Genomic DNA, 72,089 nt, shown 5'->3' on the forward strand with positions numbered 1-72,089 from the left:
CAAACACACTCCACCCGGGGGACTGTCAGGCCACACGCTCCCTAGCTAAACACACTCCACAGATACAGTGAGCGGTAATGAACTGGGGAAATAGAGCTGTAAATACCAAATACCTAAACTAGAATAACACGCAGTGCTGCATTCAGTTAATGCTGTACAGAATTACAGTCAGTAACAGTAAAGAGTAAGCACATTTTTAGAGAAGTCTCTTAAGTTTGAATTACATTTGTAAGAAGAATATATAATTTCAAGGTAGAGTGCAACCTTTCTTTCCCATTCTTCTGTAAGTCACTTATGTGTTGCATGTATGTCATTTATAACAGAGCATTAATAAGCAAATATGAAAACACCATCTCCTCCTTCCAGGATCAAATTGAAGATGATATCCAGTCTTAAATGGCTATCACTTTTTATTCAAAATTCAAACTATGATTTGAACATGGGGGGAAAGGCGTTGGTAGAGAACAAAAAGAGAGCTAAAAGAGACTGAATATTGGACTTATATTTGCCAAGTGGCCAGAAACACGTACCCAAATCAATGATAATGTTGCTACGTATCTGCTGGATATGTAAATAAGAAACTGTTCAACATAAAAAGTGATGATGTGTCAATGTTGTGTTCACAAATTGTTAAGTGGATTGCGTTTGAATTAAATACTGGTTTTAATTTGTGCAAACCTGGCCAGATGTATCATTACATACGACATACGTTATGGACACTAATTCTGTGATGCCAAGACTTGTGTGTCTGTTTTTCCTTCATGTTAATCTCTCAGAAAAAAAAAACAGAGGATGTGGGAGATAAATGCTCTCTACAATCAAAAGTATGAAAGCAAGCTGCTCCCAAGGGCAGAAACCTACTGTCCTACCCCTCACTGTTAGGAACTTAGTCCATCAGCAGGGCCTCAGTGCACTTCAAATGGAGGCCCAAAGATTATCGGCGTGGGAGCAGATCTCTTTCTCAACCGCTCCACTTGAAGTATCTTGACACAAGACTTCATAGATCTGTCACAAAAAAGAATTACACCTGACAGTTTGCGTACGGGCATGGGATAACGTGTTTGTGTGTGTGTGTGTGTGTGTGTGTGTGTGTGTGTGTGTGTGTGTGTGTGTGTGTGTGTGTGTGTGTGTGCGTGTGTATGTGCACGCAGCAGTCAGTCAAAAACAATGCCGTCAATGCATAGACCTCAAAACATCTACTTGTAAGCTTTACTGACAATCAAAGTGGTATTGGAAAGTCAGTGCTGATGAACAGGTAGCAGGTATTTTGATATATCTATGTTCTGTTTATGTTGCAAATGATAACCCTTTCAGACAATTCTCATTACCCTCAACTTTAAGATGTACACTGCACTAAAATATTGTGTTATGTGTGTGTTATGTTTTGCATCCAATAAATAACTTTTTTTTTTAAGTTAGTTCTACAAGGACTCAACTTAGATAAGGGGTTCCCTGTCTGAGCTAATAATCTCTGTTTTTATATAAACAATGGATAAAAAATGTAATGTGAAACAAGGTTACATTTAGTAACTAACACGGAGAATTATCCCGACTCTGCAGTCCCTCTCAACTTGAACAGCGTTTTCTGTTTCGGTTCACTCTCAGCAGTCTCATGAGGAATCCAGCTGCTGTGCAAGGTAAGGTATTTAGTGCTTGTTTTCAGCCAAAACAAGCACTAAATACCTTACCTTGCATGGCAGCTGGATTCTCATGCTATCACGAGATCAGGCGACTGTTCGTTTTAAAACAACAATGGTGGCTCCTAAAGAGGTTAGCATAGATGCTGCAATAGCATCAGTTATATCAGAACTGGAGAATATTTTTTCATTGAAAGAAGAGCAAAGAAAGGCACTGAAAGCTTGTTATCATTAGAAAAGATGTTTTTCTCACACTTCTCCGACTGGCTTTGGCATGATTTGATTGGAGTTTGATAGACAGGGCTTCTCAGATGGTTCTGTGTTAACAAACAATCTTACGTGTTAGGTTACTAAAGACCCTCTATTTGCTACCTGCCCACCACCAAATGGCAGGCAGACAATATACAGTACAGTACAACTGTTCGCTGACACATTCACTGCAACAATTTTAAAATGTTGTGTTTACAGCTTGTTGACCAAAACAATCTGAAAATGCAGGTTTAAGTTAAGTGAAGTAGTAATGCAACAATGTAAAAATACTTTACATTAAGTGAATCCTTCATTGAATATGTCACTTCAGTAAACGTACGAACCGCTGTGAGTGTTATTTTTTGTTATATTTTATTATTAGATAATAATTGCTGAAGCATTCACGTGTAAGGGGTATTTTTTTGGTTGCAATTGGTTGTAGTGGAGCGGAATTTGACTACTTTATATACTGTTGGGTTGTTTAATCTGTAAAAATGTGTCACAATACACAACAGTCACCATTGTAACTCACCAATGTCAAATTGTTGTTATTTGTGCATAAGCATAAATCCATGCTCTTTTGTGGTGCAGGTTTTCCAGGAGAGAGGGAGCCGTCACAGCTCAAAGCGCTTCCGCCTGCAGTAACCACCCCTGGAGACTGGAGGTGGACTTCGCTATATCCCTGGCCTAACGACCCTGCCATTAGCAGGCAATTGAGATGAACCAATAGAAATCACAGCTCACGCTCAGAATTCATTAACTGAAAGAGTGTGACGAGGCACAAGAAGCACATTGAGGCAGAGCAGGGCAGCACGGCTCGACTTTTTTTCCTCACCATGACCACTGAACATAAATCAGACAGAGAGACACCGTCATCGAGACAGAGCACCCCTAGAGTCTCTCTACTAGTCAGGAAGGAGTATGCAAATAGGGACCTTGACCCAAATCAAATTCCAGAGCCTGTTCGTTAATTGCAAATTACAGACCCTGGCACCCCAATCAACGGCCTTTTAAGGGAATGATTTCAGTCTCATTTTTGCAATCCTCAGAAAAATATGAAAGGGCAAGAAGAAGATGCAAATGTCTGGATTTGTGATGCACACAGCAGCGTGAATTGAGTGGGATCCTTAGCCAAAGTGTTGGCGGTCAATCCAGTTTGCCAGTGGACAAAGCAAGTGCTATTACCAAGGACAGTGGAAGTGGTCATGCTGTAAATTAGAAGATTATAAAGATGTAAAGATGTCTTTCCCGCCTGCCAGAATTCTCAGAACTGTCTTCTCGTCCTCTTCCTCAGTTAACCAGCAAATGAAAGCACTGCTTTGTGGAGCCACTTGTCTTATTACCACATTAGAATGGGCCATAATGTGGCAATCTTCCTCTAGCATTAATATAACATGACAGGCCAGGAGACATCAGTTTGTTAAATGCAAATCTCCCCAGTGTTCCTCCATGTCTCCATCATTGTTTTGTCAAGTGCCCTGCAGGCCCAAAGACAGCAAATGAGTCCCAATTCATTTTTCGTTTTTCCAGTTTTCACACTTCAGCTGTATTTTTTAACAGACTGCAAATGTGAGAATACAATATGCACAATTTACATATTCCCCATGATTGTGGAAAGGTGCATTTTGTTTATTTGCATTTGCGATGTGCGCCTTGCTACCTACGTACGTAAGTGATTGTGACAGCTGTTTTGCTTTCGTTATTTGTATCTGTTAAATCAGCAAAACAGTCTACGTCATAGTGCAGCCAGTAGGAGGAAGAACTATAATCACATCACAATGCCTATGGCAACTGAACCTCTATGTTATCCTGAGCAGAGAACTGCCTAGACCACACACAAACAAACACATGCATCCACTTCCCCACAAAAGAATGCTCTTACTCGTCTCTGAACAAACTCACAAACACACACTCAGACAAATACATTGCTGAAAAGCAGGCTGTTGGGAGCTGTGAATGAAGCAATATTGTAACCTCAACCTATATGGCACTTTCCCACTGTGGGTTCAGCCAATGAATTATCCCCTCCAATAAATCCTGTTTGGAGGATAATCCTTTTCCCATCTTCTGGGCAGACACTTTCTGTAATGAAATGGCCCCAGGTCCTTCCCTGTAACCCAGTCCCATCCCAGCCCTCTAACTCTGCCTGTCTCAGGGGAAAGAAGGGCTTACAGTGTGGCTTCAACCCCACTCAACCGCTGCTCAGCTTCGGTGGCTTTGTCACCTCCCACCTGCCCCCACACCTAACCCATCTTCACTTTACTTCTTCCTCTCCTTGCTACAGGTGCAACTTCATTTCCTACAGTATCTCTGCTGCGGATTTCTCTCAGCTCCGCTGTCTGAACTCACTCATCACTGCTTCCCTACTTTCTCTGTTTTTCCTCCCCTATTTCTCTCCATTCCTTTTCCTCCTCCTGTTCCGCAGGAGAAAGAAAAAAAGATGGAACCGAGCTCAAGCAATATCCTTCTTCGTCTGATGATCTGAGTCTGGGCAAACACCAGCGGAAAAGCTTCTACTGCTGTAATGAGATGTCTTGCTGCGTCATATTCGCTGTCTCCATTTTCTAAGAACCCAGTTTTGCTTGTATCCTGGGTTCCTGGTCAGCAGGGGGGCTGTAGCTGCCGTTATATAGCAGTGGGAAGGCAACCTAAGCCAGGGTGGAGCAGGAGGTGTAAATGACATTGGGGGAGAACCAAGAGGAAGCTCTCTGGGGCCTGAGATGGATGCAGGATGCAGTGCAGAACTCTGGGAAGACTAAGCCAGGGTTTTACCCAGTAATTGGGTTGCTTGGAGCAGCTGGCAAGCTGGGAAAGAAAAGCTTTGTAAACAATGCCTCACGTTGGAACACTGGAGCACTGGTGAAAATGTTCTTTAGCAAGGAAAAAAACGTTTCACTCATTTAAAGTATAAAAATCAAAACAGTATGATCTATCTGCCTTCTATCTGCAGCAGCATTCAAGCGTCCGTACATTTTTACACTAACATTTTGAGGAATTCACTTGCATTACATTGCATTGCATTCTATTCAGGGCTTGACATTAACTGTTTTGCTCACGTGCCACATGGCTAGTGGTTTAAAAAAAGCTACTAGCCACTCAGCATCTTCACTAGCCACTATTTTGTGGAAAATTACATTTCATTCTATCACCATCTGACTATGGTGTGCTACAACTAACTTGAAGAACCAGATTAACAACCCTTTTAAATGTAAATGAGCACTGTAAACACCCAAATCACCCAAATATAAAATACAACAATGCAGTCATCAAATATTCAGCTCTGATAATGTGTATAAAGCTCCTTTTTGTATAAAAACATGCAACCGAATAAGACACAGACATAAAAAAGTAGCTTCTTATTGCATAGGCTAGGTGGTGCAGGGGTGTAGAAGATTAGTTGAAAGTAGTTGAAAGTGATTTGGAGTGCGCTCGCGTGTCGCTTAGCAGCCGGCAAACGCCCTCGGGGATGGGAACGGAGTGCAGAGACCAAATGTCCTGCTAAATTGTCCTGCTGGGTGCTCTCTCTGTATTTTTTCTACAAACCTATAACTTATACAGCGGCACTGTACTTCAGCCACCAGTGTTACAATATAAAGGCATGCCACCCGCCAAAGTGGTGAGAGTGACTGTGTTACCCGCATTTGGTGAGTTGGCGGGTGCTAATGTCAAGCCCTGATTCCATTCATTTGGCTTACAAGAAGTGCAATTAAAATCACGTAAGAGCAAGAGGTAGTTAGATAAGATAAGAGTATAATTTGAACAGTAGATACAAACACTCTGTATTTTGTGTGTTTCTGTGCTGAGGAAAACTGGAGTTGTGAAAAGGCTGAATTCAGTTAACTTAAACTTGTGATAATTGATTTTTGGTCATTTGAGGGCAATGCAACATGCTGTAAAGACAACACTGACATTACTGGAGTTAGCAAACAGTTGGCTATTTACACATGCAGCAGGTACAGAATAATGTTAGCATCCCAACAAGCTCTTTATTGTTCTTTACCAAGTCTTGAGGGAAATATCTGGTTAGCTGCTGACTAGTCTGACTCTCTCCACAGATTTAGATTGCTGGGATACAGCCTGACATCCGGCGCATCTCTCACGCAGAAGAACTGAGTAAAGTCTTTTTGATGAGTTAATACATTTTAAATGACTGACAATGAGGGAAATAAAGTCTTCAACAGTTTCCAACTGTCGGAGGAAATACTCCGTTAACATATTGTTACATTTAACATATATACATACACATATATATATATATACATATGTGTGTGTGTATATATATGTGGTCGAAAACATCTGATGAGGCATTTAGATAATATTTTATAAAATGATAGCTTTCACAGCCCAAACAGAAGCTGCTCAACTGGATCCAGTAGCAGCCTATACGCCTGCTCATCTTTCTGTAAGTGTTGTCTCTATCTCCCACACCCCCTGACAGTCCCCCTCCCGCCCTCACCTCACCCTTCCCATATCTCGTCCATGGACACCTGGCTGATACGGAGGCTAGGAGGCTGGAAGCATCCCCTACTATCATCATCTCTGTCTGCCAGGCATGTGCCACACCGCCTGCCTGCCAAACCTGGGAGCAAGCCTGCCCTCTCTCTCTCTCTCTCTCTCTCTCTCTCTCTCTCTCTCTCTCTCTCTGTCTCTCTCTCTCTCTGTCTCTGACAGTGTGTGTGCACATTGGGAATAGGCGTGGGTCTGCATATAATTTGAGCTAATGTTTTGGAATGTTTTGGAGACCTAAAACTCGGCTCCAGAAATGACAAGAAATTCATATTTTAGAGAAACATGACAAATCCCAAGTACTTAGCAAAACAAGACGCACAGATGCAAGAACACACACACCATACTAGTTGTGATTTCTTTTAGCATTATAGCTCATTCAAAAAACCCAGTGTAAAAGATTTGCATTTTCCATTAATTCTTACAAAAACATTAGGGAATGTTATTTGTAAACTGATGCAGCACAATTTCAAAACTTTTGGGATCACAGTTGTTCTTAACTTCCTGTGCTATCTGTCTTAAACACCTGTGCGGTGCATTCACATTCCCTTCCAAGCCATCTGATCTCTTTGATCACATTACTAAGACCTCTGGTTCCCTTCTCTGTTTAACCTGTTTCTCTGCCAATCACTGGGAGCCAAACTGTGTATCAATGAACTTTGTTTAGGCTTTGATACCCCATCCCCCTTTCCTTACGTGGTTGGGGAATGTTAATCTTTGAGATGCACTAATGTTTTCAATTAATTGGCATCATTAGTAAAATAGTCAACCGACGGAGCAGAGAGACATGATAAATGGGCAGGTGGAAGGGAGCATGAGAGAACCCTTGTTGTCTGGTAGGTGGATGTGTGTGTTTCAGAACATGTGAGGTATCATTATCCCGTGTTTACCAAAGCCTACAGTGTTATGTGTTAGACATCCACAGAGCAGGCTGTACATACTTGAGAAGATATCAAACTCTGACATAGGTTAAGAATTTTAATGTTTCTACTATTAGGCTGTTGAGTTTCCTCCTGCAAAGATCACTGACCTAAATACAAAAGAACTGCTGCAGGAGTGTGTGTGTGTGTGTGTGTGTGTGTGTGTGTGTGTGTGTGTGTGTGTGTGTGTGTGTGAGTGCGTGCGTGCGTGCGTGCGTATGTTGCCTGCATGCGTGCGTACGTGCGTGCGTCTTAAGGCCTTTACAGACCAACCAGACGGCCGACCGTTGGCAGAAAAGGCAGTTGGATCAGTCTCCCCAAGTTGGTCAAAAAAGTGCCTTGGAACACACCAAAGCGACGAGACGTAAAACGTCTGAAAAAATGACGTAAAATGAAAACCGGCAGCTGATTGGATAAACGTGTCACGTGGGTCTGGCTGCTGCTTCCGGATTTTGGATTTTTCAACCGTCCATTAATCAATACAATCTCATATTGTACTAAAATAGTTCACCGAAACGTTTCTGAAAACATTTTAAGCGAGAAATACTGTAGGCTATGCAGTTGCTGAATCTGTCTTCACTTCAGATCGACAAAGGTCAGTTTAAAAGATTTTCGTCAGATTTTGAGAGGCTTAGTCACGGTCATCCCACTTGCCATTTCCGGGTGAGTCCCGACTGTCCTGTCTCCGACTGAGCATGTCAGGTCGGCCAAAATGAAGGCCGATGGCTCCTCCAACGGACGACGGCACGGAACACATCGAACAGACTCAAGTCACTGACCTCACCAGACTGTCCAACGGCTGATTATCAGCCCGGTGTGTAGCTGCCTTTACCCCGATTTTCGGATCAGCACAAAAAAGGGGGAAATTTAATGATTTATAAAAGATTTAATAACATTAACTTTCAACAATATTTACTTCTTTCACCAGTAAATTGCGGTTAAACGTCAAAAACAGAGAAAATGGTATTTTACAATAACTTTGAATGCACCACAAACACTGTCAGCATTTTAAACCATGCTTAATCCAGCTACTAGCTAATGGTAGGCTAAAGTGACCCAATGTCGAGTGTAACGTTAGTGTTTACTAGAGTGACATGCAGCGATGCTTCTGTTACCTGTATCTTTTCACGGCAACCCTTCATAGAGATTTATCAGCTTACTTTAAGTAACAGTGACAGTAAAAATGTATTTCACACACTATTATTATGGTTAAACTTTGCAATTGATCCGCGGTTCACATGCATTCCAAACCGTGATTGTTGATTCGTACGGATCTATGGTCCGTTACACCACTGTTGTAATGGACCTCATTTTATTCCTTTCACCAAATCATCATGGATTTATTTGAGGAGAGAACACACTCTCTCCTCTGTGATGCATCTATATGCTTATTTATCTGCACTCTTCCATTATTCTGTCAATATTGCACATTCTCTCTCACAGTCTCTCTACGTTCATTCGTAAGTATCATGTATGTAGCGGTCTTTCTCAGTGTCATCACAGCCCTTGGGCTACGGCTGAGCCTCAGCAGTCTTCTATCAGAAGAGAAGGATAAGAAGGAGGCAGGAGAACAGTTATGTCATTTAGTGCATAAGAGCTCTGTGTCAAAAATCTAATTTTGGAAGGTATGTGAGGCCCTTTGGAAGCTTATATGTGTACGCATGCATACATGCATGTGTAGCCTATTTATCCGTAAGTACTGTGTGTTGAGGTGTTGAGCAGGACGGTAACACATGACAGGTTGTCTCATTTGTGGACATCATTAGTACTCTTGTCATTGCCCATGGAGCGCCTGCTGGGGTCAGGGGTGAGTGGTAGTCAAGGGGAGGAGAAAAGGATGTTGGGGGAGGAGGCATATATATGCACTGCTCCTTTAAGAGGGGCATTTGAAAAAGCTGCCAAGTCAATAAGCAGGGGATTTAGTAAGGAGTTGGGAGCTAGCATTTTAAAATGTCAACAGAGTAGTCTTTAATGATTCCCCTATTAGCAATTTTTAAGGGAGAGGACGGCTCATTTGGTCTATGTCTAAGCTTATCTGCGTACAATAATATGACACAAAAGTTAGTCAACCGCACTGTGACATTAATAGCTGAGTTTTCAGGACCAGCAAAATATAATTGTAAGTATGACGCATTGGTTGCATTGAGCAATTTTAAGTGATTCACTCTCACTCTTGCATTCATTTCCCTTTCCATTGGCATATTTTTCACACTAAATGATGGTAATTATTTGAAATGCTAATTAGGCAAGAAAGAAAATCAGCACACCATATATGCAGTAAATATTGGAATTATATATACTGTATGTTTATCAGAAGATAAGTTACTGTATACAGGTGTGAAATAATGAAGGACTAAACCTGCACAAACGTAGAAATGCTCAGAGTAATTACTAGTGAATATAATTAAATGAGATCAGAACGCACAAAGTTGAGTGGTATAGCTTCCCTGTTGATTTTCCTCCACATCAATGATTTAACTAATTAATTTTATCTATTAATATTTATGCATGGAGAAAATTATTCATTTATGAAACGTCAGAATTGAATAGATATCTTTTCTCTGTTTCATCTTGACGTGAGGGTGTTTTGACAGCCCTCCTCCCATCTGGAGATCTTATAAGAGCAAGAACAGACTGCTTATGAATATTGACATTTCTTCAGTCTGGAAAACGGACAATTTGTGTTGAATTATTTTAGCCTGTCAAGTATACAGTTCTGAATTAAATAAACACACTTTAAAGATTGATTATCTTCCTAATGCATATCTTTCGGCATACAGTACTTTCCTGATCTGAGCCCCATTCAGGTTTTTTTTTTCCTCACCTCTTTTTATGTTAGCACCACTTCAGTGAACTATGTAGTGAAGGCCTGGACAGATGGCTCTCCATTATTTTCATAAATCTCCTATTATTTAAGCATTTCATACCCTGCGCCTCTGAGTTAACTGGTACCCACCAATACCCTTTGGTAGCCTCACCAAACATAGTTTTTGATCCACTTTTGTGTCTCATCACATTGCGTGATGAGGGCATATTGTAATTAATCTCTTCTCCTATCTGACTGTTAGATCTTTTCCTGCTAATGTTGTCCTGCTGGACTGATCTGGGGAACATTAGTTGTTTTGTTTTGAAATGTGTCAAGCATGAAGGAATCATTAACAACTAAGCCCCTCTGGCTGCCCTCCGGCATGCTGTTGCACATTGTTGCCATATCTATGTGATCTTTTCTCTTTGTGTTTTTAATATAGTCTTCCCAAGGATAGCTTCCTTTTGATACGCACTTCTAAGATCAGTAGAGAATCCTTTGTGGGGACTTCAGGTAATACAGTGGCCTTTGTTATTATTTAAAAGCAATTGACAGCGACAGGACTCTGCAGGATCCAAGTAAGTATTCTAGTGAAATATTGTTAGTTACACAGAAATCCATATTTTCCTCTATTTTCAAAGTAATCACATTCACTTTCACCACATGCTTGTATAAACAAACCACAGGAATTAGGTTATTACTAAATAATTGTAAGGTTAATGATGCTGTAATGTTTTTATTAAACATGTAATCAGAGATTATAGGCATGACAATAATACCCCGCTTTCTTCTAAGATTCATGTGCTTGTGTGTGTGTGTGTGTGTGTGTGTGTGTGTGTGTGTGTGTGTGTGTGTGTGTGTGTGTGTGTGCATGCGTGCATTTGTTTTCCGCACTACTAATAAGTTGACCTCAGCCCCACACAGCCAGGAAAAAATAACTTTAAAGCACTAAGCACTGCTTATTATTTAAGTGTCACCACCAGTGTCCAGTGTATCAGTGGGGTACGTTTGTGAGTTTTGTATTCATCTTTCTGCTGCCCCAGTGCTGAGTCTGCAGGCCATTAGTTCTGTAGAAGCACAGAGGGACCGACCGTGGAGTCGGTGAGGTACAGTTGGACTTAGACAGCACAATATCTCACTTTCTAAAGAATATTACTTTACAGGAGCTGAAAGAAGAGCTCATAATGAGAGAATAACCAGTCATGGAGGAGGAAGCCATACTGCTGTGTGAGGATTATTTTCATAGCATGAAGCAAAGGAAAAGGATAACCTGGTATTTCACTGGTTAGAACCATTTCAGAGAGTCAAGAGAGGTAAAGAACAAAAGCTGCAGGGCAAGGTCATCATTTCTGTCCACGTGGCACCCACAAAGAATATCTGTTTAATTGTCTCAGCTGGCAACTGGTGTGTGTGTGTGTGTGTGTGTGTGTGTGTGTGTGTGTGTGTGTGTGTGTGTGTGTGTGTGTGTGTGTGTGTGTGTGTGTGTGTGCAAGTGGGTGCAGGGTGTCTATGTGAGAGAGAGAGACAAAACAAAGCAACTGTACAAGTAAGAGAGCAGCCAAGGAAGAAGAGAGATTCTTGAAGTCATTTATAATGTGGCAGCCATGCTCTTTCCATCTCCCAGGGTGTGTGGCTCCTTGGCGGTGTGTGTAGCCTTGAGGGAAACACCAGACAAGGACAGAGCTGGGGTTGCTGCTTACGCTTTGGCAGAGGAGATACATCTTGTAACACAGCATGCTAAATGACAAAATGATATCTCATCAGAGGGCCACCCTGTGTGTTTGTGTGTGTGTGTGTGTGTGTGTGTGTGTGTGTGTGTGTGTGTGTGTGTGTGTGTGTGTGTGTGCGTGCGTGCATGCGTGCATGCGTGCATCTCAGAGGGAAAGTCCCCGGCCACCTCAACGTGTATATGCTTTCATGGAGCAGCGCTGTAGTATGCTGTTTGTAGAGAAAGCTTTTTGAAACAGGGTGCCGGTCTGCTACTGTTGTACTCCACTGGCAGAGTGGAAACATTGTAGGGTGTCTGCACTGCAGTGACTAAGTGTCACATATCACAACATCTGGATAAGTGGTGTAAAAACACTTTAGAAATATTTGCAGTGTATATACAGTATATACCATTCAGCTGAGCTTTCGCCCAGCTTGCAGATGAAATGTTTATCAGCCTACATCAAAGTAATCCCCAGAATATCCACAAAGGAAAGTACACCATACACTGCACATGAAGCCAAGCAAACTGCTAGCTTGATATCATTTTTACCCACTGTTGAGATTCCACACCCGCTACATACGGTAATGCAGTATAAGCCGCCATTGGTCATGCCGCCTTCCCACCCCTGAAAGGTCGAAGCAGCCATCATGGTGGTACCAGAACGATTCACAGAGCAACCAGGGCAAAGGTACTCGAGGGGCGGACAAAGCCCAAATAAAGCTTTTAATACGCTAGCTATTGATCTCTTCACTGAAATAAACTCAGGAGTATTGGCAGGCCCAGAATCCCACTTTGAAGGGACTCCATAATGAAGCTGGTCAATGCTAAGCTGTCCGCAATCAATCCCCCACATAACAGTTAATTACAAGTGAGGCTGCCATCAAGCAAAGAGGAGAGAGAGGCAGGCTGAAGGCAAAGAGAGGGAGAGGTGGAACGGTGTAGGGTGAGCTTTGTTAAGGCGAGGGGGTGGAGGAAGAATATTGAGCGGTTCAGGGCAGGAGATATGAAAATAAAAAAAGTAAGCGTGTGTATGTATGTGTGTGTGTGTGTGTGTGTGTGTGTGTGTGTGTGCATGCGTGCGTGCGTGTGTGTCTGCGAGCTTGCATGTGTGTGTGCGTGTGTGCAATTGTTTTTCTAGTATGTTTCCCATATAGATTGTATAACAGGCATCTCTTGTTAGGCGTTTCTGTTCCAAGTGTGTCAGTTTCTCCTCGCTAATAGCACTAAAACATGCACAGCAAACCTGCTGTACATGTTTGCCTGCTCCTCGCACCACCCTGTCACACATCCATTAGTGAATTGAGACTACAGCTTTTGTCTGGACAGCACACACAGCATTAGAATACCACTGACTGTAGTTTTTTGTTTCTATTTTGGAATCTTAGGCTTACTGAGCTTACTGGACATGACGGATGAGATAGTTTTGCAAGCTGCAAATGTGATGTAGCAGAAATCTGTTTTGGCAATGCAGTAAATGATACCTATCTGATGTATTCCTGAGGGATCAGTGGACTGGAGTGTATTGTATATGTCCTTAAAATTCCAGCTGTTGACCTTTGTCGAATTAGGTCCTTTCTTTTATTATTCCATCTCTTACACTCTCCTCTGTGTTGTACCTTATGAAAACGAAGTGATATAAAAATGCATGTGCCATGAATGCCTAATGTGACTGTAAACATCTCCGTGACACCTCTTTATGCTCCGTTCAGACAATGTAAACAACTGGTGTCACTGACAGTACGGCTGAAAACTATCTGTGAAAACACGGTCCAAACACTGAGATCTCCTAATGGCTGCCGTCTTCTGCCCCTGTCTGTGCGCACATGCACATGTATTGTGTGTGTCTCCCAGGCTAATGGATTTACTGGAGATGGCGTTGGGTATTTATTACCATGTGTAATTGAATGCAATGATTATCGTTGTTGTGTAATGTGATTTTAATGTGGCAGCAATGGTTATGTATAAGGCCTAATGACTTTGCCTCCAAGGGGGTATGGCTCCCAATTAAAAAAAATAAAAAATAAAAATGGGGGGAAATGTATCAGAGTATGATTTTAATTTATTTCTCTTCCCCCTTTTCTTCTCACAACAAATTTAATCATTTAATCAATGTGCTACTCATTTAATCAAAGCGTCTCCTCAATAATAAGCTTGCCCTTTTGGAGCCTTTGTTTACACGCATGGTCATTAAGTCAAAGGTCTGTGCACATCTCTATCTGTGTTTGTATTCCAGAGGTACGGTCACATCAAGTCAAAGCTAAAGATTCTAATTGCTAACATATTTAGCATGAACTGGATTAGCATCTTTTTCATCCTGACAGTCCTGACACACGCATGATTAATGTCAACTGTAAGTGCCTGAAGAGAGGGAACGATAACCGTAAACTGAATTATCATAATCTCCCCTAGTTCTACACATACTGTACAATTCATGATAGTTGTGAGTTAGATTTTATGTTTCTTATTGTCAAAATCCACAAGCTAACAAACTAATAGACACGCGACAACCCATCCGTTGTTATTACACTCCTGCTTATTGACCTCTCAATTTAGTTTGCACCATACTGCAGGAAAAGTCAAGCATCTCCAGGTAAGACACTCTTATATGCAGCTGCTGAAGGAAGCTCCTGCAAAAATTTAACTCACAAATATACGTGTCAGTGTGTACGAACTCATACACAGACATACCGGTACACAAATACACTATAAAACACCTTCACCTCTCTGCTGCACACATCCTGCTCACTCTCACTGTATTGTAAATCATTTGTACTGCATGCACGCACCCTGCTGTGCACGTGAGTAAACATACACACACACACACACACACACACACACACACACACACACACACTCACATTAGACAAAGCTGGGGCTTTGCTTGACATTATTAGTTTTGCATTTGGGCGCTCTGCCCAGAGTAACAGTATGGATTTTTGCCTTGGCTACCTATAATTGGATGAGTTAAATTTCTCCATTCATTACATGTCCATCTGACCTCTGGACCCCGGCAGCTCCTGTGTTTTATTAGCACTCTCATCCCCTGATAATAGGGAACCCTTTCCCCACCAACACTCTCCCTCTCTCTCACACATTGTCTCCTCCTTAACAAATCAACCCTTTGTGCTTTGAGTGTCCGAGAGATAAAGCACAAACAGAGAGCAATAATTGTAACCATTACAAGCCTTTAAATTCTGATTTCAAGGACCTATTTGTAGACAAAAGGAGATACCTATCAAGTTTTCATGTAGACATCAGAAGAATAAAAAAATATATATAATATCTAAGTTGTATTTCATTTTGGTATTCAACAATTCTTTGGAAGCGTGTGAATTTGTCCTCAGACATTGTCCACTAGACTGGCATTTTACCTATTTTTTGTCTTCCTTTTTTTAAATAAAAGCATTACTTAAATCAATTCCTACAAATGGTGACCTTAAAAGCTCAGAAAAAGCATTGAACTAAACTGCATTTTTTTCTCAACAAAAAGCGAGTTTGTATTAGTATGAAAAATATATGTATATTGTGTATTGTCCATGTAGACATTTATGTCTCATGTATCATCAGCCATGGTACTGCTGCCTAAAATTAGGTGAAATAGAAGAATACAGTCACAGATATTATCATTGTGGTAGGACAAATGTCAATTCCAGGTCGGGGGTTTCTAATCAGTCCTGCTACAGCCATGGGCTTTGTATGCAGTCATGTATATTTCATAGAATCATGTATATTTAACATGTGTACCATATGTGGGCATGATGTATGGTTACTGACAACAGTCCTTGACATCATATGCACAATTACTCTTTGCCCCTGCAGTAAATCCTCAGGTTGAATGTGGTAAACAAAACAGCAGGGAACATGTCATGAATAGGGGGGGGGGGGGGGGGGCTGGTGGAGGAAGGGTTTGAGTGTGACACAAGGTCAAAGCTATTGTGGACATCTGTGGCTTTATACTAATAACACGGATTCAAGAGAGGAGAAGGCTTTCATGGGTCCAGACGTTCAGGCTCTCACATTCGGATCTCCCACCTCCCTAAACGACCAGGTGACACCTTATTGATTACAGCCATCTTTCAAGGCCAAGAACTTAAAGCCTTATGTGGCACATTCAATGACCTGCTATAGATGTAAAGTTGTTGGGTATGGCTCTCTGAGGGCCTGATGCACAAGTATCTGCCTGACTGCTGGCTTTTGGATTTGGAGTCTCTGACAGCTGCAGAACAATGCTAATGGCTGCTCTCTTGTAGCAGCCAAAGTGTAATCAGCTCAGCACTCTGCTGTTAAAAATTTACAACAGTAATGTATGCAAACATGAATTCCATTTATTCCCCACCAGGTCCCAACAGGCAGGCCTTAAAGTTGCAAACTGTCTTACATCACAAATTACTCTGCTGGCACTTAATGCATTTTATATCACTCATAATCCTGGTGTTCCTCACTAATTAGTTGGAGTTGCCAGCATGCATATTTCTCCTCATTATTTGGTAGCATCAAACTCTTTTTCTATCCATTTCCAGCACTCTTTGGGAGAATGCAGTTTTCATGGGTCTTTTTTATAGCATTTTTCTTTCTTGTGGGAGAAGAATCTGCCACCAGTGAAGTAACAAAATCTTCACCGGTGGCAGATATCTCTCATAGCAGACCCTGAGTGTGTGGTAAGGTTTTGATGAAAGGGCTGTTTTAAGATTTTTTTTTAAAGTAATTAAACTTCATAATAACTGAGCAAGGCAGATTATTAAAACAATGGTACTGTAACTTTACCACTGAAGGTCCTTTTTAAAAAATGCAAACAACAACAAGTAAATCTCCACGTTAAAACCAAATTTACGTTGTACCATTGCCATCCGTCAATATCTACAAATACTGAAGCTTAGCTGGACCTTGGAGTATCAGGATATATGTTCATAAGTCCATCATTCTTGCGAATAAGTTTGAGTTTTGTTTGAGAGGAAGCTTTAAAATGAGTTTGAAATGTAAGCCGTCTAGCTGTGAACCAGAAATTGTTCGTTGTAAAATCATATCGGCTGCTGTCATACTGTCTCAGCACTTTTCCCACTAGTGACTGTCTGTGGACACAATCCAGGATTTGTCTCTAGACACATCATCACATCATCACTGCATCACTGACGTTCTGCTTTATAGTTCAAGGAGAGATGTGCTTATTTAACCGAACATCACAATATTGTAGAGATACTTTTATGTCTAATAAAGTCTGTTTTAGTGTGGATTTAACCTTTTATCTCTTTTTCTTTTTTTTAGCTTGGTTATATGACTATTTACCATTCAACACATTGCATTCATGAATTTACATTGCTTACTGTTTACTGCAGCAATAAAATCCCTTCCCTTTGTCTTCTAAATGATCATCTCATGCAGTTTTAGAGTCTTCTGCACTGATTCTACACTTGGAGATGTGAAGTATTTACAATGAAAGTCACTGATATTAATAATCAATGTGCACTTTACTATTCATTTATTGTTTGTTTGGTTTTTTTTTACCATGGATGTGCCCTCTGGCTACAAGGCCAAAATCTATATCAATCAAATCAAACACCTCTTGTAGACATTACCTCTGTCTCAACTTTATGAACAACTCTTTTGAGCTCATGAGTGTGTTCGAAAGTGTTTAGTAGTTCCAAACTGCTGCCTATGAAGCCACACATTTTCAGGTGGTCTATCCTAGAAGGCATTCATAGTTGTTTGTTCACATGAAAAGTGACATAAATAGCTGTGTAGCAGACAAAAAAGGGGGCTAGAGAGAGAGGTTCAAACCTTGACAACTTTCTCACCTCTCGAACATGTAGCCAATCACGTGAAGCAGAGTGGGTGCGAACATCGACTTCTCAGCTTCGTAAAGTTACTGAAATGTGGGTTTCCGAAGCTATTCAAGAAGCTTATTACTATTTTATTATTATTATGCTCAGCAGTGGTTCTGATGTGAAAACCTGTCATTATTGCAATCCATAATAACTGTTATTCCAACTTCTGTTCTCCATAAAGGAGCTGGGAAACTATGACTTGAAAAGACCTGAGTATAGTAAAGGTATGTTAGTGTGAGATCATTGATTCAAATGTGACTTGTTTGAGTGACAGAAACAAACAGTTAGGGAATGTCATGGATCTGCCTTCAAGAAAAGGCTTGATGGATACACACTGACTGGAGTGTAGTCCTGATTCAGATGCTGCAGATGTCAGGATGTCTCACACATTCTTATTGACATTCAACTTATACCTCCAACAGCACACACATTATATGTGATCAGAATGGAAAAATACACAATATCAATATCTGAAATATTCCTGTGTGTATGTGTTTGTGTGTGTGTTCATGTCTGTTTATTGGATGGTGTTTGAATTAATGGTCACGCATGCTACACTGCAGTAAATACTAAAATAGTTGTAATGTTTTTCTCTGCAAAGCAGCTACACTCCTAGAATAAACAATTTATAACAGGCTGAAAACTAACATTTACTGAAAGGCTCCTTAAAGAAATATTTTTTATATATGGTAAGTATTGAAAAGTATATGCCTTGAAGAAAGAGACATTTCTCTATGCAATTATACAGTTCCAAGGACTAAGCAAACCTTCAGCAGACTGACAACTCTTCCTAACATAAAGCGAGTGAGAAAACTCTGCTGTATGGAGCACAAAAATAATCCTACGAGCAATGTCACCGTGTGAGGAGGAGATGAAATGGGTTTTTGTGGCACCGTGTGATTTCTCCCTCTTCAAATACGTGTTTTTATTAGTTATTTATCCATAACCAACATGATCTTTTTTAGTTTTAATCATTTCCTCAGTTAAAATTATACATTTTTGTGATTTGTAGCCTGTGATAATTACGTATGGGTATGAGTCTTTTATGTTGACTGCCAACTGGAGGAAAAATGGAATTGTCAAGGATGTTGTTTAATTTGACCAAGACAAATTGAAGCACACTAAAAATGGTATACGTACTAAATATCCCTTGATTTTTAAGAGTACTTTGGTTGACAATGTAATAAATGGACAATGGAAAAGGAGAAGCTGCTCACAGGTAGAAATAAGCATGTGTGAATGAAACTGCTGTAGGCACACCTCAGGAGGAAAAAAAATCATAATAATGAAGCTTCATTAATTAAGAGTTCACAGTCTTTTTAGAACATTTGCACATGCATGTAGTCCAAACCAGACAATGAAAGAGGTATATAGTGACTGGCTCCATTGAAAAAAGTCGTTTCTTGAAGTATCTCTCAGCGCTGAAGCCAGTCTTTTGGACACTGTGTGACAAATAAGTGAAGGGCATATCTTTCTGGTCCAGGTTGGGGACCTGATTTTGGCAACAACTTACATCTGATAGTAACTATCTAGGTTCTTTGACACGTCTGAATTTACTGCATGACTTATGTGACTCAGCAACAGACCAGAATTGGAATCCAAATGTCTTGACATTTAATTGCCACCTGTAGGTCACCGGCTTGGCAATCCAAAACCCAGCAGTAGATCAGCTCATCAGAGCAGGTTCTCTCTCTCCTGGCACCTGATGGCTGAGTGTGAGGTGCCACGCAGGCAGTGATGACCTGATCAATAATTAGTAATAAAGATGGTGTGCTGAGCATGATTGTGGGATGCTTGGTCTGTCGATAGTTTATTGAGCAGACACACCGAAGGCCAGACAAATGCATATTTTGGAAGCAACTGAAAGGAAGCACAACATGGTTTGAAATATGGCTGTGGTTATATTATATAATACAAATGTACATAAAAACACTAAAACACTGTGGGATGGAGGCTATAGACTAATGCAAAATGCATTTATTGTAATTACGCGCCTGTGTTATTGCTAGTATTAGAATTTGTTTAGATATACTGATACATACTCACAGTGGGTTGTGTGAGAGATTGGATCGTGGGGTCATCCTTTGTCTGACAGAGCATTATATGCCAGGCCAAAGTTTCCATTCCCACTGAGGGCACCCATGTCAAAAAAAGTTATATGTTGCTGATATGGCAGCTAGGAGCTCAACTGGACAGTCTCCTCAGTCACAAAGCCACACAATGGCAAGGTAAGTTTAGTTACAGAGAACATTTCCTTTCTTTTTTTTTAAGTCAAGTTTTTGGTTTATGTTTTCACAGGGCATTACAATCTTAGAAAATCAGATGACTTTAAGAAAACAATCAAAAAAGACACAATGGTATGCGTGAACCCAATATGTCTTTCAAAACCAAATATCAAACCATGGACTTTTAGGTCTTCAGTCTCCAAAATTAATTATTTTTGGCCACTTACTATTTCTGCATATACAGTATACAGAAGGCTATATATGCAGTGTGAGAAAAGCAAAGCAAGACTTCCCTGATGTGGGGATTTGCAAAAGTAAATAACTGCATTATCTCTGAACATAAAATCTACTTTATTTTGAAGACAACGCAAATGTGAAATTTGTCAAAATGTCCTTACACCTGTAGTAGCTGTTGGCTTAAGATTTTTTCGTTGCTGGACTCCGTCATAAAATTGTCTGTTAAGAAGATTGTATCATAGCAGTGCCAGATTCTCAAATCGAACCACTCAGTTCAAATGAGTTTCTCTTTTCAGACAAAGCTCAGGCTCTGAAGGATGTGGGCATTGTCGTTAATGCTACTTAGATGGGCCACAGGGTTGCAAATATTCCCCACTGCACTCCATATTCCCCAGAGGAAATTGAACATTGTCATGGATGGATTAGCTCTGTAATGGTGAGACACATAGCTTGAGCAGAGGAGACCGGCTAAAAAACGTTGGGCAAATGCGGGAGAGGAAAAAGGTATGAAATGAATTTCATACCTCTTCAGGCACACTCACTTTAGGAGTGCTTTTCTGCAATGCTAAGCCAACACATAAGCAACTTTTGACCAGTTTTCAGGTTATATATTTCTCCCTTTAGAAGTTATAATGCAATGCCATCCTTCTCTATTTACACAAATGCCTTATTCCACTGACATAACCTATAAAATAAAAGATCTGTAAGTACATGATTATCTATTGATTATTACATAAATAAGTGTAACGCAGACATTTTCATTTAATTGGAAATTCTATGTTATTTTGTGGTTGGTCTTAAAGAATTGTAACCTTGTAAAATATATTCAAGTCTTATATAACACAATATGAATTGGACTGTGACAGGCTTGCCTTTTGCAGCTGACCTTTTTCAAACGCAAAATATGTAAGATAATATTAAACATTACTTTATATTAAAGTGCTCATATTATGCTCATTTTCAGGTTCATAATTGTATTTCGAGGTTGTACCAGAATAGGTTTATGTGGTTTAATTTTCAGAAAACACCATATTTTTGTTGTACTGCACATTGCTGCAACTCCTCTTTTCACCCTGGGTGTTGAGCTCTCTGTTTTAGCTACAGAGTGAGGCATCTCACTTCTGTACCATCTTTGTTGGGAGTCGCACATGTGCAGTAAGTGCTGCTAGGTTGTCAGTTGCAGAGCATGAAGGAGTGCCACGCTAGCAGCTAGGTGAACATTATAACGTGTGTTACAAAGTGACGCACGTTCGTCACGAAAGTAAAGGCTGGACTACAATTGAGCTGTTTGGGACCGTTTGTGAACAGTGTTTTCTGTTGGAGATGGTAAGACCCTTTGGGGTGGACTTTGGGCTTTTTCACTTTGTAAACCTATAACGTGCACAAAAAAGATATATAACACAATAAAGGAAAGGGAAAAAGCCGAAAAGCATAATATGAGCACTTTAAGTCTCTGTTGGAGCATGACCAGTATGCTGTAATTTCTGTTGCACAGTTTCCAAATTCTATTGAAAAAAACCATCCAACCAACCAAATTATTGAAACAGGGCACTTTCAAAGAGGCAGTTGTGGTGCAACCATAACTAATTCTGTGCAATATGCCAACTACTGCCCAATATTTGGAAAACCCTTTAATCCTAAGTATTTACTGCTGTCATATATATATATATATATATATATATATATATATATATATATATATATATATATATATACATATATATACCATATGGTCTCATATTACAGAATCATCACAGGACTCACTGAGACACTAACAAATGCTATGTTTTTATATAATCTTTTTCCCTCTATGTGGCTAAAATGTCATTTTTGTCACCAAAACACTGAGATTATGATGTATTTAAAGAAAATTAATAGAAACCAATGGCTACCTGGAAGGCACAATAATTACATTAATGACAATTTTATGTAGGGCTGTAAAGATTAACCGATACCAACACAAATGTCAGAGATTCAGCTAAGTTATACACAAATACAGATCCTACCTATGTAAACGCTACACCAAAAAATGGTGCTATAGGTCACCTGTGCAAGCAGCTTATTACGACCCATATTTACGTTTATTGTTAGACCTCTAGTGGAGCAAAAGAGGGAAGTCAGGTGACGTAGTACAAAGAGCGATAAAGTCCGCATAAGGAGGAGGTCGGAGTGGATAGATGGGTCAAACAAACACAGGACCTGCACCCAGGTAACCGCTGTCCATGTTCTGTGTAAAACAAAAGTCATCGTTGAATTTCTACTTACATACGTAAGATAACTTTCGTAACGTACTTATGTTACGTAGCCTACGTAAATCGTAAGCCTACGTTAAGCCTTTATTGACAGGAAACCGGAGAGAGAGGGGGAATGACATGCAGCAAAGGGCCACTGGTCGGAATCCAACCCACGGCTGCTGGTGTAAGGACTGAGCCTTTGTACATGGGGCTCACACTCAACCAGGTGAGCTAGCCAGGCACTCCTCGAACTCCCTTATTTTAACCCAAACCATGATCTTTCCCAAAACCTAACCAAGTAGTTGTGATCCACAACGTTAAACACGTTTAAAAATGCGACCATTTCACAGAAGGGTCATATATGTCATTTTAGGAGTCATTGGCAAACAACCTACTGTGTTCTTTAGGTAAAATCCTAAAGTCAGGAGGATAATCATTATCATTATTATTACTTCAGCACCACTTGTATTATTAAAAAGTAAATATTAAATCCTAATTGGCTGTAACGACCTGTATTGAATCTTTGAATCTCAGTGTATTGTATCATGACAGATGTATCTGTAATGTTTTTATTGTATCATGGACTGTGTATCTAGAAAGAATCGTCTGAGAGGGAGGGACACACCCCTCATGGTATGCCTTACAAAATGGTCAGCAGTAATGTTAAGTGTGCATGAATAGGTTAAAGCATACAAAACAGGTTTGCTTCTGTTTTTATGACTTCCATACAAGCAGAATGACAGTTTCAGGAATGAAAATGTTTACTTGCTTGGTAAGGCGGATGGTTCATAGTAAGATACAAACATAATGAAAATGGCAAACCTGGGAATGCAACAGACAGTAGGTGCCAAAAGTTATACTTTTTCTGTCTTGCCTTTATCTAATTCATTTACTGCAAAGTCTGGTTTTCTGGCAGGGTGGTCAGAGATAATGTTAATCTTGGTCAGCAGCGGAGGGAAACCATGCAGTTCCACACAACACAACAGATTGGAGTGATAACACAAATGTAGTCAGAGGCAGACACAGGGGACTTATCTCCACGCTGAAAAGTTTGCAAGTGCCCATGTGTGACAGTACAATTCTTGAGCTACTCTGTTATGGTGATTTTATTGCACTTTATAATCAAATGCTAAATAGATCAAACCTGGCAACATAAACAGTTATAAGACAAATCTTATACCCGTTTTTGGTTGTTCTTCATCGCATATAATTACAACGACTTCATAACGTGAATGACGGACAAACACAGGTAGGAATGAGTGAGAGCTGACAGCGGATTGTCCACCACTGAGTTAAAGAGAGCAGTAGAATCAATAACCTTCTCTTCTGGGTCTTTTTTTTTAATTTCAGGACAGGGATCATTCAAGTTTCTAATTGACAACTCATCAGACTCCCCACTATCATGACTTCATTATATCTGCAGAGATAAAAATTAATGAGAAGCAGAGGCACTGGATGGATATGTCAAACTTAGCATTCATTTACATTAAAGAGGGAAACTCTCACTTGGCCAGAAGCATATCTGTAATGACTTTAATCTACGAGAACTTCTAATTTAATACCATAGTTCATTCATTGTTATTATTCTTTACGACCTTGTATATTTATTACTTTAAGCTCCCATCTTTCAATTCTGGTTGATGATCCCTCATTACATGCATTTATTCTTAATGTTTACTTTTTTTAAACCCATTTTTCCCCCAATCCTGCCCCTCTTAGTGCTACATTCCCACCTCCTCTTTCTCCTCCTTAGACATGGATTGGTTTCATTACTGTTGTCAATCTGGGCCCAGTGGACAGCTTCTCTGCAGCACTGTGCACCTCAATATAATCCTTTTAATTAAAGGCCTGCCCCCCCACCACTGCTGCCCTGCTCCCGCCTCTGCCCTTTTCTCACATGGCGCCAGCCTTTTGTTCACCCAGGCACTCACCCACTCGCTTCATGTCAAGCCACGTGCTTGCCATTTGAAAAGAGGAGACGTCACCTTTGTCTCTACGCCTTTCATGTGGCTTTAATCTCTGCCGCAATATTGCAGAAAGTGTTTTGTGTGTGTGTGTGTGTGTGTGTGTGTGTGTGTGTGTGTGTGTGTGTGTGTGTGTGTGTGTGTGTGTGTGTGTGTGTGTGTGTGTGTGTGTGTGTGTGTGTGTGTGTGTGTGTGTGATGTGTGCGTGCGTGCGTGCGTGTGTGCGTGCGTGCGTAAGTGTGTGAAGTGTGGAAGAGTGACTGGTGCTGTCTGTGTGTGAGGTTCATCCAGTTTAGGGCTCATCAGGGTTAAATCAGCCCTTAAAAGAGCTTGATTGCCTGTGATTGGGTGCTGATAAGAGGCCAAAGGGCGGGGTGGCATTTAGGCTGAACTGTGCTGTAGATTCTCTATATTGATTTACCATTATGAAAGCCTTTCCCACCTGTTATTCTTCTCTGCAGCCCTTTGAATAGAAGGCATCATTTTCAATCAAGATGATGAAAGTCAGTGACTCGGGTTTGTTCTTTTTACTTTGGCTCATCGGGCTATGATGTCTCATGAAAAATGTTCGAAGGGAATTTAAGAATATAAAAATATGGGGTATTATTATTATAGGTGGTAAATGACGATAGTAGTTTTGTACTATCTGCATGTCACAGTCAAGCAAAGACTTATGTTACTGACCACAGACAGCAAAACACACGAGTCAACATTTTTATAAATGGCTGAGACATGATACATACACACCTAAAAGGCTCAATACCCTGGAGTATTTACTATCCCCAGCCACAATGCTCTTTCCACCTCTCTGCATCTGTTTCTCCATTTCACAGCTATCAAAGGAACATTATTCTGCCGCCAACACCCCAACCCCCCTCAACCCCAACAAGCCCAGCTTGGTGCTTGTCTTCTCACATTCCCCCCATGACTCCCTGATTGATAAGAAAAACTCCTTGGCCCTCCCTCCACCCATCTTGCCCTTGACCCATCTCCATGCACTATTCATTGGGGTTTTTAAAAGTCACATTGGGCTTGCTTGGATTGTCCGCTGTTTGAAGCGGGGGGCGTTATCAATCTCTCTGCAGAGAATCTCTCCACTCCCCAGCCCCGGACCCCTAGGGTTTTATGCATGCGTGCCGGGTTGCGAGAGTGAGTGCACCCTGTCCCAAGTAGACAGGGCATTTATTCACTCTACTCTCAAAGTCTGTCGGTGGTTGCCGGCCATAGCTATAATGGTCTCGGCCTCGGTCTGTCTCCCTCTCTCTCGCTCTCTGTACCATCTTTCAGCCTGGGATGTTAGCATGCGCAACAAGCAGCCAAGGCTTTGGCCCTTTGACATGCAGACTGTAGGGAATAAGACGAGTGAGAACAGAAGAAGGAGAAGGCGAAAGAGGAACAAGTCAGAGCAGTGCCCTCCAAGGGTCAACTCAGTTGCTGGTGCTGCCTCATTGAGAATCTCACAGCGTTGAGCTTAATGATCATGCATGGATGAGCGGTGGAGGCCGGAGCGGTGCAGCAGAGAGGACCCTGTTACGGAGAAGAAAACTGGAGAGTCAAGTGCTTGTGTGGGGGATCAAAGACAAAATTTCAAGATATGGCAAAGCAATTGCTACATTTTATATGTGTTTTGACCTTCGGTGTCATTCACAAATCATGCCACCCTTCCTTCCACGTTGTGTCTCATTGTGTTGTGATCGATTGAGGGAGACAACTGGTTATTCACGAGCACCACCGTGGGTCAATACAGTTCTCCCTATCTGCCTTCAATGGGAGACTGTTTTATTCTCTCATTAAATGGGATTCGACACTGCCACCCAGTTCGCATTTAGCCGTATCTCTCCATGACAACCAATTAATGCATGTTCAGACACCTTCAGGAAATGCCCCCTACAACAACCCAGACAAAGGATATGGAGGCATTCAGCTTAACTCCAGATTGCAGCAGTGTCTCTTCCCTCCACCACCCCCCTGAACCATAAGGGGTTAACTTCCTGTGGCCACATTTTCATTTCCTGTAGTGAGCTGTTCATATTGGTTGGAGGTGTTTATGTGGAACTCTCTTTCTGTTTATTACACTGCCAATGACAGATCAGGCTCTCTGACCCCTCTGGCTAGCTTTAAATAAGAGGAGTTTATTCCACGGCAGCTGCCCCACTGTAGACCACTGACATGAAAGCGCCTGAAGACTGCCAGGAAAGCAAAAGGCCAGTTAAAGGGAAATTATATTCCTAAACAAGGTTTGACAATAAACACATGAGTGGGACAGATAAACAAAAGGTACTGTACCTCCTCTTATTGCTTTTCAACAGAGTGTATGAAAAGGCACAGGGGATTTGGTGTGCTTACTGTGCTTTGTTTACTGGTTCTACTGAATATTTCTACTCACCTATGGCTTTCCACCTGCCACATCTGACTCAACCATATGTTGTTTAATGGCTGGCTTGTCATGGATCTGTAATTCAAAGTCACATTATCCTCACTTGCTCAGAAGCTTATTAAATGTGGATGCTATAGGCAGACATTGCTGGTTTTTTTCAGTAAAATGAGAATAATCCTTTTTATTTCATAAACAGCTCTGGACTCTGGACCTAACACATAAAAGTTGAACAAGTTAATTTACCAACGACATTATAATTCAAACTCGAGACTATTTTCAGCCCATGTGTACCGATTGAAAACTTTTAAATTAGCTATCATTTTGCAGGAATTCATGAGTGGATGTGGCCATGGATCATACGTCCTTAACAACGTCAATTTAATGGATCTCATTCAAATTGCTGTAACAGAGCAGCAAATTGCCCAAGGATAATGCAAGAAGGAAAAAAATGCAATTAATGACCTAAGAAGTATAAACACTGGCATTTTCCTTTTAATAAAATCAGTAAGATTTATTAGATCTTGAACAAGAGTAACCCTGAAGCAAAAATGCTCAGTAGCCTTTCAAATCGTATAATATAGTGTTTTAAGAACGCAAAAGGATCCTTGTACGCTGACATGATTTGTATTATTACAGGCGGCCATGAGGTCAGGCACTACTGAGCATGCTCCAAGCTGACCAGCAGTCCATCGGGGGGCGTTGTTATCTCTTCACAGAGTCTTTTCACTCTCCGTGTTCCCCTCAAAGAGTCAATGTTGCGGCACATCAGAAAGAGCCCCCGCCTCATTAAGCCATTGATATTCTGTGATGCCGGCGCCCTGCTGAACACCATATATAGGGACAGCAGTGCCAGGAAAAGGACACAGTGTGTGTTTTATGGAGAGACTTGACTAATACGGAGGAAAATGACATTATCATGTGGATCTGGGCGCTGTGTATGCATGTGTGTGTTTGTGTGTGGGATTAGTGTGTGCCATAGAGAGAGAGAGAGTGAGAGAGACAGCGTGTGTGTGTGTGTGTGTGTGTGTGTGTGTGTGTGTGTGTGTATGTGTTTGGATGGGGGAGACTCAGTAACGCAGCCACAGCCTGGGGCAAACCCACTGTTATAAATACAGCATTCTAATGGTGACTTTATGATGTTGCCTGTGTGAGACTATGGCCCCCAGGGGACCACTTCCCCATAGCCTTTCTCTTCCCTCATCTCCCTTCCCCTTCTCCCTTCTTCTCGCCTCCCCTACTATATTCTCCCGTTTCCCCTCATTCAGAATTTACGGCCTGACTGGGTAAGACGGGAGCTGTAAATTCCCCCTCACCCCCACCCTCTGCTGAATTATTTATCTGCGGGCCCCATGACACAAGCAGCAGATGAGGAACCTGGTTAAGGAGATAAAAGGTGGAGAAAGTGGGGCCTAATTGACCATGATGGTGGGGTAATGGAGAAATATTCGGAGCATGTTTGGGTGGGGAGACTTTACTACGTGCTAAGTGTTATGTACAGACAAAAGTGTTTTAGTGAATAAAAGATTGTCGATTGCATGTTTGCGCACAAGCCTTTGTGTGTGCCGCGCAATAAGATTACCGCATTCATTTCATCAGTGTTAGGGGCTTAAGACATCTTGACCTATGTGTGAGTCAGTCATCTTCAAACAAAACCCAGACCTGGAAACAACAGGAAAGAATGCTCTTTAATTAAATCATCCAAGCTCTCAGCAAGACATTCATCTCACCATGTAACATCTCTATCTTGCCTTTGTTTTCCCTCTGCTGATGTAACCACTTCCTATATATTGCACTGTTCAAATGATAAATGGTGATAAGAGCAGACCGTTAATACACTGCACTGCAAAAGTCAAAGGGGACAGGACAGAAAAGTGTATGTGATGTTCGACATCGCTCCCCCCCTGCTCCTGCAGCTCTAATAGCTCTGCAGCTTATATCAGGGCAGCCTGATTTCTCACCCTTCCATATACTGTATTAAGCAATGACATGGCTTGACCATGCTGACCCCGGGATGTCAACCATCCCATTCTGATGACCTCCAAGTTTCCTTCCACCAAATGCCTCTGGCTCGAGGCCAGGGGCTTGTAAAGAGTTAGGGTGTGTGACAGGGAAAGCGAGGGACAGAGGGGGGCTGCAGGGAGAGAGCGGTAAGGAGGAGGATATCTGCAACACTAATAGATCGTTATCTCTCCCCCTCACCATTGGCCTGGAAGAACACCAGGAGCCGCATGTCTACCAAGATAAATAAAAGAAAGCCTCCAGATCGATCCTCCCCACCCCTCTGGTTTTCAAGAGGTCTTGCTGTGACCTTTCCACAAGATAAGGTGGTCACGAAGGTTACCCCCCTCCCCAGCCCATGTCTCTAAGGCAAACGAAGGGTGGGTGGTGGAGAGTCAAGATGGGGAAATTTGTTCTATAACGCTCTCCACCCACCACCCCACCTCCGGAGGGGTCCCAGGGAACACTGACAGAGTCACCACAGCGGATTGATGAGATGACGACTGTCAGCTTGACCTTTTCTGAAATGCATCAGAGGGTCAAAAGATGGCACGTTCCCCCGCTGGATGCAGAGGTAAGCGGTGCCATATCCCAGGCGTCACTGTCTTATTTGTGTCAAGTGACAGCAAGGGAGCAATCTAAAGAGCAGTGGTGCTGCGATCACGTCTCTGTTATTCCTCAGTTGAGAAAGGTTAAAGAAACAATCCATAGTAATTTAGATTCACTGCCTGTCATCAGCATTCGTCATAACAAGCCACTCTCTCCTGAGGAAGGTTTATACATTCACTCTCAGATTCGAGGCAATTCGCTGCTTAGGCCATTTTGGTTAATGTGTTACCTGGTAGGGCGTACATTTTGGTTAACAGCTGTTCTCTTGATGGCTGTTTTTTGCATTAAGATGAACACCGGAAGATCATGCGGTCCTCGAAAAAAGAATCATCAAAAGACTCTTTGCTGATGTCTTTCTCATTCTGTCACCTAGAAAATATAAGCTTAATTTACATTAGTTTCGCTGGAGAATTTAGCTCCTACAGCATGTCCTAATTAATGTGCAGTTGCATTCCCCTTGCTTTCACTTTGGCAAAGTCGAATGAATTCAAGAGGCTTTTAAAACCACAAAGCTTGTTGGTGTTTACTTTTTTTTCCCATTCTGAACACTAACCATATTATACTCTCACATAATACATTGAACACATCAATTTATTTTATTTTCATCTAACTCCGTGTTGTCAAGTTGGATTGAATAGGGACAGCATGTACTGTGTGCTGTAGCTCATAACCTTGACACACGTAAATAAAGACATAAGCAAGAGTCCAGATTAGGTCTTATCTTGAGTAAAGGTGCTGCGTGGTGTCAGGTGCAGGGGCTAGCAGGAGTGAAGATAATAACCTTTCTTCCTACAGATGGGAGAGGACACCTTTAATTCCCTTTGTGCCCCTGTGAATAGAGAGTATCCCTCAATGTCTTATCTTTGCGTCATCTCTCCTTCTCGCTGATGGAAGAGCCTGGACACATCTTAGAGATAGTGCATCAGCAACTTCAGATTATAGACTAGTACTTCATTACCAATCAGGCAACATGTCGTCACAGCAGCAAGAAAAAGCACGACTTACTAGTATTTGTTATTTTGGGGCATAATGTACGGCATGCTCCTGCATATCCCCAGTGACAGTCTATGCATGCCCAGGTTGCCAGTGACTAGAGCTAACAACTTAGTGTAATTGAAGAAGGCAATGTGCAGAAATCAAGACGGATTGGTGCTGCAAACGGGGGCCACCTCCCTGGAGCCTCAGTCTATTAACACTGTCACTCTGCTCATCAGCCCAGCACCTGCCCGCTCCCCATCCTGGCTGACTTTAATCATGCTCACTAATAAAAGCCATTATATCACACAACTACTGTATCCCACATAGCACTGCCCCTGTTAACATGGTAAACAACACATACATGACACACAGGCAACATAAAGAGAGAAAAACACTCACTATAAACCCACACGTCAAACTTGACATACTTCCTGACTTCGGACCAATGGGATCACTCAGGCGAATTGATGAACCTCAGTCACAGGGACGATATTATTTGGCTACCTCCCTACCTGTCTTAGAGGTAGAGAGCCCATGTGGATGTTTAGAATGATTACATGCTATAAAGATGAATTGCTCCTCCTCTGTGTTTATGACTTGGCGTCGGTGTGTTGTCAGAGGCAATATAGCAGAGATGGCAAACAAAGACAGGTGCATTTGTTTACTGCTAATGGGAACTAGTAAAGCAACAATGCTAATGTCCTCTTCAGTAGCAGACTTTGGGCATCTGCTTGGTGGGAAGTCATTATTGTCGATACACATTAGTAATTAAACAAAGCAGTCACAGCAACTGATCTGTGTTTTTAAGCATGGAAAAGTTGAGTTGCATTCGTTCAAGTGTCAATAGTCTATTAAGGGAAGCATCATGTGAAGACTTCTGATGAACTCACCTCCAGTTTAAGCTCCAAAAGAAGTGGTTTAGACAATCTGACTAACAGCTGGAACACACTGCACGCGTAAGTGTCGCATAGCGTAGATATGTGCCTGATCGTGCGCCTGGCCATTCATACCGGACGCGTATTTAGTTACAATAGTGGGGAAAACTGTGGTAATTGTAGCCTATATGTGTGTGTGTGTGTGTGTGTGTGTGTGTGTGTGTGTGTGTGTGTGTGTGTGTGTGTCTCTCTCTCTCCCTCTCCGTGTGCCTGATCGCGTGTCTCTCTGTGAGAAATCAAGACAGCCAAAATCACCATAAACCCGGCTGTTTTATTTTGAAATGTGTTTATTTTGGTAAAATGTCCGGCTGCACTGTAGTCTTCCTGTATTTGATTACCTGCCTGCGTGACACATACATCAACGGATAAAGCCCGCCCTGAAAATTTGATTGGTTCGAACAGCTCTGGTTCAAGCATAGTTGCTCCACAACGGATCAAGTCCAGACTGAACTTCCCAGCCTCAAATGTTGTGGGCTGGGCTAAGTTTGGCTGGCATCCAATTTACTTTGGTGGCTACATTATCATCGACCTATAAGAAAGATGGCCACACTATGAAAATAAGACCCAAGCTGGGATGAGTGATAAGACAGATTTGCATAATGACCACTTTTGCCACATCAGCAACTTTTAGTGACAATGATAATGACAACTTCATCAAGAGTCATACCAGGGTCCTTATCCCCTTTCCTTCAATAGCGAACCAGAACATCACTGAGGTTCTAAGCCGTACCAGTTGGAACTCTCTGGCCTACTGGACCAGAGGGTGCTGTTTTTAGGCTCAGAGTGCACGGAAGTCCAAGAGAGGACAAGAGCTGCCAGTGAATGGTACAAAGCTAATGTTGGTTCTTCATAGCTTAGGTGATCAAGAATGAGTCACTTATGGCCATTTTCAATTTGACTCACTTTCAAAAATACTTTGGTATGAGCTAGTCTAGCCAGTCTGATGTCATATTCTCACTGGAAAAGAGCAGGTGATTCAGTGTTCTAACTTTTGTCACAGTTGAGGAGGGGGCAAAGAACACATACAAGCTAGTTTTGATAAGGTGTTTGCACACAAAATGTGTATCGTATTGTAACTTGTATTATTAAATTTAAAGAGTCCTTCTTTATAATTTGCTGAAAATTGAGAAATGCCAGAAATGCCACTCCACAGCCAATATTACTGTATTGTCCTGTGATAGCTGAAGAAACCTCCTTGCTTCTACTTAAAACAAAGTTGAGGAACCCAGCCTTTTCTCTCTTGCAGAAGAGATCTGTGTCAACGCTCTTCAAAAAAGACATTGCACTTTGCTGTGACCTCACTAATAGCAAAAGTTTGCAGTTATTTGTGGGTTGTCAGGGGGAATGAGTCGTCAGTGGACGACAGCCAGCCGAGCGCTTGAACACAGGCCTCTGCTGCTTTGATGGAGGAAGGGGAAGAATACAGTGAAGTGAATGCGGAGAGAAACTTCCCCCCACCACAGCCCCTACTTCTACTCTTAGCTACCCCCATCCCGGAGAGTGCTTTCGAAGACAGCGAAGCCACGTCATAATCGAGTCTCAGACGGAAGAACAAAAAAGGGAAGGAGCAGAACAATGACGCGGGATGAGCTGCCAGTGTTGGGTTGGTTGTGCTGTCAACCCCGAGCCTCAGATGTAACACAGGAAAGGAGGAGGAGGAGGAGAGACTGTGGAGGAGAGGGGGAAAAATAAAAAAAATAAGGGAGATAGGGGGAGGGGAGGGGGAAAATCAATATTTCTGCGACGTGGCCACTCAAGCCACTGCCAATGACAGCAAACATCATGAAAAGATATGAGAGCAGGGAAGGGGAAAGAAATGACAAAGATAAGAAGAGAACAGTAAAGTAAATGACATCTGAAGCTATTTCCTCCAGGGCCCTGCCTATGTGTCGAGCCTCGAGGACTCAGCGGAGTTATGGGCAGAGTTAAATTTCTATTAGCTCTGAGAGGAAATTTAAGTTCTCTGTCTCTGGAGGAGGACTTGAGTGGAGACGCAAAGTACCCCCATTGTCATGTGACAGATGACAACAGCGCAACTTTAAAACGAGTCACAAGGTTCACTACTAAATAGTAACTGTCAGTGAAAATGGTTTAAAGAAGGGGGAAGACATTTAAGAGCATGATGTCTTAATTTAAGGCGATGTGCTTCCAGAGCTTTAAAGCAAGCAATTTGTGCACGCAGGTCAATATAGATATCAACTGTTGATGGGAAATTGTATTTCTTGGAGCTACTGACACCTGACAGTGGGCACAGTTATGATAGTAATGGTTACAATAATGGCTGCAATTATTCTGTTGCCTTTACAGCTCGTGGTTTCCCAGATCACAACTACACACTTTCTCAAACTCTTCTCTGATTGACATCCAGCAGCTGTTACTCTTAGGATACTCTCCAAATGCTATAATATAGAGAGACACATAAATGAACCGCAGGTCAAAATGATTTCTCATCCCTTCTCAGGAGGCTCAATCAAAGGAGTCATTACGTGGGTTGAGGGCTTCTTAGTTCCAACCTGTCGAGTGTGCTGAATTAAGATAGAGGACATTTTGTCATCACGTGGGAGGAACTTTCCCAACCAGGATTTCAAAGCATCATTAAGTACTTGATTTCAACCAACATTTCACCATCACCAGCTGTACATCCTTTTTCTTACAATAACTGGGTGCACAGTGGATGATGAAAACTGTTATTTTTGGAGAATTCAGTGTTGTTTATGGCGTAATCCTCTTGCATCTCCTTCTTCTTTTCCCTGCTGTGTTGCCCAAAGGCATGCCAGGAAAAGATAAAACGTCTTGACTTAAAACAGAAGCTAGAAAAATGTATCCTATTTAGAGAAAAGTAAAAAGTAGTTCAGTTTAAATGTTCTGTAAGTATGTGTTATTGTGTTGGAAACCGTTTAGGCTCCAAAATAAACATAATTTTTGTATAATATGATATAAACATCCAACTAGAGCCCTTGTCCATGTCCAAACCAATAATATATTCTTTTTCTATAGACGGCACTTTGCAGCCAGCATACAAGTGATTATCAAATACACAACTGTCTCCTTCAGTGGAACCTTAACAGGACTAACCAGAAAAGAGGACAAAACTCAATTAAACACAAAAGTCGGACAATAAATAAAGAGCTATGGATATATGGGTGCAACATGCATTATTAACCAAATTATTAACCTGCCACTTAATAAATTAATTAACAGCAGAATAAAACATTGCCAAGACAGACAACACAGACAATTATAAACAATACAAAACTCCATAAACACACATATTAAAGCAAAACAACAGAGTTGGACAGTTTCTGTACAAAATGTAGTTTACACTCACACGCTATGTTGGACACCAACATTGACGATCTCCTTCGGAGAGAGTTACAGTGCAACCATCACAGTCAGTTTGTTGTTGTACTCACCTGTCTGAATGCTATTCAGTGAGCCTTGAGCGCTGCAAAGTCCTCCACAATCTGCTCAACTTCTCTGCTTGATCATTCTCAAAGCAACTAGTCCACCCAGCCTCTCTGTCCCACTATAACCATTCCACTCAGCCACATTTTTAGCTGATTGAGCCCCCCTGCAGTCACAAGTGTGACAGGTGTTGTCGAAAACAGCAGAAATAATTCACACTCCTCACTGAAGGTAAAAGTTACTCGGTCGACGCAGTCAACTGTGGTGCATTAAACCAGTGAATAATTAAGGTAGATGCAACCTTTTTTTTTTCTTTTTATCTATGCTGAGGTAAAGTAATGCTAACCTTAACTTACAGTGATGCAATTCTTAATATGGCATTGTTGTACTGTTCACAACCTGCTAGACCAGTAGGGACTGCATCGCTCACATCTCTTGACAACATATATATTTTCCAGTGTCACCTCTCTGGAGCTCTGGAGCTCTGCCCTCCTGCGGTCGCAGATACAACAGCAACTTCTTCTCTGCTGCAGCTGCTGATATTGGATATTGAACAATTAGTCAACTAGTACAATTAAAATAAAAAAAATGCTTTAAAATAAAAAGATAAAGTAGATAGAAGTATATAAAAATCTACTTTGTCACAGTAACGAGAGTAAATATACTTCCACCCCTGCATTTATGTATATGTCTGCATATATGCATTGTGTGTATTTCTATGCACTTGTGTATACAGTAGCCTGTCTTGTATGTTGTATGTTAATGCAAATATGCATGTTTTGTGTATGATAATAGTATCTATACGGTTTGAAGGTATGTGTGTACATTTTAAGTTGTAATGTATACATGTGTACTTATTTATACTATGTGCTTAGCTTTACTTTCTACTCCACTGGTCTTAAATCTCTTCTTTCTTTTAATGTTTTCCATTCTTAATTGGTTTTGTAGGACTACTGCCCATGTGTTATTTTTAGTTTGACAGCACTGTTCCCAGGAGCCCACACAAACAGAAACTCAGTGTATTTGTGTACTTCTGTGCTCATCTGTTTGATACCATACTGCTTGAGCCAGCTGTGTTGTTGTTACATATTTGTTCATATTTACTTTATATCACTGATTTGCATTTGTTCATGTTTCTTTCTAGGGTTCCCCTCTTATTGCTGGGGCTTGATGTAACCTGAGGGATTCTACAAGCATTTTGCTTAATGTTCTGTTTGATGCTTCTAGAGACCCTGGGCACTCTTTAACAGCTCAAAAACATACTTAACGTTGTTTAATCACCTTGATGCTTCATGACTTCTCCTAATTTTATGAAAATTGCTTATAAACATTATTATTTTGAACTGATGGCATGTTTCAGAAGTCCACTTGAGAAAATCTGCCTATTTTTGGTATCTGGAAACTGCAGTGGTAAAACAGAGTTTAATATAATTAATTTTCTTCTGCTCTTTAAGTTTTATAACTAATTGTTTACCCCAAACAACTGTCAATGACTTTTTGGCAAACAAAAGGAATATACATATATTCCTTTTGTTTGCGTAAAGCCTAACGCCCAGTATGAAAAATGAAATATGTCTTTATTTGGTGTAATAACAGTGCTTTATGGTCACTTCAGTATTTTATCACCTTTACCAAATGTATAAGCCCAAAGGCAAAGGGATGGGTTGCCACTTTAACAGTTTTCTACACACTGGATTTCAATTAGTTTAGAAGAAAAGAAAAAATATTTAAATTTAAAGCGACCAAAATTGGTTGAGTTTGCAATTATTAACAAAACACACTTAATAAAAGAAAACACATATATGTGACTGTCACAAACTTGCAGGGAGATATCAATCGATTGAAAATCAAGTTTTTGATCACACCCTTGAAATCTCATTCTTTCATAACCACATACCTTGAATTGAGCCTCACAATTCACTGCTAAATAAAGCTAATATCTCTCCACAAATAGTACAGTACATGCACGCACACACACACACACACACACAATCCTATTGTTTCCTCTGCTGTTTATCCAGTGCATTTTATGTAATAGAGGGGGGCCTGACTTTGATGGAGCAGGTGATTTTAGGCTGTGCCGTTAGCAGCGGAGAGATAGAATATCTTCCTAAAGCCTACGGATAGCACTTTTTATGAGCTGCTCATTGCTGGAACTACATCAACCTGTCCAAGGCCACCACTGCACCAGGGTCTTTAACACCCTTCCTCCATTACCCACCTCTATCATCCCTGCTATCAAATAAGCCTAGTTCTGCTTTTTACTCTCTCAGTTTGTTTGTGTAGTTTCATTGTGAAAAAAGATATGTATTAAACTGGACGAATGAGATACATTGGAAAGAGCTGCTTGTAATTGTTTTCCATTTTATGCTGAAGGAGATTACCATAGCAAATGGCCTATATACAACAAATTAGCCAGTCCTCATAACAACACATGAAGTATATGCACACACTTACCAATGCACTCTCACACACACACACACACACACACACACACACACACACACACACACACACACACACACACACACACACACATTGATATGACATAAAGCAAGGGGAAAAGACTGATTAAATAGCCAAGTGAACTCTGGTCAGCCTGTGGAGCTTTACACTCCCACACACACTCTGAGCAACCCACCCACAAACACACACACACACACACACACACACACACACACGGGCAGCCACCCTTTTACCAGAGACCAGTAGTTGGTTTTGGCATTTAACATTACCATCAGCTCTTCCTGCTTCATAAAACCCTTTCCCTAACCTCACAACCACCCACTTTCCATCATCACAGTGCTCTGCTCGCTGACCCCAGATCACCATATCAGTAATATTTCACCCTTAGATCAACACATCCACGATAAGACGAAGGGGAGGACAGGGGGGGAGATAGAAGAAAAGATGTGGAGGATGGGATGCTATATCAACAGCAAAGCCAAATTATTGCCAATCAGATTTTATTCACAGCTCAACTGCTAGACAAATTGCGTCTCATGCCGTTTGCCATGGGTCAGAGCACTGCGTAATTTCATTTTAATAAGTCATTTTCCAGGGTGGAATGACACTGCAACACACGCAAAGACACATACTTGAGCACACTCACACACACACACACGCACACACACACACACTCACACATGGCCTCACACTCAGACGTGTCACCACCCTCTCATACAAACAAGACTGTGTGACCATGTCTTCGGGGGTTGATATTTTTTTGGAGTGAAAGAATTGGATACACCAACAATGATCTTGAGAGTGACTTTAGTTTGAGAGAAGGGCGAAACATATGAAATGGAAACATGATTGAAAAGGTTGCACAACATTCTCTCTCGTTGTTTTCATTGTATTTGTATTTTACTTAATCAACCATCAGTAAAAATAAAAAAAATAAATGTGGACATTAAATAAGCATTAAAAGAAAACTATATTGTGAATACAATTGAAATTTTAATGTAATAGGCTTTTACAACAATGATCATTTTTAAATTCCTCATCAGCAATACTGAAAGGTAAACTGCAGGTACTATGAATGCATAAATACCAAATTATGTCGGTACATAAAACCGCCTGGATTTTGTCTCGGGGCATTCGATTTAGAGATTACTCTGCGGCCATCTGCTCCATTACGATTCTCCACAAGGTGTGAGTTGGGGTAAATTGATTGGAGTAATATATATCTGTGCAAATAAACAACTTGTGCCTTGGGGGCCTTTTCCGTGCAACATTTCTTTAGAACTCCTCAGGAATCAAAGGTGCTAATATCAACGGCTGCCATGTGGAATAACATCAGGCACTCATGAAAATGCAAGTCCCATATATATCAACTTCAAGAAGAGACCTGCGAGAGTTACCATGTCAGCGATGAGACATACAGTCAAATCAAATTCCCGGTGCTGCAAAAAAATCACTTCTAAATAGACCATAAATTCTTGATAAAAATGTGCACTGGATTCAAAGGCTGTTCCGCTGGCTGCCTGTCATGTTCATAACTGGGTCTTTGAAGTCGGCTGTCAGTGGTCGATGCCGAACCATCTTCAGAGGTGCGTCAGTGCTCTCCCTCCTGTTCTTTCAAGTTCCCCTCCAGCAGCCAGTTTATAGGGTGATGTTAGTTCTGAATGTGCAGTTGCTGCTCTGGAGATAGGGCTGGTCAATCTTCCTGTCAGAAATATCATCCTCCAAGCAAGACATGTTTGTGTAAAGTCTAGCCATCCTTAAAGAGAATGGAAGTCTGAAGGCGTATTCAGTGGGGTGCAAAACACAGGGTTTCCAGATGCAGAATTTGAATTTACTGTATTTCTGTTACTGGTCTCCATATTGAGGGAGACTTTGAAGAAAACACAAAATTGAATTATTTTGCAAAACGCAGTACACCATAGCTCATCAGACCTACACTATATAGTCATATATAAATCTAAACGCTTATCGTTTTTTCTAATTCTAGTTCCCATTTGCTTCCGATAGAATATTCTCAACTAAACAGGATATTTGATCTTCAAAAGAGAGGAACACTGGGTCAGCACAGTCAAGCATGACGGCCAGCACAAATACCACCAGTCAGGAAGATACAGTCCGGGGTGAGGAAGTGGAGATAGCAGCGTAACTAAAGATACAGCCTGCAAGTAGAGAGCAATAGTCCTCAACAGATAGAGAGCCCTAGGACTAGAAGATAGGCCCATAGCAGTAGAAACATTTTTGACAAAATGGCTGACATTATCTTTTAATTAGATTCAAACTGTTTACTAGCTTGTTTGTTCGCTCATTTATACATTACCTGATATAGCTTTCCTTTATCTCATGTAGGGGTTGGAGAAGTTGATGATGATGGTGGTGTTGGTGGAAATGTAGCAGAGATGGGGACTCGAGTCGCACTTAAGTCGAACAAACAGCTGACTTCAGACTTGACTTGCGACTCGACCCAAAATACTTCAGACTTGACTCGGACTCGAGCTTCGAGACTCGTCAACAACCTGTTTTCATGCAATTATTGCTTTTTAAACCTACATTTATTCATGTATTTCTATTTTCTTTTATTGGCGCATATACGTTGGGGAAACGTATGACGTGCTGCATGTCCCCTGCCCTTTGCCATAATGTGCTATGCGCTATGTGCGTGCACTCACATATCAAGAAATGCATTGACGATGGCAACGCCAAGTCCTCCCGGAGTTATGCCGGGAACAGGCGAACAGCTACATGCAAGATGTGTGGCACCAAGATAAATGATGCCGGATCAACAACGTCAAACTTCATCAGGCATCTCAAAACGCACCCAGATAGGTCAGTCACTTGCTAGTGTGAAAGAGATGTTACATTTGTCACAGGTAACAAGTTTACCATCGCAAAGTGTTGTGCTAATGCTGGGAACAGCATTAAAACATACAAATTGTATCTTTATAGTTAGTAGTTGCTGAGACTCAGACATCCATGGCACACAGGAGGTGGGACGCACGGATCCATCTCCCCAGGAACAAACGCTGTGTCGGGTGGGCAAACTGTAGCAAACTGTAGCAAAATGAGTCATGCGTAATTGATCCTGTGGATGATTTGTAGGCTACTAAGTGAACAAGGTGTACCCAGGCCAGCAAACAATGGGCCGTCTTGACTGTCTTAATTCTGCACACATTTCTGTTACTGTAGTCCAATTTACTATTTCATTATTTCATCACAGAATTCGGTGAAATGAACACGGCCCCTTAACTCAAAATCTGTGACAGTTTCACGGAATCGCCGAAAATTCCGTGACGGGCCCACGGATGCGATGCCTATGTAAGTCAATGACAGGCATCATCCGTGGTCTATGCACGGATTCCCTGATCACAGCACGTTTCTTTCTGCCAGTTGGGCTGCGGCAGAGAAGCTGTATAGCTTTGCTATTATTGATATTTTTAGCCCAATAACCGCTGTTTAATCAACATTTATTCACCAGATCTTATCATGGTTTATTTGTATTTCTTTTAATGTTATTATTTCGGTCTATTTCGGCCAGGGAAGCTGGATTGCTTTGTTGTTTATTTATATTTTTAAAACTATAACGCTACATCTAGCAACATATATTTAGATGTTATCATAGTATACATTTCTTTATTTTAATAATATTATTTCGGTCTTATTACCTGTGAAATATTACAATATGCTGTAATACAGAACATTACGATATGATCCGAGCTACTGACACGCATTCAAAGCCGATATCCCACAATGCAATGCAGGCATTCATTCACAGACTCAGACAGCGATCAGTGGGTTTTTAACGCCAGTATCACTTCAATGTACATATTCAATGTGGTTTAGTCACCAGCAACAACACGTTGCTCAGCTTTGTTCCAGTAAGTTATACACCGTAATAACGTTTTAAAAAATCCGCGCAATACTCCGGAAGTGACGTGGTACGTGCCACTCGGCGGATAAGAAGATAAAAAATACATAATATTCGTAATATTGATGTTTTTGTCTAACGTTGTATTTGAGGATGTAAACAATGAAGATATTAATAATAATAAAATACAGTTTCATGTATTTGTCTCATGTACTGTTTGCTCGGTCGGCTGGCAGGCAGCGGCAATCAAAATGGAATGGAGCCAGCAGCCACGGCAGACAGCAGAAACACAGGAGTCGAACATGTCCCCCCACCCACCCCGGAAGAACTACAAGTGCACAAGCTTTGTAACAGGTTCTGGGGCCCCTCTATAGTGGGAGTTGTAGTTTTTAAATATATTGGTATATTTCTCATAATTAGAAGTTGATAGCGTATAATTTTGGATACACCCTGGGGTTTTTTGGGATGGGGAACACACTGGTGTCATCAGATTTTAAAAATATAATCGTTGAATAGGTGAAAATAGCTTATTATATAGCTTATACATACATAATGTATAATAGCATAATAGCTTATGTCATATTTGACAGTGCTTACAGTGGGTAAACTTTGGTGACCATATCTACATGACAGCTGAGGTCCAGAGCTTTCTATAACAGCTGGTCCTATGTGTGTAGCACCTTCTGTTGCTAAATGACAAGCCTTCAAAGATGGACTGGGTTCAAGGTTCAGAGGTCAATATTTCAAAGCAGGAGTAATGTATCCTCTTCAGACTGACATATGTTACTGTCCAGGTTGAGAGGTTTCCAACAATGTCTTTGCTATAGTCTTACGACAACGTTTTCATTTTTACTATATCATGGAGACCACTTTGCAGGTGATACTTTATTGTCCCCAGAGGGATATCTGCCTTGAGTTCAAATGCTTCACACATAACACTTGACATATTGTTTTATCATACAGCTGACATATAATTACAATAAAAAACATAAACAAAGTGATATGCAGCCAGACTGAAGCACATTATCAGACACAATCTATTGCTCATCTTTCACAAACAGTGACAAGACCTACACACAACCATATGCATTATATCATGAAGCTATTCCACAACCAGCCTTAAGCAACATTATTTAAAGTTTTAATTGAGGTAGGTCCAAATAAGGCCTATAGTTTAAAAATATTTAGTTTACATGGGGGTGCCAGCAGAGGATAAGAGCTACTTGGCATGGAGAATAAAGATAGTCAGACCATATTCTCTGTGCTTGCCTGGAGAGACTGGTTTCTATTCCTCTCCACAACCTTCATGACAGTCACCTGACAACCAAACTAAATGAGATGTTTTTAGATATTGTCATGCTTTCTGACATATGAATATGCTCTGTAATGCAGCCCTGTATAACATAAACCCTCTGATTCACCGTGAGTGTCTGCTCTAAATGATAACACACACTTTGAACACGGGCCTTCCAGCCCAGGTGTTGTCCACATGAACACCAAGGTGCCTATAGGATTTGAGCCGATTATTGGTTCATCATTTATGACCTCTGATACCCTCTGACCCATGTCACAACGTCACAACCAACTGCTCAGTTTGTGAAAAAAAATGCCAAAACACATGTTGTATATGTACACAAACAAAGCTACATCTCTGTAAACAAAAACCTCAGCAACAATCTGCTTATCCTTTTAATTTCCTGAAATGCTTCCTAAAACTCGTCCCTTCTTAATTTTGAAGGCTATATGGCTACAAGCTGTAACCATGGTGATTGATATGAGGATCATCTTCTGAATATAATAATTAATATGTTAGGCCTAAAAGTCAGTTATTTGCTCATTTTGTGTTTCTCTGTTCTGTGCACCATCCAATATTACCAGGTTCATATTGTGGAATCTGTTCTGTATGTCTGAATGATAAATGGTGCTAATAAAAAATTGAACTAAAAAAAAGTAATTTATTTAAAACAACTAATAATTCAGTGTGATGTTAAATCAAAGTAAGTCCCACACATATATATGCTCATGTTTTTTTTTTCCTTTAGTCTTTGTTATTAACATTCATCAACCACAAAATTATAAAATTGCGTTTTTAAATGATGCATGGAAAATAAAAAAAAACATGCTTCTCTTTGTAAGTAGTTTATTTTTAGTTTTTAACAACAGAACAAGTCAAAACAAATGTAATAAGTCAAACATAAGCATAAAACACAATTTTTTCATTATTGGTATATTTATTGTACAAATTCTCACGTAGGCTACAACGTGCAGCAAGCTTTCACAGACGCTGTACGGTAATTACTACGTCACTTCCGGAGTCTTCAGCTGATTTGATTTGTTGTCACAATACATGAGACAAATACATGAAACTGTATTTTATTATTATTAATATCTTCATTGTTTACATCCTCAAATACAACGTTAGACAAAAACATCAATATTACGAATATTATGTATTTTTTATCTTCTTATCCGCCGAGTGGCACGTACCACGTCACTTCCGGAGTATTGGCGCGGATTTTTTAAAACGTTATTACGGTGTATAACTTACTGGAACAAAGCTGAGCAACGTGTTGTTGCTGGTGACTAAACCACTGATTGTATATATGTACATTGAAGCGATACTGGCGTTAAAAACCCACTGATCGATGTCTGAGTCTGTGAATGAATGCCCGCATTGCATTGTGGGATATCGGCTTTGAATGCGTGTCAGTAGCTCAGATCATATCGTAATGTTCTGTATTACAGCATACTGTAATATTTCACAGGTAATAAGACCGAAATAATATTATTAAAATAAAGAAATGTATACTATGATAACATCTAAATATATGTTGCTAGATGTAGCGTTATAGTTTTAAAAATATAAATAAACAACAAAGCAATCCAGCTTCCCTGGCCGAAATAGACCGAAATAATAACATTAAAAGAAATACAAATAAACCATGATAAGATCTGGTGAATAAATGTTGATTAAACAGCGGTTATTGGGATAAAAATATCAATAATAGCAAAGCTATACAGCTTCTCTGCCGCAGCCCAACTGGCAGAAAGAAACGTGCTGTGATCAGGGAATCCGTGCATAGACCACGGATGATGCCTGTCATTGACTTACATAGGCATCGCATCCGTGGGCCTGTCACGGAATTTTCGGCGATTCCGTGAAACTGTCACAGATTTTGAGTTAAGAGGCTGTGTTCATTTCACCGAATTCTGTGAGATCAGGTTGCACTGAGCGTACTAACACTTAGAAAATAAATGGCATTACATCAGTGAGTTCAAACTGCTTATTGTGCGTAATTCGGACTGACACTGAGATGCAGTGCAGATGCTGACAATGAGTTGTTCTGTAACTGTTCCACTTCGACATTAGACATTTTTTGAGTGAAAGAGACGTTACATTTAGCATATATCATCACAGGTAACAAGCTAACCATCGCAAAGTGTTGTGCTAATATCGGGAACAGGCAAATTGTATCTTTATAGTTGTATCCATATGATGTGACAGACTTAGGTTAATATTTCACCAGGTCCGAGGGCTAGAGGGATGTGTTAAAGGAGAATTACCGTAAATTTCAACATATAGCTCTGGCATATAGAGTGCTGGCAGTAGCAAAAAAAAACGAAAACAATCGGTGCTGCCTACAACGTGTTATCCTCCTGCTAGCATTAGCACCCAACAGGCTTAAACAGGGCAAGTTTTAAATGTGTTTTAAGCTTCTAAACATGCTTGAAATGTCATTACAAGTGCCTACCCATGCGCAGTGATTCCTTCCGAAGGAACACAGCGAATCTGACTGCAGTGACAGAAAGACATAAAGTTGTGTTAATCCAGCCAGTGCACATACCTCTGTTTATTTCCTGTTTTCCGGTCAAGTCCACACTAGTTGATTGTCGAACTCATACAATCTAATATTCCAGTCAAATTTGCTGTGTTCCCTCGGAAGGAATCACTGCACATGACCCCATAAAGTTATCCTACAACTGATTTTGATACTCTACTGTAGCTACAGGACATGCTTTGAATTCATAAGCTTTAACAATACAGTGTTAGGGACAGATCAAATGGCCAGAGACTTGAGACTTGACTTGGACTTGTGGCAAAAGACTTGAGACTCGACTTGGACTTCCAAAAAATGACTTGTGAACATCTCTATGTAGCAACGGTGAAGAAGCAAGCTGATATAAGGGAACTTTTTCAAATAACTTCTATTTTACCGACTAAGTAACTGAATGGAAACTTCTGCACAACTCAAGTCATTTTTAACAGTTTAAATGCTCCACAAGAGGAAATGCCAGAGAACGGAAGACCAATTGATATGTCTGAGCAGTAGCTTATGTGGGTGGTAGAACTTCAAAAAAAATCACCCCTCCAGTTCCTATGAAATATTCTATGAAGTGATGTATGCACACATTCATCAATTTAATGGAAGATGCAAATTTCCTCATTAAAGACAGAAGCACGAGTCCCTCTTACACAGAGTATATCCATACAGTAATTAGCATGTTCCCCTCACTGGGCCTGAAGCATTTATACTATAATACTGTCTGAGGCCAACAAGCTCAGTTACCCTCTGTCGTAGAGCCCTCTATGATATTACAAATGCTGCAAAGTCGGGACATTATATTTCCAGAGATACTGTATGGTAATTTAAGAAGCGTATTTCATTCAAGATGTTAGAAGGAGAGTGGTGTCTGAGAGTGTTCCAGGCAGGTGAAAACATTTTTTTTAAATTTTCAGGTTTTTTTTTAGCTCTGATTTCTTTACCTAAATCAAAGTCACAGCCACGGATTTTTTTTAACTTTGTAAAGAGCCTCGCTAGCTGTTTTCCCCTTTTTTCCAGTGTTTATGCTACACTTAGCTAACAGACCGCTGGCTGGAGCTTTATATTTATTTTATAGCCATGAGAGGGTTATCAAACTTCTCATCTAACTCTCAGAAAGAAAGTGAGTGAGTGTATTAATCAGAATTATTCCTTTAAGATTAGGCTCAGTCATACAAAATGAAAATTCTCAGCTTTGGATGTCTCTGATGGAAATCTTGGAAATGTGATATTTGCTGTAGGCCGACATCTTTATTATTATTATCATTATTGATTATTATTACATTAATCTAAATATCTGTAGTAGTGTTGTCAACTGCATCTAATTGTTTTCACTTTGGTAAATAGGCTAATACACTCATGTTACCTACAGTCAGTTGATGACATTTTCATTGCTGACCAACAACAATGAGGTAAAATTGCCCCCAAGGCACTTTAAAGTACTAACATCATCCTAAATTTGTGCTTCAGTTGCAGAACTGTACTCACATTTTGGATGTGAGTTAACAACCTTGCAACCGAGACAGAAAATGCAAACAGATGGTTTTTCATTGCTGTTTCAAACAACAGGCTTCCTATTATAGGCTATCATTATAAGCTATTTAGATGTTTTTTGTTCAGACTCGTTGAATCTGCCACTGTTTACATCTGCTTTGCAGTCTTCTGCTTAGTCTCCCCACAAGCTGTTGTGTGATTGTGGTGAATCTACTAAAAGACATTAGATCTCTCACTGACAATATCCTTATTTTACCTGTGCTGTTTCCTTGTTCCTATTTAGTTTCCGTCCCCAGATTCCCTCTTACTTTAAACACAGCAGTGGTGCTCCTTTGCTTTCTTATGTAAAACTATGCTTAGCTGGACATCATGCCTCCATCCTGTGCTGACTCTACACTTGTATACATTAATTTAGTCTCTCTACATTGCTGAAGTACCATGACCACACTAATGCATCTTCATACCTATCGAAGTATGACGATGCATGCAATATTTGAAATAATGGTTGTGGGTTAATGAAAATGACTCAGAGGACAGAGTGTACAGGATGGGGGTTTGATTTTTGATTGCATTTTTATCATAGATATGTCAGATATCCTGAGACACAATAATGTTCTCTGCTTTTCTTGTAGATATACATTTTTCACTAACCCTTCCAATTCAAAGGATGTGAAATGTAAATGTTTGAGTGAGTGTTTAAATTTTTATTTGCCTTGATGAAATATATGCGCGTTGAATTACATACGCTCAGACTTTCAGTCGAGCACACCAAGCGCCCTTGTCGAGGTCAGTCTTTTCACAGCTTATAGGTGAGGATTCCAGATGATTTTTGGTCAATCTGGGCTTCTTAAGTTCTATTAAATAATGCATTTTTCTGCATGTGGTGAAGGGATAAAGTGGCTCTTAACGTGAGCTCCCACCCAATACGGGGCTCTCCCTGTCAGGGGCCAGGTGAGCTACCTCTGAGCATGCCACCGTCGCTGTGGAGGTAACTTTCATGCTCCGCTGGGCAAACATTTTCCAGGTCACATTTTTCAATTACATTGAGAGACAGGTCCCACAGGCAACCAACACCCAGGCACACACACACACACACACACACACACACACACACACACACACACACACACACACACACATACTTTACCATGCGCTCACATAAACAGACTAACCTCCTCACCCTTCCCCCTTGCCATTCCCACACACAAGCCCACATTCTGTGTTTAGCAGCACAGCATCTTCCCCTTCACTGCAAATCTTCAAAACACACAAACACACCTCAGATATTGGGAGAAAGGGCAAAGCATGTTAATAGCATATACTTTAAAATCCTTCAAGGAGACTGCAAAAAATATATAGATTATGTTGACATTTTGACAAGAAGGCTTTTGTCCAAAAAAACATCAGTGTACATTTAGCTATCTATTTACAGTTTTTCTTGATTGCTTTGACACAGCAGTCAACTCAAACTCCACATTTTTCAAAACAGTTAACACACAGGCTGAAACAGTGGCACTTATGGTCAAAATGACACATTTTGTTTGCAAAAGGCTCTAACCGTGCCAAAACATTTAAAATATGCAACAACAAAAAAATGTTGCCTTCAAACAACACAACTTGCAAACAAGTGTATGAGCTCTTCCAATCAACCATTACACAGTGGACAACAAAATACTAAATACAGCACTCAGTGTGAATCAGTGCACCATTGCTTGTCATTGTAGCCTATTACTGTACGTAGCTTTCATGCCATTTGTTGTCAAATCTGCCTTCTTGCAGAGAATTGGATCCAGAATCAGAAATGCTTTGATGCAAATGTTATTGATTCCACTGATTCTTATTTTCAAACTGTGGCTGAAAACTGAAATACTGTAAATATTACACATAATACATGTAAACCAAAATAAAACATATTAGAGTATAAGAAATTAAGAAAATAAAAATAAAATCTATTACAGTAAAGTATAAACATCTGTTACTGTAGAGTATAGGAAATAGCCACTATTGATACTCTTCTGTCTTGACGATGGGGCCACAAGGCCATAATTGATAACGTGATCAATAACAGTTGCCTGAATTTCATCAGAAACCTGAGCCCTTCCAACTATACCTCCACCTCGCACTCGGACTCCTCTACCTCTTCCTCTCACACTCATCTTCCATCCATGTTGGCAAAGAACAACACAGACGCTGCACCTTTAAGGCCTGCAGACGGATTGCTAATTGAAGATTTGTGTGAAGGAGTGTCAAACAGGTGCTTCAGTGATTTCATACTGATGTAGGTAGTTTCTAAAAGTTAGGAACAGATGGTTTCTGTTTGGTTACCAAAGCTAAAACAATGGAGTTTGGACTGCTTGAATGACATCCGTGTTAACTGTTCTGCAAAAGGGTGGGGGAAATGTGTCAATCCAATGAGAAAGGGTTAACACATTTGCAAGAGGTGTCTTCTGCTCTGCTGAAACAGTGATGATGAAAACCGAGTGGATCCCAGTTTCTTTAAGCAGGTCAAAGCAATCAAGAAAAACTGTAATCATAATCAATACATTGTTGACCAAAATAAGCTAGAGGCAAATTGTCTATCAGCGACCAGGCACAAGACCCTTTTTAGCTATTAAATCTGTCAAGGTTCCTCAAGTTCAGCATGAGGTGTCTATCTTCTTATCTGAAGACTTTGAAGTCTCTCACTCTGTCTGTTGCCTCAGGCGTGTGTTGAGATATGAGGAGTCTGCCTCATCTGCCTAATGCTGCTTGTGTAGCTAATAGTCCAGAAAACACTGCTCTGTGAGGCCGCACATGAGCACTTTAAATGATTCATCTTTGGCTGTCACCAAATGAGAGCGACCTGCCACGCTCTGTCACTCATGATTCAACCAATCTGAAGGTGCTTGGGTGGTTGGCAGGTTTAAAGGGTGGCAAATAGTTGTGTATGTTGAGGAGACATGTATTTAAGGGTATTGAAAGTTGCTTTGTGCCCAGCTATACCATATTTTTCTTAATGTGAAGTAATCATTTTAAAAGACCAAAACCAACAATGAATTGATCCTAAGAAGTATCAGAGTAAGTAACAGAGTATATAATAATAGTAATATAGCTTATTTGTCATTGTCATAGAGCTCACTTGTTATCCAAAAATAATTAAGAACACTTAAAGTCTACAGGCATGCAAACAGCTCTGTGAGGCTGTCCTTATGCTAACATTGGCATGCTAAAATGCCCGCATCGACGCATTATTATGAACCCTACTTGGTTTCTTGGCAAGACCGTCCTGCATAGCAACCCCATTAGTTCGGGTTTCGGTACCTAAAAACATGGATGCCTGGCAATCCTAGCACTTGAATGCTACGCGGGCAAGTAACCAAGTGTTTTATTCACAATCATGACATGTTGATGTTTTAGCAGGATTAGCAGGTATAATGTTTACCAGTTTCGCCGTCATGCTCACTGGCATGCTAAACACAGTGTATGGCTGAGGCTGATGAGAATCTCATTAGTTTTGCAGGTCATTTGATAACAAATACACCTGATGGTGGTGCTAGAGAAAATCAGAGATCACCAAAGTTAGTGTAATTCATCCTGAGGGGAACATGAATGTCTGTACCAAATGTTAATTGTTTAATAGTGTTTTCACTCAAAAACGCAAATGTCCCCCTCATGGTGGTGATACAGGAAAGGTCATGGGATTACCAAATTCATTAGGATACATCAACTGGGAACCATGAATGTACAAATTACACAATTCTGAGGCAATCCATCTATTAGCTGTCACGTCGCTAGCATGGCTAAAAATACATCAATGAGCCACACAGTTGCTTTAAATTCATTACAATGAACATTGGCACTGTTGTTTATTTCGAGTGAATCTCGCACACTAGCTCAAAATAGTCCTCAACAAATATACTATTTAGTCCTGTTCTAGTAGTGTTTACTAAGAACTAGTGTCCAGCAGCATTAGCAAATTAGTTTGCCGTTTAAAAAACTGAAATAAAAGTATGTATTCATCATCTGTTCACATTTTGTGTAGGAACAATGATGAGCCACAGACAGGCTGGGGAAGTGGGAAAGTACTGAGAGACAGACTAGAGCGTTGGTTGGTTTTGATCATTTCATAGGATTTGTTGACAATACCAAAAATATAGAATAACATCAAACTTTTCCTTTAAAGCCATGCACATTAATTACATTTCTGTAAATGTGCCGTCTGGAGCCAGCTGGATGTCTTTGAACACTAATCACTTGGCATGACTTCCTCCATCAGTCAGTGCCTTTTAAATCCTTAAAAGGAGCTGACTGTTGATATTAATGCACAAACAAGTACAGAAAAAACCCTGAAGGTTGCATGTAATTTACAGGTATCACACAAACAAATATGAAGCCACCACACACTGGTGCAGAAAGAACAGCATGAGATAAATTAAAGATGGCAGACAGATCAGATATGATAAAACAATATTAAGGCGTCAGGACGCGTCAACAGTTTTGTTGTCATTACTTAGAATTCCTCATGGGGGCGGCAGAACCTACATACCATAGCTTTAAAAAAACATCTTTCTAGACAGTAAGATCAAAGAATGACAGGTGAGATCGAGAGCAGTATATGTAGCTGGTACGCCTCAATTTGCCAACAGAAAAAAATGGACATTGCTGAGTCGGGTGAGTCGGGTGTTGTGTGAGACTATGCAGGCAGAGAGGATGGGACTGCAGGCTACATGCAGGAACACTGGATCACAGAGGTCAGAGCAAGCTGACATGACTGGTGAAAGCACATAACAAGGCACACAAGCATACACATACACACACACACAAAGTACAATAAAATACATGATTAAAAACACTGTGTAACTGATAACATTGCCAGCTATTTATATGAGCACGCATGCAGAACATCTTTGCCCTCCTCCATTTGTTGTACTCTTGTGGTTAATCTTGTTCAGCAGCATCATGATTATGATAAGTCTTGCAGTAAAATATGAATGCAAATTCTCAGGCATCTTTCCTGACAAACCTCTTGGCGAAAAAGCGTCATTTTATTTTTGCTCAAAGGGAGAGGAACATTTTTAAAAGAAAATACATTAAATCGCAGATATTACCAATTTCATCTCTGTCACCCACCAGACTTTGTCATACTCTTATCCATCTGTTTTTGTGTAGTGTTGTGCATGTGGACCCATCGATGCCAGCAGCACCCCTGGGCACAACTGTGTCATTCCTGCTGAGTCTCCCTGAAAACACCTGCTGCCTCTCATCCTAACATGAGAAAAACAAGTGTGGGTGTAAAAAAAACTGCATCCTGTCTAAAATGTGTGTTGACAATCCGCTCCTGTAGGCTGGGTTTGTCACAGGACAGGTGTCTCAGCACAGGTAGTGTGGAGCATCAGCACCACACAGGAGTGTTAATTAGACACACCAACAATAGCATCAGGGGTGCTGCGACTGACGTATGAAGCTCCCGCAGCGATTAGCACACACCAAAACGTTTTGACTCTGACAGGGTAGCTATCCCTGAGTGCACCTGAGTAACGATCAGAGACAGGAGTTTTCAGAGATTTAGAGACAGATCGGCCTGTGTGGACTAAAACACATGAAGAAGGGAGCGTGTCTATGTTCCCTCAGCCATATGTTCCCTCAGCCCTATCTTCCTGAGGGAACACAGGGCCTAATTTTGAGGAGGGGGGGCTTCCTAGAATGAGGGAACATAGGGCTGAGGGAACATAGGGAGAACCCCATGAAGAACATGAAATTCAAGCTGACTTGGAAAACAATGTAGTTGTGTCAATCACAGTGTAAAATGATATCCCTGATCCAGGTGATAATGTGTAATAAATGCAGGCAAAGTTCATGCAACAGACTGGCTCATTCTTCATCACAAGGGAGGCAGAATACACTGGGGAGCAATCGCGAGTCCTTGCTCATTTATTTTTGCCTTAACGAAGCAGGGAAAGCATGCTACACAGCCTCCCATAGATGGAGAACAGGAAAATGTGGACCATTGAATAAATATGCCACATACAAAACTTAAATGACTGGTAACATTCAAACTTTCAAAAATTAAAATTAGCGCTCTTTTTTTAGGGTAAAATACACTCATGCATTCATTTAAAAAAACACTATTAACTTACAACACTATCTACAAATTGGCTCACACATACCCACGTGTGTCTAAAGGAAACACGCAGAGCACAGGGTTGCAGCAAACATCAATCCAGCCAGATCCAACAGCTGCTAATTGACAGCAGTAAATGAATAGCCAGAGGAGGGAGGATATTTTTAATTACACACCACATCTCCATGGCTACAAAGGCGAGAGGACGGAAGTCACGCCATCAGGTTGAGATGAAGATGAAGTGAAATAGAGGAGGAGGGGAATCATTGGATGACATTCTCATTGGCTTCTTTCTGTTGAAATTGTGTTTACCCTTCAATAAAGAATCATCTTCACACATACTCTGACACACAAACACACACACACACACACACACACACACACAAACACCTCATCTACACCGATCACATTGAATCATATTGTTCAGGCGGTGTAGTAGCTGGTCTTAGATACATATGGGCCCTGCACCCTTTATATGCTACATTACATGCTTTGCTGGTAATAACTATAGCTCTGGTGGTCTATTTATTGCTAGCAGAGTGTTGGGGAGATACAAAAGCATGCTCCATGACTGCTTAATCACAGAAAGTCATGTTTCGTATCACAGCGATCTGTGATGGGATCTTAAGCACGGCTGCCTTGCTCTTGTTTTTTTTTGTACGATTCTGTTCTCTCTTTCACAATGCCTCCAGATTAGAAGTCAAAAGCTGGCATTGGCAACAAGAGCACTAATCCAGTCAGTTAGTTTACCGGCAGATCCTAATCCTTTAACGCCACGAATAAACGTGTGAAATTTGTTGCTGTAAATGTGCTTATTTTTTCTGTGCGCCGTCTTTCCGAGAGGTGTGGGGTCGTGTCTGCTTTTTTTTCTCTCTCTCTCTGCTACTACTGATAAAAAGAAGGCAGGTTTGACGTGATCTCTACCCCATATGTGATGAATTTTCCAAATTCTCTTAGCCATAAAATTTAATTCAAGTCTCCAGCATACCCCCTACCCCCTATATTCCTCACTCCAAACGTCTCGTCCCTTGAGTTACATCAATTTGAACAATCTGAGCCCTCCTGTTCAGCAGTTAGATTATCTGTGAGAGATTTAGATAAAGAAAAAATGACTCCGTCTTTACCTAAAATGACCTCAGATATTACTAGTTTACTTTCCAATTGTACAAATTCAAGAGAAAAAACAGAGGGCCTTACATTTATTAATGTAAATGCAAGCACTATATTGAGAGGATATGTGCTACATGAGACAAATATACCCTCCCTTGACAGATCCAGCTCATATCTAGTCAATCGCCATACAGACGAATCCCTATTCAAGACTGGAAGGTCAATGCAAGGCTTTTCACTCACAGCAAGGCCTAACACAACTTGCCAGGGTAAGCTCTAATTGCAGGGTCCACAGCACTATATTTTTGCAAAACACTTTTCGAAGATGTTCCCTTGCATTGAAAGGTGCATGTTTGAATTGAATGTACTCTCTGCTCTCAGCAGTGAAGTAAAATCGTTTTAACTTCACATACCTGACATCATCTCTGCTATACCAAACAGAGTGAACTCCGGGCTCAAAATGAACAAGCTAGGAAAGTGTTTGTCAGCTCTGTGTAGAGCGCTATAGAAGACTGCAGAGTTCAAAACACTAACCCCGAACCCTAATATATCAGGGTACTTTTAAATATTTTGTGCATATTTTGTAAATTGTACTCCCTTGAATTAATACTTTTAATTAACACAACAGCAGCAATCCGTGATCCCAAACATAAAAGGGGTGTCAAAGACAACACAAAACCAGCAGGGTTATCATACATCTCATTTTAATGAGATGTATGATAATAAAGCAGTTTAAATCCAAGTGGCCTATTTAGATTTACTTTGTTCTGTATTAAACAGCAGCATGTAAACAAATGATTAGTGTAATGCTCATGGAAAAGTTACTCATAGCTACTCTGAGATAATATTAAAGGATAGGTTACATATTTCCAAGTGTGTCTTAAAACAATATATTCCTATACTGGATTTACACAGGTTTTATTTCCAATGAAAGCGGTCAAACAATATACACAGTCTTTCTGTTCATAAATATAAATAACATTAACATTCCAAAGTTAATGTTAAGCTAAAATGCCTCAGCTGTATGAGTTGACCAAGTGAAATTCCTTCTAATGAATGCATGATAAATGTAATGAATGTAATGAATGATAACTTAACACTATTCAGTTCAGGGACTAATTCAGTAATTCAAGATCTTCTCTACACTAAATCACAGCTGCTAGCCTGCCACTAACACTAGATGCTCCTCCCTGACTAACCATGCAGTTACAATAAACAATAAACAATACAATAATAAAGTTTAAAGAACATTTTAGAAAAATGTTTATATGCTTTCCCACGCTTTCTTGCCAAGACTTAGATGAGAAGATGAATACAACGTTCATGTCTTTATGGTAAATATGTAGCTAGAGCTAGCAGCCAGTTAGCTTAGTTTAGCATAAACACTGGAGTCAGGGGGAAACAGTTAGCCTGGCTCTGTCTGGGACTATTTCTTGGCCAAGAGCACTGACTCTGTGGAGTCTTCGCTGGTTGCCTGGGTTGGTAGGTGGATTCTGTTACCTCTGGACAGAGCCAAGCTAGCTATTTCCCCCTGTTTCCAGTCTTATAGTGGACTATATAGTGGATGAAATTGAATTCGAACAGCACTACAAATGGGCGAACACACCATATAGTGTACTATTTCCGTGATAGGGAACGATTTCAAACACAGAGAATGACTGTGACGTTAAAGTGCTGACTTTCATCTTTAATTCAGTGATGTTTACATCCACATCTGATTAACCATACAGAAATAGCCTTTTTTATACATATTCCCCCGAGGGTTAAAATGGGCTACGAGTCCTACACTATTCAGCCAATATAGATGTGAACACCCTCAAACAGCTTTAAAGCTGAAAGTCAGCACTTTAACCTTAAAGTCATTGTTTCATTTGAAATCCAGCGTGTCGGAGTAAAGCCAAAACAATGAAAAACATGTCACTGTGCTAACACTTGCACACTGCACTGTACTTGCTGTACACTGCCATTAAAGATCCAAGAATAGAAACATACCATCTACTGTTAAGTCCTTGTTCAGCTATACTGTAGGTAACATGAATATGTGCCACATACTAACAATACACCATCATCACTCCATCTCCTCCTCTTCGCGCCCATCTCACTCATCTCTCACTTGTGTCCATGGAAATCAGTAGAAATCAACTAAACTTCGGAGAGAATTTTAATGACATCTTTCACCAGAGTACCTAATGGTAATGGTAAAGACGAGTCCCATGAAAGCAGCAAATAAATCTAATTAGAGAGAGATATGCTCATGCGCCTGTAGGGTGAGGATTAGCCAGATGCTGTTATGCAATCCATACTTGTCAGAAACTACAATCTGACTTGTGTTGCCTGGGATATTGAGATGTGCATTAGCACGGAGGCGATTATCATCATGAAGGATGGCAAGCTGTTTCTCTCCTCCATTCCCTCATTTAGTCACTTGCGCATTCAAATCTTCTACTTGATGAATCACTTTTGTTGCATAAACAAGAGGTGTGTTGAGATGCTCTCCAAAATGTTCTGAATGAGACTTTTTACTTTAACACCTCATCAGTAAGGCTTTGTACATACATGTCTTCACTATGCTGCTGGTAAAGTGACTCAACTCCATAAAAAGTAGACAGCAGGCAACTACAAACAAACTTGTGCTTAAGTTCATTCAAATACAGTTCTAAATACAGTAACAACATGAAGGTAGTTGCATGTGGCTGTTCAGATTAAAGCTGCAGTATTGCACAATATTTCTATATTAACAATGGATCAAATGACTGTATTGTAAAACGGTGTTACAGAAAATAATCTCCTGACTGTGCAGGTCCCCTTTACCCGACGGAGTGTTTTAACGTCTTTCAGTTAATTGGTAGAGGAGCATTTAGCTGTAACGGAGCCAGACATTTCGTTTTGGAATCAATGAAGACCATAACAGAGCTAAAATGAGAAAGAATATTGGACTAACCCTAACCCCCTTACATTTGCCTGGTTGCCAGAAACATGCCTCCAGAATGAATGCTTATGGTGCTATAATAATAATAATAATAATAATAATAATAATAATAATAATAATAATAATAACAATAATAATAATAATAATAATAATAATAATAAATTTTATTTGTAGTGCCTTTCATGACACCCAAGGTCACTTCACAAACAATTATCAAACATCGTTAAAATTATAGTCATCTCATTAAAAAAAAAAATAAAAGTCAGTCAGTCAGTCCATAAGCCATCTTGAAGAGATATGTTTCAAGTCTGTTTTTAAAGTCAGTAATTGAGTCACAGGGCCAGATGTACGTACCTTTGCGAATGTAGCGTTATCAGCACCATGGCCAACCAGCAGAAAGCGCACGCTGTGATACTTCAGCTTACGTCGTATTTACCAAACCTGCAGTTCATCAGGTAACACTATACCGTAAACTGCGCTGTAGCAAAGCGCTAAGTTCTTGTGCTATGATACGGCTGAGTGCAGACTGCGATATTCCCACTGCTGATGCTATGACTGTTTGAAATTATCCTGATGCCAATATTTGTAATGTAGCGAAGGAGTTTAACAACTGCTGGAAAGGAATGTGAACGCTGAGTCGGAGATTCAATGTCATCTTTGATTTTATTGCATGGCTGCTTAATCTGTAACGTATGTAATGTAATGATTTTGTGTTCACTCAACTGAAAAAAGTGTGATCCTTGTGGCAAAAATCCTTTCGGCTCGTCTCCTTGGCCTATGGCTTCGTCTTGCTCGGATTACTGCTGCCATTTCACCAGGAGGCATATGCGAGGAAACCCACTTGTGGCTGGTTTACAATTTTTACCGCAAAATAGAGGCGCGCTGTCACGGGAGGTTTTTGTACATATCGCGGAATACATAATTAGGCGCACTTTACGCTTCCCCTCACATCTCTTTATGGGAAAGTCCCACTTTCCCCTTCACCCTCCCATGAATGCATATGCATGACACGGAAAAGCGCAATTTGCCATTTTCAGTTCCCGCGACAGGCAGTCTGCGCTTTTACCTCAGTGCGCCCTGTTTGTACATACCTCGCCATACTTTTACGCGCATGTTGCGAAACAAATATGCCTGAAGTGGGCGCAAAAGCGTTAGTACATCTGGCCCTCAGTGTCTGTTATGTATCTGAGGGATGTGTAACCCGGCAAATAGGTGTAAACATTCAGCATGATAACATACTCGCTATTAAGTGTACACTTACAAGTTTACCTCGTCAATTTAAAAAGTGATAATATGTTGGTGTTGTGTTACAAGTGCCCCACAAGTCTGTTTTTCTTGGTGCTAACATTTATGGAAAAATGTATGGCTTTACTTTCAGTTAAAGTATTTACATTAACATACAGTGTAGATAAAACTTGAATTACTGTACTGTTGATTAACCAGTGACATTACAGTTATGTCTGAGATTTGAGAGGCTATTTTGTGCCTCAGTTTCAGAAAATGAACAAAAATATTTATTCCAAAATGATTCACTGCATATTTCCAAATTTCTGCAACTAGAATTCAGGTGTTATTATTTCAAAAACACAGATACGTGAATCTGTATCCATTTTACAAGCAAAGGTCTCATATCATTGTATCTTGAATTGTTAGCAATAACAAGGTTTAATCTCAGGCCAGCATTCACTTGGTTTAAATATGTTTCCGTTTTTTAAAGATAGGGAATATTGCATTTTGGAATGAAATAGTCCAAGGGAAAGTGCATCTTTAAAGGCTTGGACTAAACTTTGCTTTTAGAGCATTTCTCAGGCTTACCAAATCATAGCCATAACTGTTTATTCTCTTATGGTGCAATGCTGAAAAGTAATAGAGGAGGGGAAGGCAATGGCAACTCAGTTAATACTCCCACAGCATTTTACTCAGGATAAAATATTTGAAGCTAAAATGGCACCCTAGAGATGCATATACAAATAGCCTGTGAGGGAAGGTTTTTACTCTTTCTGCCTTCTCACTTTCCTCATTCCTCTTTAGTCCATTTCTTTTCTCTCTCTCTCTCTCTCTCTCTCTCTCTCTCTCTCTCTGTCTCTCTTTATTTCTCTAACAATCTCCTGTGCCTTTCAATACCCTACCTCCTCCATGATTGTACGATTTACCCAGCATCCTCAAACTCTTTCAGTTCCTCTCTCTGTCTTAGGGCATTGTTAGGCAGCACTTTCTAAACATTCAGAAAGTGGAAACTTTCTGGTGAACACCAACATGGTCTTGGCAGTCAAGCATAGCAAAGCAATAGCAAAATATCCTCTTTTTTCCCACAGTGGCAGTGTGTGTTGCCTCTTAGCTGACATGTTTAAATCAATAATATAGTGTGTGTGTGTGTGTGTGTGTGTGTGTGTGTGTGTGTGTGTGTGTGTGTGTGTGTGTGTGTGTGTGTGTGTGTGTGTGTGTGTGTGCCTGTGTGTGAGCTGCGAGCCTGCCTGTGAACACACATTTAGGTGTGTGACAAGGCCATGGACATTAATATTCTCACTGCACAAGCAGGTTTGCCACTGGCACTATTATCTTTGTAGAAAAACAAAATGAACACCACAATCTGTTTCCAAAATGGCATCGGCACGGTGCAGCGGATAATCATATAATTTGCAGATTTAATTGGAAATATAAATCCCAATGCACACACCATTACGGGCAGCTTTGAAATACACCTTGCCGATTGATGCATGATGACACCTCGCAAATGTGGAGGGTCACCCGTATCACTTTTAAATATCATGGCACCCTGGGAAACCTGATTGGAGCACCAACAACACATTTAAATAGCTGTCCTCGCATATTGCTGAGCGAAATTACCTCTTCAACTGTCTCTTTCTGCTGCAGATTAGATTGGCTATATTTTTTTCTGTGGTCATTTTCTCCATTTGACAGAGCATAGCACTGCTCGTGTTATTGTTGCTGGGGTTTTTTGCATTCAATTTCACTTATACAACTGGCAAGCTGTATTCCCACATTTCAGTCTTGTACTATATGGGGTGTGTGATAGTGCTATTATATCATTATGATATTTCATCTGGCAGTGGGGGAGCATGTATGGTGGTCCACCTGAAATGGCTGCAAGCTCCCTGTACATCTCCATACAGTATTGCAGCAGGGTATAATGCTTTATCAATAAACCACTGGACCGTTTGCTGTTTTTATAATGGAGTCGTGAAAGCACGCTCTAGCTCCTAATTACCAAGGCAAACAGAGCTTGGCAGCAATTCATAGGAAAACGTGGAAGGGAAAGGGCAGGGAGAAAGAAAAGGGGGAAGAACACGAGTAGAAAAGACTTTAAAAGAACACTGTTTGCCAGATCATCCCAAACCCAAAGCTAATTATATCTGCTGAAGCAGGGGAAAGATCTTGTTATGCCCAGTAGACCCACCTAAGAGGTGGTACCAAGATCCCTATCAAGGCCTCATGTCTGCAGGTCTAATGAGACCATAGACTGTATATAAGAATGGACCAACAGATCCCGTTGCTCTGGACGGAGACCAGTGAAGGCCTTTAGAAGCACTTTTCCGGTGAGCGCTGAGCGTTACTGCGCAGCCTCCAACTGAGAGAAACGAAGTAAATGTGACGTGAGCAACGTGTCTGAAAGTTGTAAGTCTTCTGGTAGCTGTGCTAAGAGAAATCTCAACCATTCCCAATCTTGCAGAGACAGAGAGCGTAGGTCTATGTAAGGAGATAACATGGACACAGGCTAATTATTGCTAACTAAAATGCTAGTTAACATTAGGAATTAAACTTAAACAGCTAATGTAAGTCCAAACTCACGGCGAGCTTCCTCTACTATGCGACAGTAAGTTGCTTTACAGTCTGCACTGTCAGCATGCATGATCCCAATGGCAATGCTTCAGTAACATGATGTTGAGTAGGTGTTATGTTAACTATGTTTACCATATTAGTTTAGCTTATAGGCATGCTAAAATTAGCTAATTAGCACAAAACACAAAGTACAGCTGAGGCTTATAGGAATGTCAAAAAGTGTGCCTAAACAATGCCCTGACAGCACTAGCTTTTGCCTACATTGCCTGTGCCAGCAGAAAGCTCTGCACTATTGTTACATAGAGGAGGAAGTAAATAATAAAGAAACAGCCAAGCTTTGTTCACATTATTGTTAGCTTGTTTGACCATGAGCTTGGTTACAAAAAAAGAATTATTTCTGTAAGCTGTGCCCATTTTAAACTGCAGAAAAAGTGGTGTGGATACATACGTCCGCATGACATTGAGCCTGACAGCAGAGTGGGACAGGTCTTAACCCAGGGCCAGTGGCCAGCTCTAATGACTATTGACAACAACCTGAGCCTCTTTGACTTTCAACCTAATTCACTCTTGGAAAGAAGGAATTACTGCCTTACGACTGCCAGCAACAAATGAATGTGGAGAAACAAACATCCAGGCTTCAACATACCCCATATTCCATTTGAACATATTCTACAGTATCTTTGTATAATGCATGCAGTGGAAATCCCTCCTCATGTTAAGCTTTTTATATTCATTTTCTTTTAATTATACATGTGTCTGGTCACTCTAGATATCATTTTGACCGAGACAATTTTGTGGAGGATTTGATAGAAGTCTAAAAAAAACATTGTTGGTTACAAGTGTCTTTTTGGTTATTACTTGAATCACACCTCTCTTAAAGCCTCCTGCACTCAGGTAAATATGGACATTGTGTTAAGAGAATATTGATCCAAGAGGCACTAATGAAAGCACTTTACCGTATAACAACAATAAACAGTACACTTAAAACTTCAGTACACTTATATTAACTAAGGTATTACACAAATGACTGCACAATAACCTCTGATTAAAGCCAAAAGTCAATTCTCACAACAACAACTGTTTCACCCTTTCAAATGGTCTTAAAGTAAAGTTTTTGAAGTTTCTATTTACATTACGTAAGCCACACCAAGCCATAGCCATATCAGCAACATAAATTATCATTGTGGGTGTTCAAACTGAGCAGGAAACTGATCAAATCTGGTCCCTGACTAAATGAATGTGCTATTTAAGTTTCAATTTCCAAGGCTGCCAGCTCTCACGCATTGATGGTGAGTTTCACGCAACTGACACTTTTCACACGCTCTCACACCACACATCCATTTTGTTATGCAGAGAAAAACAAATGTATAACTGATAACTTTGGCTGCCCTGAATACCTCCATGACGTTTTACTTGCACGTGCATATCAATGTTTAGAACAAATCTAAAACAACTGTGGAAATAATATTACAGCAGGATGAACAATATGACCCATATGGTACAATTTCGTGACCTAGGCTCCTTCGGCGCACCTGTGGCACACTTGGGGTGTGATCAGAAAGAACGGTCCCGATGGACTTATTAGCAAATAGAGAAGTTTAAAGCGATTCCAAAAAAAAATTGTGGAGCTGTGTGAAATTTTGAACATTTTGAAATGCGCATTTGGCCTATGAACGTTTTAAAAAAAAATCCATGGGGGATGATCGACGACCCTGAATCCTGCATTGGGTAACGTCACAGAAGGCCTACTCATGAAATGCAGCGACTTCACAGATATAGAATCTCACTCCAAACTAAATTGAAAAGTTGGCAGCCCTGCATTTCCTTCATGTTTCGCTGTTTACCATCTTTTTCCGCACAACTAAACCCTTCCCACCACAGCACCTCCACGGTTTTCCTCAGTTGGATGTTTCAGAAGTTTTGCAGAGGACCGAGGCCATGAAGAGAGAGGGAAGGAGAAGCAGGAAACAGAAGGGAATGCACAGCAGAGATGCTGGCACCTTGGATAATTAGGCAGGGAGGAGAGACTGTCAGACAGAAAGAGAGAGAGACAGAGGCCAGCTGATTTACAGTACATGCTCACAGAAAGCAGCAGCAGCCAACAGCATCTCATGACAAACATCTAAGGAAACCTTTTTTCCAGACAGATGAGATCAGAGTTTCGTCTCCTCCGTAGTAAGGGGAAGTAGGGGCTTTACGACAGGCATAATTAAAGCAGCCTCAGACCGAGCACAAAGTTTCCCTTAGTCTTTCAGTGAGCGACAATTCTCTGAAGTTCGTCCCTTCAGGCTAAACACTCAGAACAGGGGCATGTTAAAGTAACCTCCTTTTATCATAATGATCATGAACCCATAGCTAATGGAGCACCAAACGCCAACTAAAATGATTCAAAAAGTGGCTTGAATATATTCAATTATAATGATTGAGTTAGCAATGGCGTCGCACAGGCAATGGTGACTTTCCAAGCCCTAATTATGCTGCGGTCATCAAGATCATTATTTTTCGCAAGTGTCTCAGGAGATGGAAAGCAGGACATAATGAGGATCAAATGCACATATAGAGTATGCAAGTTATGATCCCATTATATACATATGGCACTTTTAAAGGTGCATAGTAAACTGCAGGCTACAGTGGCATTCAGAGTGTATAAGATACTCAACACAAAGATTTCATCTGAAGAAAAGTGAATGTTTTGAAACTGTATATCTCATTTATTTGCTTGGCATTTCACCATAAAGATCTAACAAAAAAATACCCCAAAAGCAAAAGGGAGCTGTGACCAAATTTCCATTTTTACATCTTAGTTAGATTAGAGCAATATGGATTTGGTGAAGAGGTGTGAATGCGGCCCTGTTAAAAGTAAAAAAAAACAAATATATTTTGCATGAAGAAAATGGCACAGAAAGGAAATAAATGCTTGATTATTCTCTTTTACTGCCTACAACACCAGGCTGATGAAATCGTAACAGGCTTGATTATTACAATTATTCAAGAGTCTAGACTCCTGTAGGTCGTGTAGCAATTTCTGATAATGTTGCAATATCATCTTTTTGGACCACATGCATTTGGTGCAGACATGCAAAATGATGCTAAGAAACTACAACAGTAGTGAGAGAAGAACTTGATTGTACTACTGGTTTTAGTCAGTGACATGTTTGAACTACTATCTGTTTGATCAGAGAGTTTGTTTCTATTCTTCCACTCATGTATATAATACAAAGCATATGGGTGCATGTGTGTGTTTTCTTCAAGGGCCAACACATCGGCGGGTTGATGAAGGATGACAGTTTCCCATTTTTAATTGCCATGGTTCCTGTTGCCTGGTTGCCCGGAGGGGGGTGCAGGAAGGGTGCAGACACAAATATTCTCTAATGAGTATTAATCTAATCACTGTCTGATATAAACAAGGCCTCTCTAATGATGTCAGACCCCCACCGCTATCACTACCTACGTCTGACATTTAGGATGAGGGCATTTGCATTTCCAAGAAGAAAAAAAAAGTCTTGACAAATTGAAAGACATTCTTGAGGCAGGAGGGAGGGAGGGAGGTTAAGGATGGCCATGGAAATTACCTCTCCCATTTCTTTTCAAGAAAGTAGACCCTTTAAAGAAGCAACATGTCATTTTCTTAATTATGTAAGTGTGTTTCCTTGGGAACCGAATGTGCCTGGTGCCACTTGATTTGTCATATATAGAGTCTTGTCATACCTACAATGTAGCAACCAAAGAATTACTTTCCCTTTAGAACATATGCCTAAATGTTGATGAAGTAACTGATAGAGCTCAAGGAAAATGTGTTTGAAAAGATTTTGGCATTGAGGTGGGAAGATTACTTATCTGTTGTCATACACACAATAACAATGACACTATAACACCAGTGGGAAATAAAGCTTATTGTATGCTCACCGTAACAAAGAAAACAGTGACAACTGCACCCTTGCCTGTCTTGTTTACCTCAGTACTATAGATTGAGAGGGTTACCTCCAAGGGCAAGGAGACATGAATAATGCCTACCACCTGCACCTGTTTCCTCTGGATGCTGCGGCTTTAATTACCTCAATTAGCATTTAGGAGATTGTTTGTAAGGATCTGTATCTACAGTGATGAAGCATACGCTCGGAGGGCATGCTAACTCATTGGAAAACACAGACAAATTGTCTTCCACCATAACCTTCTGCAGTAGTTGTGACTCAGAGCGCACTTAGAATGAGTTCTGTGCCTTGCCAAGATGGAGCGATGGTGATAATGTGCTGACACGTGATCAAATAAGACGTTGTGCTGCTAAACCTTAGTATGTCATGTGGAAGATGCCAGCGCTTTGAAAAAGTATGGAAGAGAGCTGTAATCTCTGATCTAACCCTAACAAAACAGCATCATTTGTTGATACAAGATGACACAAATGTGAACTAATGGAATTCTCAGACTGTCGTCGTCGCTGTGAGAGTTTATTAGAAGTCTGCAGAAGGAACTGTGCAGGTTTCAGCTTTCTTTTGTTGAGCCTACCCGTCCAAAGTACACTGCACCATGATTTTGTTCCTGCTTCACTCAGTGATCTGTATCATGTGATTTGTCCTCTTTCATTTCCATAATGGCTTCCTGAGCTCCCTCATGGAAACATATGGAGACCCCTTCTCACTGTATAGGATTTGTCCTGCACTAATGGAGCTGAGATTGGATTCTGGCACTTATGTGTGCCTAGATGATTCCTCCTTTTTTAGTGCGGTTCTCCTTTGGCTCATACATAATGCATAGGGTTAAAGCAGTATTGCTTTGCAGGAGATCTCATTTATTAACATGGAAGTCTCACGGGGATCAGAAAGCTCAGCATCAAAGTTTGCCTCGGCACTGCACTCATCATCACCAGGAAGCACTTGGGATTTCCACCAACAGGTGTGAATATTATTGGTATTGAGTCACTGCATTAATTTGTAATGAATTGTGTGACTGTCTTTATTAGATAAAACGCAGCATTGGTCAAATATTCACGTGTCCAAAATTACTCTTTATTTTGTCAGGAGCATTGACAAAAGAATAGTCGTACCTAAACATTATTGGATGGATTGGACAACAAAGGGCGTGACTTTGACACAGGACACTGCTGTAATTGCATCATTGTTTCCTACCAACATTTGTATTGTTTTCTTTTGACCTAATCTTCTGTAATCCATATAAGGCTGGTGACATTCTACATGTTTCCTATTGTGAACAAATTCCATGAAAAGTCCAAAACCAACAATGAATTGAGCCTAATAAAAAGGTATAATTTGTGTATCCACAGCCTCTCGGTGCCATAGCACTCCATTATGTCCAAAAGCCAATAAAATAAAAAAATAAACACATCAGTGAGCCACACCATTGCACTGGGTGACATTTTATTTCATGATGATGAACACTGTGGTTTATTTTGACTCAACCTCACATATACCATGCTGCGGCCGTAAATACTCATTAGAGCACCAAATGTGTTTTAATCCACAGCTGAAAGTAATCCCCAAGAAATGCACAATTTACAGCTTTTAGGAGATTAGAGAAGAAAACAAATGAGGCTATATATTTGTGACCTGTTTGATTTAAATCTTTAGTCGGAATGAAAGGACGTGAAACCACAGACAGGTAACAGAGCTGTTGTACCTTTCTGACAAGTCCCCATTCAAAACATGCATCATAATGACACGTGTGTGCAGGTGGTCTTTTGATGGAAATTGTTGAAAATAAGAAAAATATAAAATAATTCCAAACTTATCCTCAGCAGCATCAGAAACAGTCATTTGTTATGTTTTTGGAAGGCACTTACAAATGGTTTCCGCATATGGGTCATTTATCTAAAGCAACAACAAACTGAGGATTCGTTGTGAATTGTGTAATGTTGAAAGATGAAAAGAAATCCTTTTGCACTTACTAACTTCATTTACAATGTCCTCAAACCTTCATCTGGTAAAATATAAGAGAAGATAAAGATAAATTATACCTGATGAAGTCATAAATAAAATGAGTACAAGTAATCAACAGTGTGCAGGTTTTTTTTGGGCTCTTTCACAATCAGTGTTTTGGATCTGATGCACCTGTCTAAAGGACTTGATTCGGTTCTGTCCAATTGTAAAACTTTATAGTGCAGAACTCCAGGTAAGAAGGAATTAAAAATGACTTTGTGAATTTTGCCAGCTTTCCTCTGAGAAGTTTGAGTGGGCCAGTTGGAGCCCTCGACAACTTACAATTAATTTCTAATCAGACAAAGACTTGGACACAAAATGAATATTTAACTGAAGCAGAAAATTCTTAACTTTACCTTTGCGTCCTGGATGTAATGGCCTCCATTGTTCCTCCACATGTTTTTACTAACCTGTGTCCAACAGGAGGAGGTCTTATAAAACATCCTTTGCCCTTTGTCCGACCTGAACTTAAGGTAGTATACGAGCCCAAAGCAATTACCTCTCTCTCTTTCTATACCTCTCTCACTCACTTGCTCTCTCTCCCCAAGAGGGAGGCACATCTCCATAAGTTATTTCATTATCTCACTAGCTCTGCTTTCTCTCTCTCTGCTTTGTTTTTTCTATCTCCCTGTTTGTATTGCTTCCTTTGGGAGGTCACACAGAAGGGTATGGGATTATCTTCTAAATAGAGGACATTCCAGAAATGATTTTGCTTATTTGTTTGATATAATAATCTGAGCTGCCACACGTCCACACCATTTATAGACTATTTGCTAAATGAGTTTTAGTCATTGCTCTTTAATTTATGATGTAGAAATACTGTATCCTTGATTTTCTTCTTTGTTTCTTTTATTTATGCCTGTATTTAGATTAGTATCACAAGTCACAAGACAAAATTTGCTTGTATGAAGTTAATTCAAGGTTGTAGAACAGATTAATGCCTGCCAAAAGAATGACAAACTGGCTGTGTGGAAAAAAGTCAAATGGTTACAATTGTTAAATGGTCAATCTGGAGTTTTGAAAAAATATTCATTAAATCCTCACAGGGCTCCAGATATTTAGCTACTTTGTTATTTCATAGCACAATAATCCTCAGGACTCTTTAGTGGGAGATGGTTTAATAACTTTTGAGTGTCATTAGGATGCAAAGAGTAGAAATTGCTAGGAACTGTTGAGTGTGAAGAGCTACACAAAATCATCTTTTGATTGTATTATAATGTAGTGTAGGCAGTAATCTAGGGTATCTGAGTGTCTCTCGATGCAGCCTTGTAGCGAGCATCACTGTGGTAAACACCAGTTTCAGAGGTGCTGTGAAATAATTTTTAGTACAGCTTAACTTCTTTGTTATTGTTTTAAAAGAAGTTAGGCAGTAAGTAAGCTTTTATATATAGAGCGAGATGACTGTGATTTGCCTGTGTTACATGAATTTAGAAGTGTTTATGGCTTTGATCACGTTTAATTATCATTAAAGAGTCTGGTGACCCCATGAGGCGGCTTGTGGCCCTCTGTGGATTTTTTAAAGTGTGTTTGAGAGTGTGTGTGCATACAGTATGACTGTGAGTGTTTGAAAGTGTGTGTCTCTGCTCTCTCCTGGTCTGACTCTGTAGTGCTTTGATTTGAGCGCGGTGATCCTGCTAAGACTCGGAGCAAATACACGGATTAGGCCGCAGCGGTGCAGATAACACTCTGATCAAAGTGGCCCCGCTGCACCGACAGGCACAGAGAGAAAAATATAAGGAAGAGGCACTGCGCACACACACAGCCCGAGTCACACACTTTTTTTTATCTCCACTAACAGACAGACAGTCAGACAGACAGGAGGAGATTGTCCTGCTTTATTTTCCTATTTTACGACGGATGTGCTGTCGATCGCTTGGCAGTAAATTTCTTCCAATCAGTCCAGGCATGGGTCCATCCTCAGGGTCGCTGAGACGCTAAGAAGAAAATGCTCTTCTTCCCTTAATGGGGCACACTCACTCACTCTCCCTCCTTTTCTTTTTTCTTCTTCTTCTTGTTATTATTATTATTATTATTATTATTATTATTATTATTATTATTATTATTATAGTTCTGTCATTTTTCAGTTCTGACCAACAGACACGGATATAGAAAAGAGAGAATCTAAGCCCAAGACTTATCCGTCTGTACAATACTGTTATGGTCAAAAGCGGTCACACATTGTATTAGAATCCACGTTATATAAAGTGCTTCTTTGCTACACATCTATCTACATGGTGATTGACATCTCTCTCACACCTTCTGGTTGGCCTTGTTTCATCTGTTAACAACTTACATCATTATAGGCCTTTTTCACAGCAGACATTTTGACCTGTCATAGTAGGAAAAGCACAGGTGTTACTAATAACATTAACTGTGGCTCTGTTCAGCCTCTGTTCAGCTGGCAGTGTGCCAGGACCCTGACATGAAGCAGCTAAAAGGAATTCAACCGTCATTAATTTATTCATTATTTTAGACTACCTACTGACATGTCGAAATGTCTTCAGTGAAAAAGGCCTATTGTTCTTATCAGCCACAATTACCAGCATACAGCAGTGTGTCTAACAAATGACTCTACTTTTTTTGGGGGGCTTTGTATGGCCTTTTATTGATAGGACAGCTGAAGACAGGAAAGGGGATGACATGCATCAAAGGGCCACGTGTCTGAATCGATGCCAAGGACTCAGCCTACATGGGGCGCACACTCTACTGGGTGAGCTAGAGGTCGCCCCCAAATAACTCAATTTTAAAAGAGATTCTACTTGCACAATTGAAAGAAGACAGACGCTGTCCAAACTGATTTCGACAAAATACAAGTTTGATTGTTTTCATTTTAGGAGCATGACCAAAGTTAGACAATTTCACAACAATGTCGAAATGCTGATGCATGCTTTTTATTTCAACTTGCTTTCTGTTATTGCTGCAATTATCTTTTTTTATTGGGCTACCTAAAAAGAAAATTACAGCCAATTCAGAATGCAGCAGCCAGGATTTTGAATTTATTTATATTATTTTTTATTTGTATGTGCTTAACATTGTTTTAATTCTGTGTAAGGCACTTGGGCTGCATCACTGCATGACAGGTGCTATGCAACAACTAAGTTGTTATTATTATTTGTTTCTCATTATATCAGTAATACAGAAGTGGCAGTTGCATCCTCCCTTACCTTCAGAAGTGGAATCGCCTAATGGCAGCGCTGTGTTTCCTTCTTTCTTTGGCTTAATAAGTGAGAAAACACACTTTTCTGCCATTTTGATTCTAGTTTTTACCCAAGTCAACTGAATGGATGATGTCTAGCATTACTGGAAAATTCCACTCCAGTCTGATGATAATAAAACTTATTTCTGAAATTTAAATTGTACTGTCACACAACTCTTGAATGTAATACTGAGTGTCATGCCACCACCTAACCATATACCGTATTTCAATTTATTACATTTACACTCACGCCTGCTGCCATAGAGCGATACAGTACCAATCACCATAGTAACTCCTGAAGGAGTCTTTATGCAGTCCAGCAGCCGAGCTGGGGACTTAAAGGGTTGAAGTGCTCTCTCTCCGTCTGCGGCAGCTCATTACTTATCCATGAAAGACTGTTAACCATACTGAAATGGAATCAAATCTATTCACAACAATGGTTTTAATTAGATCTATGTGTGTGTCTGGGTGTACACTACAGTGTCTGTTTGTATGTGCACTTGTCAATGGACAGCAGCAACCTTGAAACCCGGTAATCCCGTGTGAAACGTGATGGTGCGTTTTGTGTGTTTATCACCTGAAGACTAATTGATTAATGCGTTTCACCGCTGATGTCGTCAAGAAAACAAATGGCCTTCCCCACACACACACACACACACACACACACACACACACACACACACACACACTCAGACACACACATCGCTGAACTTCATGTAATTAATATTCTGAATGGACCATGTTTTTCTGATGCGCCAGTGCTGATGTGGAAAATAAGAGGGGATTAATGCAGCCCTGTGTTAATTCCACAGCCTGCTCCAACACAAGAGGCTGACCAGATATAGACAGTGAATCCTATGTAGTTAATAGGGTAATTAATACTTAAGTCTTCTTAACACTACCATTTTCCATGGTAGCGTGACGCTACACCTTAGACACGAAGGGTGTACAGGGATTTTGGTACAAATTTACTGTCTACTAACTATCCAATTACAAATTTAATAAATTAAAAATATTTTAAGGACCCCCCTCGAAAACGAGATACTGCATCTCAAGGGGTTACTCCTAATAAAGAAATTCTCAACAAAAAGCTCATCTTCTCTTATATACTGCATTTTTCTGTTTAGTGTGGCGAAGTGTTGTTTATAAAAGTACTTCATCAATCACGTTTATTTTTATTATTATACTTATATTTATATTTATATTTATTATACTTATTCATCACATTCATCACTGCAGTCATTTAACTCATTTTTAGCAGCCTGATGTCCAGTCAGTAGGTGCTTTCCGACCGGATAGTACTTGTACTTTTTAGAGGAAAAGTACACTTCTAAGCAGTTCTAAGAACTACTCTCCCCCAAAATCTTTTTTTCCGTTTGCATTTCCACTGGCCAAGTGGCCATAGGGACTGGTAGGAGGGGTAAGGGAGTGACGCAAGCACGGCAACGGTCTTTATAGCATCGTCACTAGACCTTAGCGCCACATACAACAACAACAAATGATGCTAATACTTCCTATATTAAATGCACGTCCATTCTCGTAGTAATTCACGTAATGTTTTGCTCAACACAGACGGGGCTTTATTATACTCGGAACAGACCCCGCCTCTGCCTGCTACGCTGTGGACGTGTGTGTGTGTGTGTGTGTGTGTGTGTGTGTGTGTGTGTGTGTGTGTGTGTGTGTGTGTGTGTGTGTGTGTGTGTGTGTGTGTGTGAGAGACTGTGTGTGTGTGTATGTGACGGCCGGCGAGCCGCAGGACAAGCTTGTGGAGTTTAACTCCGAAAAGACAGTTAACCACAGGTTCCCGTTAATCTTATGATGGAGATGTGTTGTGATATTTAAACAAACAAACCGTCAACGGCGAAATAAAAAAGCCTCTTATTTACGAAAGCAGTCTGAGAGACCTCCAGCTCACAGCGAGGTGTCTGAGCATGACTGGCCGAGTGACGAGCTAGAAGCCGGGGCAGGCGCTTGCTGGCTGTTGCCTCACTTTATGGAGCTTCTGAACTCCGAAAACTTTGAAGCAAATTGTCAATTCGGCATCAATTTTGACAAGACTGCCTATATTCAGATGAGTAAGATGGTGAAAATTGTTAAAAATGTCCTGTTGTTGGTTGTTGCTCTGTCTGCAAGTTTCCGAGTTGGCAGTAGGCGTGACTTATAAGTTCGACCAATCAAGTACTCCTAGGAAAAGGGAAAAGGGAAAAGACCCTGCTCTGAAGTAGGAGCTAAAAAAGTGCGCTACTGAGGCCAGAGGAACTTAAAAATCCCCAATTTTTTCCTGTCGGAACACGACAAAAAAAGTGTTCTAGGAACGTTTAGTTCTAAGAACTGCAAAAATCCCTCCGGTCGGAAAGCCCCTAGTATGATCTTTGAGCAACACAAAGTGTGACATGTCAAGGACTTGTATGTATGAAGAAAAAGAAGTCTCCCTGTTGGCCAAGAAAGGATCAGAGGGATGGATGACTATGGAAATGGAGAGTTGAGAAGTGAGAGGAAGAGTACCAGGGAGGTTAGAGGAATGGAGAGAGAGAGTATGGTGTGATTTCCTGTGCGACAGAGCCCCACAGCAGACATGGGAGGAATAGCAGGTAACCAGGCTATGGAGAGATGTTTAAAGAAACTTATACATTTTTGTTGTCACATCACTTGATCCAGTGTGTCTTTAGAACTTGTTTAAGGTCATTTATCTAAAGAATAGCAGGCAAACAGTCCACCAGGTAAATGGTTTTCGAATCAGTAATGATTATGCACTGACACTGCCTGC

Source organism: Sander vitreus, chromosome 4 (genome assembly GCF_031162955.1).
Source record: "Sander vitreus isolate 19-12246 chromosome 4, sanVit1, whole genome shotgun sequence".
Classification (NCBI taxonomy): Eukaryota; Metazoa; Chordata; class Actinopteri; order Perciformes; family Percidae; genus Sander; species Sander vitreus.